The 72089-nt window shown below is 42.8% G+C and overlaps 2 protein-coding genes and 2 long non-coding RNA genes across 5 annotated transcripts in view; 1 reads left to right on the top strand and 3 right to left on the bottom strand.

Moving 5' to 3' along the window:
- Nucleotides 1-295, bottom strand: part of LOC106597917 (CD209 antigen-like protein E) — a 6053-nt gene extending 5758 nt beyond the window's left edge. Inside the window, exon 1 of the mRNA XM_045722911.1 lies at nt 92-295. Within this exon, the coding sequence (XP_045578867.1) occupies nt 92-233 (142 nt within the window). The 5' untranslated portion in view covers nt 234-295. The remainder of the gene's footprint in view (nt 1-91) is intronic.
- Nucleotides 296-24446: 24151 nt separating this feature from the next.
- On the bottom strand, nt 24447-26302 carry LOC106598676 (uncharacterized). The gene is made up of 3 exons (XR_001327260.2): nt 25659-26302; nt 25332-25433; nt 24447-25227 (listed from the first exon to the last, which is right to left on the bottom strand). It is a non-coding gene; the product is annotated as an uncharacterized lncRNA (long non-coding RNA).
- Nucleotides 26303-29193: 2891 nt separating this feature from the next.
- On the top strand, nt 29194-35116 carry LOC106602209 (ubiquitin carboxyl-terminal hydrolase 37). Of its 2 annotated transcripts, XM_045722901.1 has the most exons (13): nt 29194-29333; nt 29659-30006; nt 30460-30621; nt 30922-31053; nt 31673-31805; nt 31914-32050; nt 32203-32302; nt 32433-32512; nt 32725-32930; nt 33140-33186; nt 33374-33455; nt 34287-34422; nt 34492-35115. In XM_045722901.1, the coding sequence occupies exons 1-13, from the start codon at nt 29272-29274 to the stop codon at nt 34526-34528; spliced, it is 1662 nt and encodes a 553-aa protein (XP_045578857.1). In that variant the 5' UTR covers nt 29194-29271; the 3' UTR covers nt 34529-35115. The 2 variants fall into 2 exon arrangements, with proteins under 2 accessions (XP_045578857.1, XP_045578856.1); XM_045722900.1 differs by having other exon boundaries at nt 34287-35116.
- A 30646-nt stretch (nt 35117-65762) lies between these two features.
- Nucleotides 65763-66382, bottom strand: LOC123744204 (uncharacterized). The gene is made up of 3 exons (XR_006770800.1): nt 66296-66382; nt 66028-66198; nt 65763-65904 (listed from the first exon to the last, which is right to left on the bottom strand). It is a non-coding gene; the product is annotated as an uncharacterized lncRNA (long non-coding RNA).
- Between the last annotated feature and the right edge of the window lie 5707 nt (nt 66383-72089).

The raw sequence follows: 72089 nt of genomic DNA, 5'->3' as shown, positions 1-72089 counted from the left end.
TACAGTATTATCCAGGATTGGGACAAATAAAGGTTTAGTAATACAGTGTAATCTCACCTGTTTAATATATTGTGTGTTCATGCAATCTTACCTGAAGCAATACCTCCATCTCTTGAACTGGGATTGAAGTTTCCTACGTTGTCATATATTTGGCAATCAATGCCTGTGTTCTTGATTGCATTAGGTTTGTTGTCTTCAAATCCATCTGAGTTTTCATAGACTCCCTCTGACATCTTAACACACTTCAACTCTAATATACGCCTGTAGCTGTATCGTCTCCCTGCACTGTCCTGCGTTTGTGTGACTTCAGGTAGTGAAACTCTTTATCAGTCAACCACAGTGTGAAATCAACACAGCACTGGCCACCACGTGACGCCCACCAGCCTTAGTTTATAATATAATACATGATATGACTCCCACCAGTCTTAGTTTGATAATATTATACATGATATGACTCCCACCAGCCTTAGTTTGATAATATAATACATTATATGACTCCCACCAGCCTTAGTTTGATAATATAATACATGATATGACTCCCACCAGTCTTAGCTTGATAATATAATACATGATATGACTCCCACCAGTCTTAGTTTGATAATATAATACATGATATGACTCCCACAAGCCTTAGTTTGATAATATAATACATGATATGACTCCCACCAGTCTTAGCTTGATAATATAATACATGATATGACTCCCACCAGTCTTAGTTTGATAATATAATACATGATATGACTCCCACCAGCCTTGGTTTGATAATATAATACATGGTATGACTCCCACCAGTCTTAGCTTGATAATATAATACATGATATGACTCCCACCAGTCTTAGTTTGATAATATAATATAAGATATGACTCCCAAAAGCCTTAGTTAGATAATATAATACATGATATGACTCCCACCAGACTTAGCTTGATAATATACTACATGATATGACTCCCACCAGTCTTAGTTTGATAATATAATACATGATATGAATCCCACAAGTCTTAGTTTGATAATATAATATATGATATGACTCCCAGCAGCCTTGGTTTGATAATATAACACATGATATGACTCCCACCAGTCTTAGTTTGGTAATATACTACATGATATGACTCCCACCAGCCTTAGTTTGATAATATTATACATGACATGACTCCCACAAGTCTTAGATTGATCATATAATACATGATATGACTCCCACCAGTCATAGTGTGATAATATAATACATTATATGACTCCCACCAGCCTTAGTTTGATAATATAATACATGATATGACTCCCACCAGTCTTAGCTTGATAATATAATACATGATATGACTCCCACCAGTCTTAGCTTGATAATATAATACATGACATGACTCCCACAAGCCTTGGATTGATAATATAATACATGATATGACTCCCACCAGTCATAGCGTGATAATATAATACATGATATGACTCCCACCAGTCTTAGTTTGATAATATAATACATGATATGACTCCCACCAGCCTTGGTCTGATAATATAATACATGATATGACTCCCACCAGTCTTAGCTTGATAATATAATACATGATATGACTCCCACCAGTCTTAGCTTGATAATATTATACATGACATGACTCCCACAAGTCTTAGATTGATCATATAATACATGATATGACTCCCACAAGTCATAGAGTGATAATATAATACATGATATGACTCCCACCAGTCTTAGTTTGATAATATAATACATGATATGACTCCCACCAGTCTTAGCTTGATAATATAATACATGATATGACTCCCACCAGTCTTAGCTTGATAATATAATACATGATATGACTCCCACCAGTCTTAGTTTGATAATATAATACATGATATGACTCCCACCAGCCTTGGTTTGATAATATAATACATGGTATGACTCCCACCAGTCTTAGCTTGATAATATAATACATGATATGACTCCCACCAGTCTTAGCTTGATAATATAATACATGATATGACTCCCACCAGCCTTAGTTTGATAATATAATACATGATACGACTCCCACCAGTCTTAGTTTGATAATATAATACATGATATGACTCCCACCAGCCTTAGTATGATAATATAATACATGATATGACTCCCACCAGTCTTAGTGTGATAATATAATACATGATATGACTCCCACCAGTCTTATTGTGATAATATAATACATGATATGACTCCCACCAGTCTTAGTTTGATCATATAAAGATGATATGAGTCCAACCAGTCTTAGTGTGATAATATAATACATGATATGACTCCCACCAGCCTTAGTTTATAATATACTTCATTATATGACTCTATATCATGCTAATTGTCATAACATCTACTGTCTATCCACAGGTTAGCTGTCCTAACATCTACTGTCTATCCACAGATTAAATGCCATAACATCTACTGTCTATCCACACGTTAACTGTCATAACATCTACTGTCTATCCACAGGTTAACTGTCATAACATCTACTGTCCATCCACAGATGAACTGTCATATCATCTACTGTCTATCCACAGGTTAGCTGTCATAACATCTACTGTCTATCCACAGGTTAGCTGTCATAACATCTACTGTCTATCCACAGGTTAACTGTCATAACATCTACTGTCTATCCACAGGTTAACTGTCATAACATCTACTGTCTATCCACAGGTTAACTGTCATAACATCTACTGTCCATCCACAGGTTAACTGTCATAACATCTACTGTCTATCCACAGGTTAACTGTCATACATCTACTGTCTATCCACAGGTTAACTGTCATAACATATACTGTCCATTTACATATACTGTCCATTTATGTTATTTATGTCTGTAATAAAACCCTTTTGTGTCCGGGCCTGGCTTGACAGACAGACGTATGATCCCAGCCAGTAGTTAAACACACAGCTGCCCCAGACATACTGCAGCAACTAGGAAAGGTCTCTTCTCTCAGCACGTATGAGACGTGTGTGTGTGTGTGTGTGTGTGTGTGTGTGTGTGTGTGTGAGTCTGTGTCTGTGTCTGTCTCTGCTCTGAGTCTGAGTCTGTGTCTGTATCCATCTCTGCTCTGAGTCTATGTCTGTGTCTGTCTCTATTCTTAGTCTGTGTCTGTATCCGTCTCTACTCTGAGTCTGTGTCTGTTTCTGTCTCTGCTCTGAGTCTGTGCCTGTGTCTGATTCTGTCTCTGTCTCTACTCTGATTCTGTGTCTGTATCCGTCTCTACTCTGTGTCTGTGTCTGTCTCTACTCTGAGTCTGTGTCTGTCTCTACTCTGAGTCTGTGTCTGTTTCCGTCTCTGCTCTGAGTCTGTGTCTGTCTCTATTCTTAGTCTGTCTGTATCCGTCTCTACTCTGAGTCTGTGTCTATTTCTGTCTCTGCTCTGAGTCTGTGTCTGTGTCTGTGTCTGTTTCTGTCTCTGCTCTTAGTCTGTCTGTTTCTGTGGTTTACCACTACACCCTGCCCGTGCAGGTCCCGGAAAATCTCGTCTACAAAGGCCTGGAAGACTGATGGAGCATTCATCAACCCGTATGACATGACCAGGTACTCATAGTGAGGTGGTACAAAAATGTCTTCCACTCGTCCCACTCCCGTATACGCACCAGGTTGTAAGCGCTCCTGAGATACAATTTTGTGAAGAAGCACGCGCCGTGCATTGACTCGATCGCACTGGCTATGTGAGGTAGTGGTTAACTGTACTTCACAGTGATTTGGTTAATGTCTCGATAGTCAATACACGGGCGCAGACCTCCATCCTTCTTCTTCACAAAAAAGAAACTTGAGGAGGCAGGTGAAGTGGAGGGCCGAATGTACCCCTGCCCCAGAGATTCGGAGACATATGTTTCCGTAGCCGCCATCTCCTCTTGCGACAAGGGATACACGTGACTCCTGGGAAGTGCTGCATCTGCCAGGAGATTTATTGCACAATCCCCCTGTCGATGGCGTGGTAATTGAGCCACCTTCTTTTTACAGAAGGTGAGAGCCAAATCATCATATTCACAGAGGTAGAGCTCCAGCTGGAGTAGGAAGCCCTGACATCCCGCAGCCGTCCCATTATACTCCCTCGGAAGAGCGAGCCGAATCCCACTGGGACGGGGTGAAGGAGGGGTGAGTAGTGGTGCCCTTGGTGGTGCTGGTGGAGGCGCTGGAGGAACTGCTCTTCACTCCCAACGATCCAGATTCTGCAGGACGCGATCCATGGCGGTGCCGAGATGTTGTAGTATGGCTGCATCCTGCTGGACCCGCTCCTCGACCCCTAATAGGGGGGTGTCTGCTCCTGCCGACTCCATATGGTTTGGTGTGTGATTCTGTCAGGATGGTGGGTGTAGCTGGTGTATAAAGTCAGCCGCAGGAGAGCAGAGATGAGTGAAACAACGCACTTTACTCAACAGCACAAAGTAAACAATTTACAAAGTGCAAAAAGAACAGTTGCCACAAAGCATGGATGATAAACAGCACCCGGTACAAACCAGCCGGAACATACTGACCTGAACAACTAACAATCACACACAAAGACATGGAGGAAACAAAGGGTTAAATACATGACCAGTAATTGGGAAATGAAAACCAGGTGTGTGGGAAAACGAGACAAAACAAATGTAAAATGACATCTCAGGAAGATGTTGAGAGAGACTTGTAGAACACACAGCACTCCTAAACACACAGCAGCCAGCCTGTAGAGTCTTGTTCTCCCATCTGCAGAGGAACAACACAGTGTTGGGGAAGATACTTTGATTATATGGTATACACCAAGCTACCAAATACTTCACACTGGAAGAAGTTAAGATATACTAAAGCTACCCTCAAGAAAAATATAGTTTTTACTTAACAGGAGTTACTTTGAAAAAGTAGTTCACTATAGTACATCAAAACTATCAGATCACTCTCCAGTCAGATGTTGACAGAATGAGTAATTTACAGTGCCTTTAGAGAGTATTCACAAACATTAACTTTTTCCAGATGTTGTTGTTTTACAGCCTGAATTAAAACATTATTAAATTGAGATTGTTTTGTTAAAGGCCTACATACAATACCCCTTTATGTCAAAGTGGAATTATGTTTTCAGAAATGTCTGGAGTCAATAGTTATTCAACCCGTTTGTTTTGGCAAGCCAAAATAAGTTCAGGAGTAAATATTTGCTTAACAGGTCACATAATAAGTTACATGTACTGACTCTGTGTGCAGTAGTAGGATCTCTAGTGGCACAGCTAGAACTGCGATGCAGTGCCTTAGACCACTGAGCCACTCGGGACACCCTTGCAATAATAGTTTTCAACAGGATTTTTTAATGACGCCCTCATCTCTGTACCCCACACATCTGTAAGGTCCCTCAGTCGAGCAGTGAATTTCAAACACAGGTTCAACCACAAAGACCAGGGAGGTTTTCCCAATGCCTCACAATGAAGCGCACCTATTGGTAGATGGGTAAAAAAAGCAGACATTAAAAAATCAGTTTGGGCATGGTGAAGTTATTCATTAGAATATGGATGGCGTATAAATACACCCAGTCACTACAAATATACAGGCATCCTTCCTAATTCAGTTGCCGGAGTGGAAGGCAACCGCTCAGGGATTTCATCATGAGGCCATTGGTGATTTTAAAATGGTTACAGAGTTTAATAGATGTGATAGGAGAAAACTGAGGAGGGATCAACAACTTTGTAGTTACTCCACAATTCTAACCAAAATGACAGAGTGAAAAGAAGGAAGCCTGTACAGAATAAAAATATTCCCAAAACATGCATCCTGTTTGCAACAAGGCACTAAAGTAATACTGCAAAAGAAATTGGCAAAGCAATTCACTTTTTGTCCTGAATACAAAATGTAATGTTTGGGGAAATCTAATAAAACACATTACTGAATACTATTCTATATTTTCAAGCATAGAGGTGGCTGCATCATGCTACGGGTATGCTTGAAATTGTTAAGGACTGGGGAGTTTTTCAGGATAAAAAATAAACTGAATGGAGATAAGCACAGGCAAAATTCTAGACGAAAACCATGGTTTATTCTGATTTCCATCAGACACTGGGAGATGAATTTACCTTTCAGCAGGACAAGAACCTAAAACACAAGGCCAAATCAACACTGTTTTTGCTTATGTAACCGATGTGAAATGGCTAGCTAGTTAGCGGTGGTGCGCGCTAATAGCGTTTAGCTAATAGCGTTGGTGACGTCACTCGCTCTGAGACCTGAAGTAGTTGTTCCTCTTGCTCTGCAAGGGCCGCAGCTTTTGTTGCGCGATGGGTAACAGTGCTTCGTGGGTGTCAGTTGTTGATGTGTGCAGAGAGTCCCTGGTTTAAGCCCAGGTTGGGGTGAGGAGAGGGACGGAAGCTAAACTGTTACACTTACAGTGGGGGAAAAAAGTATTTGATCCCCTGCTGATTTTGTATGTTTGCCCACTTTCAATAAAATTATCAGGCTATCATTTTAATGCTAGGTTTATTTGAACAGTGAGAGACAGAATAATAACAAAAACATCCAGAAAAACGCATGTCAAAAATGTTATAAAATTATTTGCATTTTAATGAGAGAAATAAGTATTTGACCCCTCTGCAAACATGACTTCGTACTTGGTGGCAAAACCCTTGTTGGCAATCACAGAGGTCAGATGTTTCTTGTAGTTGGCCACCAGGTTTGCACACATCTCAGGAGGGATTTTATCCCACTCCTCTTTGCAGATCTTCTCCAAGTCATTAAGGTTTCGAGGCTGACGTTCGGCAACTCGAACCTTCAGCTCACTCCACAGATTTTCTATGGGATTAAGGTCTGGAGACTGGCTAGGCCACTCCAGGACCTTAATGTGCTTCTTCTTGAGCCACTCCTTTGTTGCCTTGGCCATGATTTTTGGGTCATTGTCATGCTGGAATACCCATCCACGACCCATTTTCAATGCCCTGGCTGAGGGAAGGATGGTCTCACCCAAGATTTGATGGTACATGTCCCCGTCCCTCGTCCCTTTGATGCGGTGAAGTTGTCCTGTCCCCTTAGCAGAAAAACACCCCCAAAGCATGTTTCCACCTCCATGTTTGACGGTGGAGATGGTGTTCTTGGGGTCATAGAGAGTATTCCTCCTCCTCCAAACACTGCGAGTTGAGTTGATGCCAAAGAGCTCAATTTTGGTCTCATCTGACCACAACACTTTCATCAGTTGTCCTCTGAATCATTCAGATGTTCACTGGCAAACTTCAGACGGGCATGTATATGTATTCTTGAGAACGGGGACCTTGCGGGCGCTGCAGGATTTCAGTCCTTCACGGCGTAGTGTGTTACCAATTGTTTTCTTGGTGACTATGGTCCCAGTTGCATTGAGATCATTGACAAGTTCCTCCCGTGTAGTTCTGGGCTGATTCCTCACCGTTCTCATGATCATTGCAACCCCACAAAGTGAGAGCTTGCATGGAGCCCCAGGCCGAGGTATATTGACAGTTATTTTGTGTTTCTTCCATTTGCGAATAATCGCACCAAATGTTGTCACCTTCTCACCAAGCTGCTTGGCGATGGTCTTGTAGCCTATTCCAGCCTTGTGTAGGTCTACAATCTTGTCCCTGACATCCTTGGAGAGCTCTTTGGTCTTGGCCATGGTGGAGAGTTTGGAATCTGATTGATTGATTGCTTCTGTGGACAGGTGTCTTTTTTACATGTAACAAGCTGCAGTTAGGAGCACTCCCTTTAAGAGTGTGCTCCTAATCTCAGCTCATTACCTGTATAAAAGACACCTGGGAGCCAGAAATCTTTCTGATTGAGAGGGGGTCAAATACTTATTTCCCTAATTAAAATGCAAATCAATTTATAACATTTTTCACATGCGTTTTTCTGGATATTTTTGTTGTTATTCTGTCTCCCACTGTTCAAATAAACCTACCATTAAAATTATAGACTGATCCTTTCTTTATCAGTGGGCAAACGTACAAAATCAGCAGGGGATCAAATACTTTCCCCCCCCCACTGTACCAAGAAGACAGTGAGTGCTCCTGAGAGGCCGAGTTCCAGTTGGGACTTGAAAATCTATGGCAAGACCCTAAAATAGTTTTCTAGCAATGATCAACAACCAGTTTTTTAGAATTTTCTAAAGAAAATTGAACCAATGTTGCTCAATCCAGGTGTGTAAAGCTCTTAGAGACTTACCCAGAAATACTCAAAGCTGTAATCGCTGCCAAAGGTGCTTCTACAAATTATTGACTCAGGGGTGTGAATACTTACGTGAAATAGAATACTTTCTGAAGGCTCTGTAGCCTATTAAACACAAAAACTGTTTCAAGTGAGAATAAGGCAGGTCTGATCCTGCAAAATGAATTACATTTTTTCCTACTTCACCCATATTTTATTTTAGCAAAAAATGTTGTGTATTTCCAGTAGTTGGCTTCATCGCTGCATGACAAACAATTCATTAACTACTGAAAACACTACCAAGATTTTAACTTAGTTTAACTACCACCAACCCACAGGCCACAGACATCAGTTTTGATTTACATTTGGTTATGTTGTCTATCTCTGAATTCAATGTGAAATCAACAACAAATGTCACCATGTATTTGGATTTAAGTTAAAAGGTGGGTGATTTTTTTTATGCCCTTACGTTGATGACTTTTTGCAAATCCAACCAGTTTTCCAAATTGATTCAACGTCTGTCACGCCCTGACCAGGTGAACTCGGGTATTTTGGGTCAGGGTGTGTCATGTTGGGTAATTTTCCTTGGTTTGTTTTCTATGTTTGGGTTATGGCCTGGTGTTAGCTCTATGTGGGTTATTTCTATGTTGGGTTCTGTCGATTCCCAATCAGAGACAGCTGTCGCTAGTTGTCTCTGATTGGGATCACATTTAAGTTCCTTTTTCCCCACGCTGTTTGTGGGGTGTTGTCTCTTTGTTTTTGAGCAGTTAACGTATCGGCATTTTCTTGATTTTGTGTACGTGTTTAATTCAGTGTAAAGAATAAACATGTGTTCGCTCCCAGCTGCGTTTTGGTCCGCTTCCTCGTCACCCGACGTCGATCGTTACAGAACACCCCACCTAACCAGGACCAAGCAGCGGGAGGAAAAGGAGCGCGAGAGATGGGCTCGCGAGGGGAAGGAGTTCTGGACCTGGGAGGAGATCATGTCGGGGAAAGGACCCTGGCGGAAGGATTGGTCTCTCTCTCTTCCTAACCCGGAAGACACCCCCAAGAAAAACATTTTGGGGGGCTAATGGGGCAGTCCGGAAGGGCAGAGGAAGAGCCCAGACCACTGCTCTCGTGGGGGATGACGGCGGAGGAGGAGACGGAGATGAGGCGGTTGATTGAGGACCTGCTGAGGGAAGATCTGGAGGAGGAGCCATGGGATGCGGAGTTGCGCGCTGTGTCGCCAGTGCGCCCGCACAGCCCGGTGCGTCCGGTGGACATGCCCAGCACATGCCGTGCTAGGATGGGCATCCAGCCAGGACGAGTGGCTAAACCGGCTCCACGCTTCAGTTCACCAGTGCGGGTTCACAGTCCTGTCTGGCCCGTTCCTGTTCCCCGCACCAAGGCCACGGTGCGTGTCCACAGTCCTGTCCGGCACGTCCCTGCTCCCCGCACCAAGCCAGTGGTGCGTGTTCCCAGTCCGGCCCGGCCCGTCCCTGCTCCCCGCACCAAGTCAGTGGTGCGTGTCCCCAGTCCGGGCCGGCCCGTTCCTGCTCCCCACACCAAGCCAGTGGTGCGTGTTCCCAGTCCGGCCCGGCCCGTCCCTGCTCCCCGCACCAAGTCAGTGGTGCGTGTCCCCAGTCCAGCCCGGCCCGTTCCTGCTCCCCGCACCAAGCCAGTGGTGCGTGTTCCCAGTCCGGCCCGGCCCGTCCCTGCTCCCCGCACCAAGCCAGTGGTGCGTGTCCCCAGTCCGGGCCGGCCCGTTCCTGCTCCCCGCACCAAGCCAGTGGTGCGTGTTCCCAGTCCGGCCCAACCCGTTCCTGCTCCCCGCACCAAGCCAGTGGTGCGTGTTCCCAGTCCGGCCCGGCCCGTCCCCGCTCCCCGCACCAGGTCAGTGGTGCGTGTCCCCAGTCCTTTCCGGCCCGTCCTTGTTCCCCGCACCAAGCCCACGGTTCGTGTCCATAGTCCTTTCCGGCCCGTTCCTGTTCCCCGCACCAAGCCCACGGTGCATGTCCATAGTCCGGCCCGGCCCGTTCCTGTTCCCCGCACCAAGCCCACGGTGCGTGTCCACAGTCCTGTCCGGCCCATCCCTGCTCCCGGCACCAAGCCCACGGTGCGTGTCCACAGTCCTGTCCGGCTCGTCCCTGCTCCCCGCACCAAGTCAGTGGTGCGTGTCCCCAGTCCGGCCCGGCCCATTCCTGCTCCCCGCACCAAGCCAGTGGTGCGTGTTCCCAGTCCGGCACGGCCCGTGTCCGGTCCACCGGTGCCCAATCCTGTTCCGGTCGACGGCTCCGCTCCGGAGCCTGAGCATGCCGCTCCACAGTGGTCCAGTCCGGGCCAGAGGGGTAGGGCTAAGGTGGAGGCGGGGGAGAGAACACACCCGGGGCCAGAGCCTCCACCGAGGGTGAGGCGCCCACCCGGGTCCCCTCCCCTAATAGACTTAAGTTCGGTGCGCCGGAAGTACGCACCGTTGGGGGGGGGGGTACTGTCACACCCTGACCAGGTGAACTCGGGTATTTTGGGTCAGGGTGTGTCATGTTGGGTAATTTTCCTTGGTTTGTTTTCTATGTTTGGGTTATAGCCTGGTATTAGTTCTATGTGGGTTATTTCTATGTTGGGTTCTGTCGATTCCCAATCAAAGACAGCTGTCGCTAGTTGTCTCTGATTGGGATCACATTTAAGTTCCTTTTTCCCCACGCTGTTTGTGGGGTGTTGTCTCTTTGTTTTTGAGCAGTTAACGTATCGGCATTTTCTTGATTTTGTGTACGTGTTTAATTCAGTGTAAAGAATAAACATGTGTTCGCTCCCAGCTGCGTTTTGGTCCGCTTCCTCGTCACCCGACGTCGATCGTTACAACGTCATCGCGTAGATTTTTTTGGTTTGAACTCACGTGGAAACAACATTGATTCAACCAGTTTTTCGCCCAGTTGGAAGCTATGTAGTTCCGAAAGGAAACACCATGTAGAAATATGTTTAACCATTTGTTAAAGAATGAATAACGCAAGTCTGTCACGATTGTCATCGTAGAGAGATAGGGACCAATGCGCAGCGGGTTGCGTGTTCATCATGATCATTTATTCAATACACGTGAACACGAAAAAACAATAAACAAAAGAGAATGACAGACCGACAGTTTTACAGGCTAGGTACTCACATATAGCAGTGCAAAATCAACTACCCACAAGTGAACAAACAAAACACACACCTACTTATAGGACTCCCAATCAGAGGCAACTGGAAACACCTGCCTCCAATTGAGAGTCCAGCACCCAACCTACACATAGAAAACTAACCTAGAACCTACCCATAGAAATACAAACATAAACCAGTGACCAAAAAACCCCGTAATACATAAATAAACTACCCTCTGGCACGTCCTGACCAAACTAAAATAACCAAATATACTCTATACTGGTCAGGACGTGACAAAGTCTTGGCGATATGAATGAATAGTTGATCTGATGTGTCTCCATCCGGTCCCTCTCTGTATGTGGCCCACAGATGGTGGCAGGATGCTTCAAGGCCCCATCCACCACTAAGAAGGTGACTTGGGTTGCATCCAAATGGCATCCTATTCTCTATATAGTGCACTACCAAGGGAAATAGGATGCAATTTGTGATGAAGGCTTGTAGTTCTTATTATTATTATTATGCTGATTTATGCTAATAATTGATCATGAAATAAACAAATCATAAGACTACATGCCAAATGACATGTCATGTTGCTAAAAAACAATGAACACTAGCATTTTACAGAGGACAATATGTTTACATACATACTGTCCTCTGAATCTTAACAGAACTACCATTTTGTTCTCTTTATGTTCTCTCTCTCTCCGTCACTACCTTAATTGTCTTCTTCCTCTGCTATGGCTCACTGACTCTGACTCCTAGATTCAATCTGTAGAGCTGAAGATCTGCGTTATAGCGCTGTTGAAATGTAAGTTCATTTTCAATTAAGCTGACATACGCAGATTTTACCGGGAATGCAGTCTCCACAAAGGCGGGAACATAGTCTTTCGATTGCGCTATAGCGTGGATCTTCTGCGCTATGGACTATATCTAGTACCTACAGCGTGTACGTGTGTGAGAGAGAATGAAGGAGGAAGTTGTGTGCACTGTAGGCTACTGTATGTGTTACAGTATGTTGTCATTGCCTTTGAAGGCTATTTCATGGTATGGCCTGGTATATTCCCACAGGCTTTAAAGGGATGATTTTGACCGTGTATAGTTAATTATGGGCATTTTGTAATCCAAATAGTCAAGTTCCTGCACAAACAATTGTTATTCATCAAAGGTTATCTCCTCCTGGTGTGCATATGAAGCTGGTTGGATTGTTTGATAAATCACTTTTCTATGCATACCAACTTTCTAAATTCCGTTCTTAATGCCAAAAATATGGGATTAAATGCATGTAAAAATATATATATATTTCCTGATCTTTCTTATATCTCTCAGATAGGAGAAACATTTCAGAACACACTTCCTTCTGCTATTTTTTTGGACTACCTGTTGTTCCATGAAGTGAATCTGTTATTCATTGTGTTTGTATGGGCTAATGGAAGTTAGCCTCCCCCTGGAATAAACAGGGCTTAGACTCTGATGGGTTAAGTAGTATTGATAAATGAGGCCTCAAGGCCCTTCCTCTGATACAGTCCTATCTGCTGTCTGTCCAGTTTTTAGTATTGGTCGAGATATAATACCAGCCTTCAAAATCATCTCTCTCCCTCTGTAGCTCTTTCTGTAGTCCGGTTGTTGTAACTGGTCTATAGCTGGTCTCTCTCTCTTTAGTCAGTTTGTAGTAACTGGTCTCTCTCTTTAGCCAGTTTTTTGTAACTGGTCTCTAGCTGGTCTCTTTCTTTAGTTAGGTTGTTGTAACTTGCCTGTAGCTGGTCTCTCTTTTTAGTCAGGGTTTTGTAACTGGTCAGTAGCTGGTCTCGCGCTTCAGTCAGATTGTTGTAACTGGTCTGTAGCCTCTCTCTTCAGTTAGGTTGTTGTAACTGGTCTGTAGCTGGCCTCTCTCTTCAGTCATGTTGTTGTAACTGGTCTGTAACTGGCCTCTTTCTTCAGTCAGGTTGTTGTAACTGGTCTGTAGCCTCTCACTTCAGTCATGTTGTTGTAACTGGTCTGTAACAGAGGAGGAACTTAGCTATTGTACACAGATAACATCTGAATTTGGAGCTTGTTGTGAAAGTCTGATGTAGTGTAATGACTAGATAACAATAGACTCACAGACTAGTCTCAGGGAGATGTTGAGAGTGATTTGTAGAACACACAGTATCCCAAAGCTCACAGCAGCCATCCTGTAGAGTCTTCTACCTGAATCCTCAGGTCTGAGGAGATACACACTGATGTGAGAACACACACACACACACATGCGCATGCACACACACATATAAGAAGGTGAGAACACATACCCACACGCACAAACACACACACACACAATAGCACAAACACACTCAAACACTCGCACAATCACACGCACGTGCACACACACACGGAAGTAAAAAAGGGTGTTACAAAATCAGCCACAATAGGACAATAGTTTCTCACAGCTGTTTTATCAATCCATTCTTAAAGATGATAACTTATAAATGCCTCATCAGCTTAGTTCAACAGTTCTACCCTATCAGAACCCAAAATATAAGATTTTGTTTTTAATTGTTTATAAACAATGTTATTGTAAATAAATTGTACGAAAAGCCTCAAAACACAGTTAAAACTATAATGTTGATGGATGATCAGTTGTTGCATCCATTGCTCTGTCTATGAATTTAACACTGGTTACATTTCTCCAGCCCTATTCCTCAGCCTTTTACCAAATCAGTGGTGGGGTGACCACTTTGTTTAGGTTGAACAGCAGATTTCCTCTATAATATCTCTGAATACACTTAAAACATACATCTATTTGCATAATTGACAGTAATAATAAAAAAATGCATCCACTGGGACTTGCTATCAGTTAGCATTTTTCTGTGTTTTAAGTCATTTGTTTTTGTAAATCTGTGTGTGTATGTGTGTTCGTGTGTGTGTGTGTAATCTGCTTGAGGTGCAGTGATTGCGTTTTATCACTGAGGTGCTTCAGTCTCTGTGATAGAGAGTTTTCTTAGTTCTTACCTGAGTGATGAGTCTCAGTCTTCACTCTCCTCGTTGTTCTGTTCTAATTCTCTTTAATAACCTGGTCGTTGATGTAGTCATCCATCTTAACTAACTGTATGATTACCTTTCTAACTGACTCCTAATGGTAAGCAGGAGCGGTAGAGATACTCTCAATGATCGGCTATGAAAAGCCAACTGACATTTACTCTTGAGGTGCTGACTTGTTGCACCCTCGACAACTACTGTGATTATTATTTGACCATGCTGGTCATTTATGAACATCTTGGCCATGTTCTGTTATAATCTCCACCCGGCACAGCCAGAAGAGGACTGGCCACCCCTCATAGCCTGGTTCCTCTCTAGGTTTTGGCCTTTCTAGGGAGTTTTTCCTAGCCACCGTGCTTCTACACCTGCATTGCTTGCTGTTTGGGGTTTTAGGCTGGGTTTCTGTACAGCACTTTGAGATATCAGCTGATGTAAGAAGGGCTATATAAATACATTTGATTTGATTATCTACTGTATGATTACCTTTCTGACTCCTAATGGTAATATCTACTGTATGATTACCTTTCTAACTGACCCGTAATGGTAATATTGTCACGGCGGTTGGAAGGAGCGGACAAAAATGCAGCGTGTTCATAGTTCCACATATTTATTTGACGTGAAATTGAATGCAATACATAAATAACTTGAAAACACAAAAACAACAAACCGTGACGCAGAGGAAAACACACTACTCAAAAGATAATAACCCACAAACAAGAAGAGAAAAACCCCTACTTAAATATGAACTCTAATCAGAGGCAATGAGGATCAGCTGCCTCCAATTAGAGATCAACCCCAAACAATCCCAACATAGAAATAGAAAAACTAGAACCCAAAACACCCCCGTCACACCCTACTCTACTATAGAAAATGACATCTTACTAGGGTCAGGACGTGACAGGGGTGCGAAATACAAATACCTAAAAAATGCTATAACTTCAATTTCTCTAACATATGACTATTTTACACCATTTTAAAGACAAGACTCTCGTTAATCTAACCACATTGTCCGATTTCAAAAAGGCTTTACAGCGACAGCACAACATTAGATTATGTCAGGAGAGTACCCTGCCAAAAATAATCACACAGCCATTTTCAAAGCAAGCATATATGTCACAAAAACCAAAACCACAGCTAAATGCAGCACTAACCTTTGATGATCTTCATCAGATGACACTCCTAGGACATTATGTTATACAATACACGCATGTTTTTGTTCAATCAAGTTCATATTTATATCAAAAACCAGCTTTTTGCATTAGCATGTGATGTTCAGAACTAGCATACCCATCGAAAACTTCCGGTGAATTTACTAAATTACTCATGATAAACGTTCACAAAATACATAACAATTATTTTAAGAATTATAGATACAGAACTCCTTTATGCAATCGCGGTGTCAGATTTTAAAATAGCTTTTCGGCGAAAGCACATTTTGCAATATTCTGAGTACATAGCTCGGCCAACACGGCTGGCTATTTTGACCCCCACCATCTTTGGGGCTCACTAAAATCAGAATTACTATTAGAAAAATTGGATTACCTTTGCTGTTCTTCGTCAGAATGCACTCCCAGGTCTTCTACTTCAACAACAAATGTTGTTTTGGTTCCAAATAATCCATAGTTATATTCAAATAGCTCCATTTTGTTCGTGCGTTCAGGTCACGAAATGCGAGCGCATTTCGTGTCCAAAAAATTCTAAATATTCCATTACCGTACTTAGAAGCATGTCAAACGCTGTTTAAAATCAATTTGTATGCTATTTTTCTCATAAAATAGCGATAATATTCCAACCGGGCAACGTTGTATTCATTCAAAGGCTGAAAGAAAAAAATTGAGAAGTCTCGTGAATGCACATCTCAGTCTCACTGTCCCCAGGCTGACCACTCACAAACTCTCCTGCTGTTCTTCGCCCAGAGAGAGCAGACACCCCATTCCACTTTCTGGCACCTTCTGAGAGCCAATGGAAGCCTTAGAAAATGTCACGTTACAGCACAGATGCTGTATTTTCAATAGAGATGCAACAGAAGGACAACAAATTGTCAGACAGGGCACTTCCTGTATGGAATCTTCTCAGGTTTTGGCCTGCCATATGAGTTCTGTTATACTCACAGACACCATTCAAACAGTTTTAGAAACTTTAGAGTGTTTTCTATCCAAATCTACTAATTATATGCATATTCTTGTTTCCGGGCAAGAGTAGTAACCAGTTTAAATCGGATACGTTTTTTATCACCCCAGGTGAGTTGGCACCATTCTCATCCAGAGCCCTCTGTTGCACTTATGTTTGTGTCTGTTACTTTTATTGATTTTTCCCCGCGTTCCCAGCATAAGGCGCTAGTAGATTCAGGCGCGGCTGGGCATTTTATTGATCAAGCTTTTGCTCATAGTTTAGGGATCCCCATTGTACCAGTGGATGTGCCTTTCCCCGTTCCCATCTTAGATAGTTGACCATTAGGGTCAGGATTAATCAGGGAAGCCACAGCTCCTTTGAGTATGGTGGGATCACAATGAAGGGGGGGTCACAACGAAAAAATGAATTACTCTTTTCCTTATGGACACTCCTGCATGTCCCGTGGTGCTGGGTCTGCCCTAGTTAATGTGTCATAACCCCACTTTTTCATGGCCACAGAGGGCTCTTACGGGGTGGTCGCGAGAGTGCTCAGGTAGGTGTGTAGGGGTTTCCGTTGGTGCTACTACGGTGGAAAGTCCAGACCAGGTCTCTACCGTGCGCATTCCCCCCGAATATGCCGATTTGGCTCTCGCCTTCTGTAAAAAGGTGACTCAATTACCACCCCATCGACAGGTGGATTGTGCGATAAATCTCATGGTAGACGCTACACTTCCCAGGAATCACGTGTATCCCCTGTCGCAAGCGGAGACGGTGGCTATGGAGACGTATGTCTCCGAATCCCTGCGTCAGGGGTACATTCGGCCCTCCATCTCACTCGTCTCCTCGAGTTTCTTTTTTGTGAAGAAGAAGGATGGGGGTCTGTGACCGTGCATTGATTATCGAGGTCTAAATAAAATCACAGTGGGGTACAGTTACCCGATACCTCTGATCGCCCCGGTGATTGAATTAATGCACGGCACGCGCTTCTTCACTAAAAAGGATCTCAGGAGTGCATACAACCTGGTGCGTATCTGAGATGGAGACGAGTGGAAGACAGCATTTAGTACCACCTCAGGGCATTATGAGTTCCTTGTCATGCCGTACGGGTTAAAGAATGCTCCATCAGTCTTCCAATCTTTTGTAGACAAGATTTTCAGGGACCTGCACGGGCAGGGTGTAGTGGTGTATATCGATGACATTCTGATTTACTCCGCTACACGCGCAGAGCATGTGTCCTTGGTGCGCAAAGTGCTTGGTCGCCTGTTGGAGCATGACCTGTATGTCAAGGCTGAGAAATGCCTGTTCTTTCAACAGTCCGTCTCCTTCTTAGGATATCGCCTATCTACGTCAGGAGTGGAGATGGAGAATGACCGCATTGCAGCCGTGCGTAATTGGCCGACTCCCACCACGGTGAAGGAGGTCCAGCGATTTTTAGGGTTTGCCAATTACTACCGGAGGTTTATCCGGGGTTTTGGTCAGGTAGCTACTCCCATTACCTCACTGCTGAAGGGGGTCCGGTGTGCTTACAGTGGTCGGCTGGGGCGGACAGGGCTTTTAGGAAACTGAAGGCTCTGTTTACCTCGGTTCCTGTGTTGGCTCATCCGGATCCGTCTTTGCAATTCATAGTGGAGGTGGAAGCATCTGAGGCTGGGATAGGAGCTGTGCTCTCTCAGCATTCGAGTACGCCACCTAAGCTCCGCCCCTGTGCCTTCTTCTCTAAGAAGCTCAGCCCGGCGGAGCGAAACTATGATGTGGGGGACCGGGAGCTGTTGGCTATCGTCAAAGCTTTGAAGGCGTGGAGACACTGGCTTGAGGGGGCTAAACACCCTTTTCTCATCTGGACTGACCACCGCAATCTGGAGTACATCAGGGAGGCGAGGAGACTGAATCCTCGCCAGGCAAGGTGGGCCATGTTTTTCACCCGTTTTGTGTTTACCCTCTCTTACAGTCCAGGTTCCCAGAACGTTAACCTCTATGGGCTAGGTGGGACGCAAGCGTCCAACCCGTGGTGCACTCCATCAACAGCAGGTGCATTTCAAGAGCGGCAAATTTGAATCCAAATAAATGTCAAAATTCAAATTTTTCAAACATACAACTATTTTACACCCTTTGAAAGATAAACATCTCCTTAATCTAACCACGTTTTACGATTTCAAAAAGGTTTTACGGCGAAAGCATAAATTTAGAGTATGTTAGGACAGTACATTTACAAGAGTTGTGTGTAATGTTTTGTCAATTCAAAGACAGGGTCACCAAAACCATAAAACCAGCTAAAATGATGCACTAACCTTTTACAATCTCCATCAGATGACACTCCTAGGACATTATGTTAGACAATGCATGCATTTTTAGTTCTATCAAGTTCATATTTATATCCAAAAACAGCGTTTTACTATGGCATTGATGTTGAGGAAATCGTTTCCCTCCAATAACCGGCAGTCAAGTCAGCACCACAAATTAAATAATTAAAATTAGAAAACATTGGTAAAATATTATATTGTCATTTAAAGAATTATAGATTTACATCTCTTGAACGCAATCAACTTGCCAGATTTAAAAATAACCTTACTGGGAAATCACACTTTGCAATAATCTGAGCACTGCGCCCAGAAAAATACGCGTTGCGATACAGACTAGCCGTCATGTTGGGGAGATCTAAAATCGAAAATACTATGTAAATAATCCATTACCTTTGATTCTCTTCATCAGATGTCACTTCCAGGTATCACAGGTCCATAACGAATGTAGTTTTGTTCAAAAAAGCTCATCATTTATGTCCAAAAATCTCCGTCTTGTTAGCACATGATCTAAGCCCGCCGGACTTCACTTCATGAACGAGGGGAAAAAATATATTTACGTTCGTTCAAACATGTCAAACGTTGTATAGCATAAATCATTAGGGCCTTTTTAACCAGAACATGAATAATATTCAAGGTGGACGAATGCATTCTCTTTTATAACGTATTGGAACGAGGGTACCCAACATGAACTCGCGCGCCAGGTGTCTAATGGGCCATCATCGTTACATGGCTCTTGTTCGGTCAGATCTCCCTCCAGAAGACTCAAAACACTTTGTAAAGGCTGGTGACATCTAGTGGAAGCAATAGGAAGTGCCAAAATATTCCTCAGCCCCTGTGTTTTTCAATGGCATAGGTTTAAAGGTAATACAACACATCAGGTATCCACTTCCTGTCAGAAAATGTCTCAGGGTTTTGCCTGCCAAATGAGTTCTGTTATACTCACAGACACCATTCAAACAGTTTTAGAAACTTTAGAGTGTTTTCTATCCATATATAATAAGTATATGCATATTCTAGTTACTGGGTAGGATTAGTAACCAGATTAAATCGGGTACATTTTTTTATCCAGCCGTGCAAATACTGCCCCCTAGCCCTAACAGGTTAAGGCAGACGCATTGTCCCGGCTGTATGACACAGAGAAGCGGTCCATGGATCCCACTCCCGTCATCCCAGCCTCTTGTTTGGTGGCACCGGTAGTATGGGAGCTGGATGCCGACATTGAGCGGGCGTCACGTTACCCTCCTCTGGTCATCCTGGGATTGGTCGTATGATGCGCTGTCTTAGTGGGAGGTACTGGTGGCCCACCTCAGCTAAGGACGTGAGGGTTTATGTTTCCTCCTGCTCAGGGTGCGCCCAGTGCAAGGCTCCTAGACACCTACCCAGAGGTAAGTTACAACCCTTACCCGTTCCACAACGGACGTGGTCGCACTTGTCGGTGGATTTTATAACCGATCTTCCACCTTCACAAGGTAACACCACAATCCTGGTCGTTGTGGACCGCTTTTCTAAGTCCTGTCATCTCCTCCCTTTGCCCGGTCTCCCTACGGCCCTACAAACTGCAGAGGCGCTGTTTACCCACGTCTTTCGGCACTACGGGTTGCCTGAGGATATATTGTCTGATCGGGGGCCCCCAGTTCACGTGAAGGGTCTGGAAGACGTTCATGGAACGTCTGGGGGTCTCGGTCAGCCTTACCTCAGGTTTTCACCCCGAAAGTAACGGGCAGGTGGAGAGAGTGAACCAGGATGTGGCTAGGTTTCTGAGGTCTTATTGCCAGGACCGGCCAGGGGAGTGGGCGGAGTTTGTGCCCTGGGCAGAAATGGCTCAGAACTCGCTCCGCCACTCCTCCACTAACCTCTCTCCCTTTCAGTGCGTGTTGGGGTATCAGCCGGTTCTGGCCCCTTGGCATCAGAGTCAGACCGAGGCTCCTGCGGTCGACCACTGGTTCCGGCGTGCGGAGGAGACCTGGGATGCCGCTCACGTCCACCTTCAGCGCGCCGTACGACGTCAGAAAGTTGGCGCAGACCGTCACCACAGTGAGGCCCCGGTGTTCGGACCGGGGGACAGGGTCTGGATCTCGAATTGAAACCTGCCCCTCCGCCTGCCCTGCCGGAAGCTGAGTTCGCGGTTTGTGGGGCCGTTTAAAGTCCTGAGGAGATTGAACGAGGTATGTTGTAAACCTGTAGCGCTAGCAGAACGCCTTGCCAATATCCAATGGAAGAACGTGGCGTGAAATACAAAAACCTCAAATGCAATAATTTCAATTTTTCAAACATAGGACTATTTTACACCATTTTAAAGACAAGACTCTCGTTAATCTAACCACATTGTCCGATTTCAAAAAGGCTTTACAGCGAAAGCAAAACATTAGATTATGTTAGGAGAGTACATAGCCAAAAATAATCACACAGCCATTTTCCAAGCAAGCATATATGTCACAAAAACCCAAAACACAGTTAAATGAAGCACTAACCTTTGATGATCCTCATCAGATGACACTCCTAGGACATTATGTTATACAATACACGCATGTTTTTGTTCAATCAAGTTCATATTTATATCAAGCAACAGCTTTTTACATTGGCGTGTTGTCACGCCCTGACCTGAGAGAGCCTTTTTATGTCTCTATTTAGGTTTGGTCAGAGTGTGATTTGGGTGGGCATTCTATGTCCATGTTTCTATGTTTGGGATTTCTTTGTTTCGGCCGGGTATGGCTCTCAATCAGGAACAGCTGTATATCGTTGTTGCTGATTGGGAGTCATACTTAGGCAGCCTGTTTTTCCTTTGGGTTTTGTGGGTAGATGTTTTCTGTATAGCTACTTTGCCTTATGGAACTGTGTAGTCGTTGTTTTGTTTATTTTGTAAGTGTTCACTTTTCTCAATATTAAAAAGATGAGCATTCATATTCCCGCTGCGTTTTGGTCCTGTGTTCACGACGACCGTTACACGTGTGATGTTCAGAAAATGTATTCCCACCGAAAACTTCAGTGAATTTACTAAATTACTCATCATAAACGTTGACAAAATACATAACAATTACTTTAAGAATTATAGATACAGAACTCCTTTATGTAACAGCTATGTCAGATTTTAAAATAGCTTTTCGGCGAAAGCACATTTTGCAATATTCTGAGTACATAGCTCGGCCATCATGGCTAGCTATTTTGACACCCGCCAAGTTCGGGGCACACTAAACTCAGAATTAGTATTAGAAAAATTGGATTACCTTTGCTGATCTTCGTCAGAATGCACTTCCAGGACTGCTACTTCCACAAGAAATGTTGTTTTGTTCCAAATAATCCATAGTTATGTCCAAATACCTCCGTTTTGTTTGTGCGTTCAGGTCACTATCCAAAGCGTAACACGTGAGTGCATTTCGAGACAAAAAAATTCAAAATGTTCCATTACCGTACTTAGAAGCATTTCAAACGCTGTTTAAAATCAATTTGTATGGTATTTTTCTCGTAAAATAGCGATAATATTCCAACCGGACAATTGTGTATTCATTCAAAGAGGAAAATAAAAAAACAGCGTGGTCGCGTGAACGCGCCTATCCAATCTCTTTGTCACCAGGCAGACCACTGAGAAACTGAGCTTCTTTACTCTGCCCAGAGACAGGAGATGCCTCAATTGGCTTTAGAGAGCCAATGGAAGCCTTAGAAAGTGCTACGTAACCCCACAGATACTGTAGTTTCGATAGAGAATCAAAAGAAGAACTACAAATTCTCAGACAGGCCACTTCCTGCTTAGATTTATCTCAGGTTTTTGCCTGCCATATGAGTTATTTTATACTCATATACACCATTCAAACAGTTTTAGAAACTTCAGAGTGTTTTCTATCCAAATCTACTAATAATATGCATATTCTCATTTCTGGTTAAGAGTAGTAACCAGTTTAAATCGGGTACGTTTTTTTTCATCCGGCCGTGTAAATACTGCCCCCTATTTAAAGCTTCCCACAAATTACGGCATTAACCCCTCATTCCATGTGTCTCTCCTCAGGCCGGTGGTGGCTGGCCCGCTCCAGGAGGCCGAGGTGCGGGAGGTTCCTCCGCCCCCTCTGGACATTGAGGGGTGCCCGGCGTATTCCGTTAGATCCATCCTGGATTCGAGACGTCGGGCGAGGGGCCTTCAGTACCTCATGGACTGGGAGGGGTATGGTCCGGAGGAGAGATATTGGGTTCTGGTGGAGGATGTTTTAGATCCTTCTCTGCTACGAGAGTTCCATCGTCTCCGTACGGATCACCCTGCACCTCATCCTCCGGGGCGTCCCCGAGGCCGGTGTCGACACACTGCTGGAGCCGCATGTCGGGGGGGGTTAAAGTTGATTTTGGGGGTTGTCTAAAGACCCCCACCATTGATTATGTTGTTATTAATTTGCTTACGTGCCATTGTACTTATGCTCACTGTATAGCCGAATATTGAGGCCTCTGTGTCTAGCTGTCTGCCAAAACCAGCAGCCCGGCGTATGTGAGAAAAGGTGTGAAAAGGGACTGAGGGTGATAGCGAGACAGCGTCTGTTTTTCTCTGAAACAAGGGCAGATTTGCATACTGCTGAGACAGGTTCTCAGAAACCTTGTGTTAAGAATAACTTGTTCTTTTAGCTGCACATGCAGGGTTTGACATGAGATCATATGAGGTGTGATCTCAGGTATAAGACTCTGTCTTTCTTTTGTTTGGGGCAGAACTCAGGAGAGACATCAGTTGTATGTTTGACTTCTAATTATCTCAATTTTCTATATGCACATTATGAGTATTCCTTATTTGTTAAGTAAATAACGGAGCCCAGAAAAGTGGAACCAACACAACCATTAACATGACTACGGGAAAGAAGAGAGAGAAAGAAAGAGAGAGAGAGAGAAAGAGAGAAAGAGAGAGAGACAGCTATTGTTACACCGCTTTCTCATAGATCCAGTTATGATTTGTGCCACATTTGTCGTCATTCCATGTCTGTACATGGTCAGCTTGTCTATAGTATATCTCAACACAGTCCTCCTGCCCTCTATCATCAGGCTGTCCTGCTCCCCAGTACCTAAACAACACAGAGAACCAGACAGTCAGACACTGTGGTAAAAACATCCTCCTCAATTATACACAGAGTCCTATGTTCTCAGGTTTAAAGACACACTCTGTAAGATGATCATACATTATCAAGAATTGGCCATCAACACATTTATTTCACTCTTTCAGTTACATTTTCATATGTAATTATTAAAAAATTCAAGGCACTCGCACATCTGAGCAATCTTATTTGCAGGTGCATGGCAACAATTGAACAAGATGAAGGAAAAAGGAAACCGCACACTGCTCTTGATAGTATCACTGATATTTAATAAGCTTTACGTTTCGGCCTCACGGCCTTCGTCAGAGCTTTGTAATATGTAATTATTACCTGGTTTCTATAATACATCTATAGTTCTCATTGAATGACATTCATGAGTAGGAACATACATTTTGATGAACATGATTGGAAGCAATTTATCATTGTTTTGTATCTCCATATCACAAGGTAAAATGGTCAAATATCTCCCCCTGTGGTCAGTGGGGTGCCGTCCACTCACTTCCAGGTCCCCTCAGTAACTGAGTCAGTCAGACCAATCCAGGTTCTCATGTGGAGGTTGAAGATAAATGGTCGGTTGTTGAGAAAGATAAAAAAACGGTCACTTAATATATTTTTAAAAACTGCCCACATATTAGTGTACTGATGAAAATACTCAACCTCTCTCACACACCTGTTCCTCTATGCTGTTTATGATCACCAGTTCTGCTCCTCTCTTCCCCCCCCCCCTCTCTCTCTCTCTCCTCACACCTTCCTCTCCTCTCTCACCCCTCCCGCTTTCTCTCCCCCCCTCTCTCTCGCTCCTGTTCCTCTCTGTGGTTTATGATCACCAGCACTGCTTCTCTCGCCTCCCAGGTTCTCTTCTCAGTAGAGAGGAAGTACAAACTGTAGTCAAAGTTTCTCCATCCCTTTTGAAAATGCTGCTCTGTTGTAGAGCAAAGGTGTACACATTGAGAAACATAGTGTAACGGCCATCGTAGTGATTGGACCAAAATGCAGCGGGTTGACTGCTCATCTTAACTTTTATTGAAAAAAAACCGCACGACAGTCTTGCAGGCTACACACAGCAGTGCAAAAACAACTTCCCACAAAGACAGGTGGAAAAAGGGCTACCTAAGTATGACTCCCAATCAGTGACAACGATGTACAGCTGTCCCTGATTGAGAGCCATACCAGGCCAAAACAAAGAAATACAACTCCTAGAAGGGAACGTAAAAATATAAAGACCATACAACTAACCCCAAAATCCCAACAACACAAACCAAACACACCCTGCCACGCCCTGACCAAACTACAATAACAAATAACCCCTTAAACTGGTCAGGACGTGACACATAGCCAGTATCTTCATAAACCCATTGATATATAATTACTGTTGATTTTACTTCTAACAGTTTATATCTCACCTATCACAAAAAGCTTTGCCTCTCTCTTTAGTCAGGTTGTTGTAACTGGTCTGTAGCTGGTCTCTCTCCTTAGTCAGAAGGCTGTTGCTGTCCTGTTGCTGGTCTCTCTCTGTTGAGTCGTGATGATCAATGACTCCATCTGTAAAAGGGAAAAGTTAATCAAACATGTAACTACCATACCATTGATAATTAAGTATGATTAAATAGGCTACATAAGTCTCAGTGACAACATACTAAACTTACAGTAGACAGACAGGCCTATGATCCCAGCCAGTAGGAGAACACACAGCAGCCCCAGACACACTGCAGCAACTCCAGAGGGTCTCTTCCACCACTGAACATGTACTGAATAACACATTAAAGTAAGATCTTTAGTAATGCGTTTTCCTTTATCATCCAGGATTGGGACAAATAAAGCTATAGTTCTATAGGGTAATCTCACTTGTTTAATGTGTGTTTTTTGTGGGGGGTTTTTCCCGCGTTATTTGTAACTTATTTTGTACATAATGTTGCTGCAACCATATCTTACGGCAAAAAGAGCTTCTCAATATCAGGACAGCGATCACTCACCTCGGATTAGACGATGATTTTTTCTATAACAAAGACGACGCACAAGACATTCTCCAAACACCCCACAGGACCGGCATCCCCATTATTTGCATGAGGAAGCGACACAGGTACAGAGGACAAAGAGCCGGATGCCTAGTCAGGACCTGGCGAAGGCGACTGGGAAAGCTGCCTTTACCGTCAATACTACACGCCAACGCGCAATCATTGGACAATAAATTAGACGAGGTACGATCACGAATATCCTACTAACGGGACATCAAAAACGGTAATATCCTATGTTTCACGTAATCGTGGCTGAATGACGACATGGATATTCAGCTAGCGGGATACACGCTGGACTGGCAAGATCGAACAGCACACTCCGATAAGACAAGTGGGGGCGGTCTGTGCATATTTGTAAACAGCTGGTGCACGAAATCTAAGGAAGTCTCTCGCCTGAAGCGGATTATATTGTGATAAATTGCAGGCCAAACTACTTGCCTAGAGAATTCTCAGCTATACTTTTCGTGGCTGTTTATTTACCACCACAGACAGATGCTGGCAATAAGACCACACTCAGTGAGCTGTATTAAGGAAATAAGCAAACAGGAAACCACTCACCCAGAGGCGGCGCTCCTAGTGGCCTGAGACTTTAATGCAGGGAAACTTAAATCAGTTCTTCCAACTTTCTATCAACATGTTAAATGTGCAACCAGACGGAAAACAATTCTAGATCACCTGTACTCCACACACAGAGACGCATATAAAGCTCTCCCTCGCCCTCCATTTGTGTCACGATCGTCTGAAGGAGTAGACCAAGGCGCAGCGTACTTAGAGTTCCACATGTTTAACTTCTCTAGGGTAGGGTGCAGTATTTTGACATCCGGATGAAAGGCGTGCCCAAATTAAACTGCCTGCTACTCAGACTGGGGGTGTTCTTTTCGATTTATTTCTATGTTTGGGATTAAGTATGGTTCCCAATTAGAGGCAGCTGATTATCGTTGTCTCTAATTGGGGATTATACTTAAGGTGTCCCTGTTCCCACCTGCTTTTGTGGGATATTGTTTGTGCTTGTGCTTGTGCTTGTTGCACCACGTAAGTCACATTTCGTTGCTTGTTTATTGTTTTGTTAAGAAGTTTTCACTTAATAAAAGGATGTGGAACTCAAATCACGCTGCGCCTTGGTCCATCCATTATCACGAGCGTGACAATAATATACTTCTTGATATGACTCCCACCAGCCTTAGTTTGATAATATACCACATGATATGACTCCCACCACCCAAATTCTTATTTACAATGACAGCTTAGGAACATTGGGTTAACTGTGGCAAAACCACAGATTTTTACCTTGTCAGCTCAGGCATTCGATCTAGCAACCTTCCGCTTACTGGCCCAACGCTCTAACCATCATGCTACCTGCCGCCCCAACTGGGATGGATCCAGAGGCAAATGTGGCTTACCAGTGAACCTCCAGGTGTTCACCATTAATACTGTGTCCATGACTGATGCAACCTGAAAAAGCATTAAAGACAGAGTTAATGAGTACTTGAGGTCACTGAGAAAGTCTTGACATGGCCTGCTCTCCCTTATGTAAGGAATTAAGCATCTTTGCCATGTTTACCTTGTACTGTAGGCTATGTTTACTTGTTAGACTGCACAGTAGCTTATTAAACATATGCATTTTGAAATAGTAAAAAAGATTATAATAATCAATAACATGTTTCTACCAGAGTGTGTTTTTGGTTGATGGCCAATATTAAATACAGTTAAATGCATGTGTGAATTAAATTGCTTTATTGTTTCATTATTTAAGGCTCCTTTCTCTTCTATGTGCTGGAGTTATTTTAAGAATAAAGTAGGCTAATGAAGGCAACAAATTGTTGCTTTCTGAAACTCCCAAAGTCATCCAATTGTTACAATAGGATTTCAAGCAAAAGCCTACCCGCGTATGGTCAACTATTTCAGCACCGTTTTGTGCTGCTCTGAGACAAGCAAGACTACTTAATAAACATATACATTTAAAAAAAGTAATTCAATAATATATTTATTTTTGTACCACTGTAGATGTTGCAGTCAGTCAGAGATGAGTCCTATTGTAAAGTGTAGCCTAAAGAAAAAAATAGGCAAACTTGCAATGTATTCAAAGCTTAAGTACTCTAAAACCAGATTTGCCCAACCCCTACAAATATATTCATTTATTATTATTATTTTTATTATTATTATAATTGTATAAAAGCCCATTAGATAATAATTTAGAATCCTCTAAATGCAATTAGATCTACTACTGGAATTTGTGGATCTGTATTGATCTGCAAGTATTTTCATTTAGAGATTCCGGTAAACTCTTTGTTTCCTTTCATGTGTCCAACCAATTATTATTGGATTATTCACCATGGCAACCAATGAAATGTTTCTTAGTTAGGTTGGCTTGTTTTCAGAATTCACAGCCTGCTAGCTTGTGAAAAACAAAATGCCTCCAGCTGTCCATCACTACTGTAAATATAAAGAGTGGTTATAGAGGGTGCAACCGGTAAGAGAGAGAGAGGTCGAGAGAGAAAGAGATCGAGAGAGAGGTCGAGAGAGAGAGGTCGAGAGAGAGAGAGAGAGACAGGTCGAAAGAGAGAGAGGTCGAGAGAGAGAGGTCGAGGAAGAGAGAGAGGATTGAAACACACACAGTAAAACGTGTAAATGAGTTCTGAGAGCCGATCTTTTATCGAACGATTAGTTTAATATTAAAAACTGTCAAATGCTTCTCAAAGATGCCCTGTGGTGGTCAAACTAGCACTAACTAGCATTAATGCAACAATGGTTGACACTTAAATAACGTGCCATAGAATTCTGTGGCAGCCCGCAAGTTGTGCTGCAGTATGATGCAACTTTTTAAGGAAGAACCACTGTAGGAGTTGGCAAGACATCATTAAACAGATCTGGGACTCTAGCTAGGGTTGGGTTAAGTTTAGGTAAGAAGAATTGTTTAGGGGTTGGAGTGAGGTTAGAAAACAAAATTCACTCCAGCAACCTTGTGTTATGCCTTCCATTCAACCCCAACTTATCACCTAGCAAGTGTATTTAACTCGCACTGGGCACTGTAAGCTCTGTCCACTGACCATTGAGCTTTATTTGAACCAATCACATTCATTATGTCCTTGAGGCAGAGCTGCCTTTAGGGCAAGATTTGAATATGGAATACTGTCCCTAACCAATCTGGATTGTTGTTTGAGGTTCAGGCTAAATCTCTATCACCTGTTCACATTCTTTTGACCAACCCTTTGTTCATCTGCTGGTGAATAAGAGAAAAAGCATTTAGCATTTCAATATACCAATGACCAATCCACAAACAACATGGAAGCTATCAAAAAACAAGGAAGATGAAGATGAAGGCACTTAAAATGCCTTTATTGTGGTCGTACGTACAATGAAACAACATACAAAAAAATGAATGTAAAAGAAGAAACAGAAAAACAATGGAACATATTATCTCCAATATTGTATGTATACTGCATAACTTTGCTCTTCAATAAAACATATTTGTTCATTGAACAATATATTATAGAATGGGTTGCCAGATGGTGGTGTCATACATGACCGATGACATCACAATGGTCTTTAAGCCAATTTGAACAATGGGTTAATGTGGATATGTATCAGTCTTCATTGGTTATTGACATGGCTTGTTTCTGCTGGTGCAAAAAGGTATGTGTTCAGGTCATTTAATCGATTAACAACTATTTAAATTCTGGAGTAGTATTTTTGTCATAGACCTAATGGGAAGAATAAAAGTAAAAGTACATTCTGATTGACAAATGCATACAAAGTGGACATGAAATGTACATGAAGTTCGGCTTTTGCAAATGTCACTCAATGTAACCTGTCTATACTGTGTTATTTGAGGTTTAGGATAGATAGCTAAGATCCTCCATTTAGGCCTACCTTTTCCTATTCTGATGACCCCCCTCTTCCATTCGCTGGGGATCTGGGAAAAAAAGTATTCAGCACTATCACATTTTCTTGTCAACAGAAAAAACGTCAGAAAGCAAATTCAGTTGATGTGGAGCAGAAGACAAGAAAGAAGGAGTGGCACTTCATCCCCCTCTCCAATTCCATCTGACCGTTCTGAACGGAATGCCTCCGTCACCTCTGACCCTTCACCCTCTGACCAACTCTCCTCCCTCCATCCACCTTCCTCTCCTGTTAAATGTTCCTCTCAGCCTTGCTCTCCTGCTAAACAGCCCTCTGTACCCCGGTCACCTGCCAAACACCCTTCCCCAGTGAAATCCTCTCCAGTGGTGTCCCTCCCTAGTTCTCCCTCTCCTACCAACCCTCTGGACTGTCATGGAGACACCAGCCATGAGGGCACAACAGTCAGGTAATTCAAACAAAAAGTACAGTGCCATCCTAGAGTCTCTTTAGAGAGTTGGGTTTAGAGCTACAAGACCAGGGCCAGTGTTTATCAAGAGAATGAGTGCTAATCTAGGATCAGGTCCTCTCTGTCCATTGTAGTCTGATTTATTATGATCTAAAAGTCAAATATGATCCTAGACCAGACTCCTACTCAGAGACACTTGAAAAACACAGTCCCAGAAAGTTATTTTCCTCAAACTGTAGTTTTAGGCTCTTCTGACCACATCTAGTGGATAAAGAGAGTACTAACCTATTGCCCTGGTCTACTTGGTACACTGCATTTATATGGACAGCAATACATGCGTAACTACTCACTCAGACTGTGTTTATTTACAGTATAGTATTTAATAGAGAGACTGCGTAGAGTGATACGATCTCTGTTTTGGAGGCTTTAGACCTGTTTCACTCCTTCCTCCAGACCTCTGTCTCTTCTGGACCACTCTAGCCCAAGGCCCCAGAGGCCAGTCTCAGCCACCAGAAGCATGAGTCTTCCCAGGGCCAGCTCAGCCACCAGAGGGTCAGAAGAGACCCAGGGGGCCAGAGGAGAACGGGGGGCACTGGTCAACATGGAACTTCTTGGGTAAACCACAACACACCACAAATGCATTGAATATAAGTTCTTTATTGTTTAGAGATCAATGTCTGATGTACTATGGGGATAGGGCTTACTATCAAGCATGTCAGTTTTATTAGATATTTATAAACCCATGAATTATGGCAATCTTGGTCTAAAGGACATCCACTTATCATTTATCCACGACCAAGATGGCTGCCATTATGATCACTTTATAGAGTTATGAAGGTTTATGACATAGGCCACTCTATGTGTCTAGGATATTGTATCTCTATGTGTGTACTGATGGCTGCTTCTTCTTCACAGGTTGCCTAACATTGGCAACACTTGCTTGCTTAATGCCACCCTGCAGTGCCTCCTGGTCCTGCCTTCCTTCTCAAAGGAAATCCTGCACCAGGAACAACTCTGGAGCTCCTCCCCCTTCTCCAACCTGCTCAGGTAAGGGAAGGATCAAAAGCAGACACTCCCCCACACAACCATTATTTGTGGTCTTAAAGTAAAGAAGGGACACACTCTTTTCACGCCACTTCTATAGAAAGTGATTGTCGTAGCAGGTTAGGAAAGCATTTTCACTAATCCTAACCCTTTTCCTAACCTTAACCACTTCATATTCTGCTGTGTATTGTATTTTGGGTTTGTTTGCCAGTTTCTTTTTGATCAAATCTTCATAACCAAGAGGAACAACAATGACACAATGATTATGATGTAGGCATTTGTAAGCCTATTTGGAAAGTGTAGAATGACAACATTGCCCATAATGCTCATTGACTGAACATTCCACACTACCGTGGGAAATTTGGTAGCTTTTTAAAATGCTCTGGAATTGAGAGTAGTATCCAAACCAAATATCTTAGGAGAATAATCAACACATTTTTGTTGTTTTGCTTCATTATCCGTCCTCAAAGGTGAAATTGCATTGAATTGAATGAATAATTTCTAATGATGAGGTGCCGTTAGATAAAACATATTTGGATATACTCATCTGCCTCTTCAGGCATAAGGCAGTAGGTTGACACCATCCAGTCAGCTGCTAATTTACTCTCTGTCTCCCCTACAGGTGTCTGTCTGATGTGTACCGTTCGAGTCTACCTGACAGTGGGGCAAACCAGACCTCAAAAGCAGACCTCATGTGGAAGGTCAAGTACTCCTTGTCAGGATATGATTTTAAATATCTGGGGGACACGCAACAGGTAACTGAGGCACTACTCTCTTGTGTACGTGCGCTTCTTTTGCAAGGGTTGATTTTATCTTCATCATTTGCTTTTATCTTGGTATGTTTCTTTCTCTCCTCATCATAGGACGCACACGAGTTACTTGTGAACATGCTGTGTCAGCTGAAGGAGGAGGGCATGATATTGAAGACACTCGGGGTGAGCTATACCTGCCCTGTTTCCCAGCTGGAGTTCCAGCTTGTGTCGGTGCGAACATGTACCAGGTAAGAGCTCCCATTGGTTGTAATGTATCTACTGAGAACATGATCTTTCTACAAATAATATTGCAAAACACATGGCATAAAATAAACATTGTAGACACCTGAAACAGAAACAGACTTGATGCATTTTACTTCTCTTTGTCCTGCTTCTGAAGGTGTGGGCGCGAGTCTTCCACCAGAGAGGACTACAACCACTTCTCATTGGACTTAAGCCCTGAGCGCACCTTGCTGAGTAGCCTAGCACTCACTTTCAAAGTCAGCACTTAGGGCTCAGACCTGCATGTAGAGACTAACACCCAGGGCAAGCTGCCCACTGCCTCAGAATACGCTATCTTATTATTGTAGTGGTATCATTCATTTTGTAATGCTTTTGTTTCTAACCCAGGGTGAAAAGGTTGAATTCAAATGTGAGGGCTGTAAAGGACTCCACGCCACAAAGTTGGAGCTTTTCCACACACTGCCTCTGTGAGTTTTCCCTTTATAACCTCTCATAGGACTAGCAGTGTGTAATGAAATGAGTGGTCATTGTGTTCTGAGCCTGTAGGAGTGGTTACCTTCCTGAGCAGGTTTTAGGACTTAGGGATGAGCACCACCGAACACATTTCACTCATCTGTTATTTTGTTGACTGGTTTCATCATCTATCTGTTCATCTCTCTTCCTCTCTGTCTCTGGGCAGTGTGCTGGTTCTGCATCTGAAGAGGTTTGGAGGACCTGAGGGGTTCGAGAAGCTGGAGGCTCCTCTTTTGTTTCCTTCGGAGCTGAGTCTCTCCACCCTCTGTGGGGACATGGTGCCACACCTGCACAGTGCCAGCCCACAGGACCTCACCAACCAAGTCTCCAGCCCACCTGGAGAGGCCAAAGACAGCGCCCTCTACTGTTCAGGTAGGTCATGGCACCATAACGCTATTCTTGCTCCAACACAACACAAACCACCCACTCCCAAAATGGTCCTGCTGACGAGAAGCTGGAAGCTGCAATTAAAATATTTTCTCAGACATCTTTAGTGATGTATTGGAGCCGTTTCAGTCCAGAGCATTTCAGACAAGTGACCACGTTCTCACAGCTCTTCATATGTATATTTGACCCCTCAGATTCAAATGACCAGGAACCAGGGAAAGTGCTACTGACAGCCTCAGTGGTGAGAAGAGAGAGAGAGATAGAGTGAAACCAGTGAAAAATAAGTTATGACAGAACACTGAGATAGTTATGAGGAGAACACAATGTAGTAGACCTCCTGTAGTAGACTAGTACTGTAGTAGACTGTAGACAGTGTGGTGGACTGTAGAGGAAATGACAGTCCCATGATCACATGTGTTTTCTTACAGAAGCAGCAGCCAGTGAAGTCAGTGAATGGTTACTACCAGCTGACTGGTGTAGTCTCTCATTTGGGAGGCTCCGCAAACTCCGGTAAGTAAATACCTTAAAACACACACATGCAGATGCACAATACATATGACATCAGCTGAATTCCAAATCACTCCCTTCTCCTCAGCTCTTAATTTGCATGTTCACGTGTGCCTCTGCCGTATACACAAGCATCCCAAAGCTGAGGGAGTGAATATTATCAAGGGTGAAGGCCAGGGATCATCAACTAGATTCAGCCTCGAGTCCATTTTATTTCTTAGCCAGATGGGCCGGGGTATGGAACAAAATTACAAATTATTTGTAGACCGCAAATTGACCATAAGAAGGGCAAACAGATATTATATTTGACTCATTTCAAACCTTGCTTACATTTGTTTACAGTCACATATATCTATTGTGCGTGGGAATACTTTGAAACAGATTTCCAAAATGATAATCACTTGGAGCTGATTTGCTGCTTTTTTTTTGTCTTTTAACAATTACATTTTATTTGTTCAGAAAACATGGGGGGCCAAATAAAATCACCCTTGGGCCAGATTTGTCCCATGGGCCACCATTTGGGGAACCCTGGTGTAGGGAATAATTAGACCCTCCAATAGCCACTTCGGCCAAGCGTGCAAGACTGCAGGCTTCAGAGTGAAGTGTCAACCCGACAAGCACTGCAATATGTTTAGAGTTTGCGCAGTTAAATTCAAAAGAATGTAGAGGCATGCCTAATTATATGCTACGTGTATTTGTTTATCTCTGATTTCAAAACTTGACACATGTAACAGATAAAATATCTCCCAAATTAACTGTTTAACTGTTACAACACACTCTATTACCCACAAAAGCCTGACCTTTGACCTCTAGTCTGTCTTCCTTGTTCCACAGGACACTACATTAGTGACATCTTGAATGCCAGTGGAAACTGGTTCTGCTGTAACGACAGCCAGGTGTCAATGTCCAATGAAGCCACTGTGCTGAGGACCAGAGCCCGGAGTGCCTACATGCTCTTCTATATGTTCAGGTACTGCTTTCTCTCACCATCTATATTCTTGTGTTGCTATATATGTGTACGGTTCCTTTCACCCTACAGGGCAAGAGAGCGGGAGGCCCCAGCACACAGGGCCTAACTGGGCCACCTGCACCAGCCCCAGCCTAAACAGGGGCAGCACCTGGACCGGCCTCCAAACACTCAGACATGCCTCAACAGGGGTAGTACCAGGCCCAGCCTCAAAAACCCCAGCCCAGCCTCAACATGTGAAGAACCAGGCCCAGTCTCAACATGGACAGAACAAGACCCAGCCCCAACACCCTCAGACCTGCCTCAACAGGTGCAGCACTCGGCTCAACTTCAATCATGCGGCTCAAGGGAGACTTGCTCTTCATCAGTAGCATGAACATTCTTTCAGTAGCTCATGTCATAAATGCCTGCCCTTGATTTGACTACTTCACCTAATGTATAAAGCTCATGTAAAAAAACATAAAGTATACACACTAAATGTAGTACACATGTAAATGTGGTGGATAGAGTGTGTGATTATTTAGAGGGTATAACATCCCTTCTATTTGGTTTGGTTTGAAATCCTCCTGTTGTGAAATACACTGTGGTGTATAACTTCTTATTCAGCATGGTCAGACTGGATGACCTGCAATATTCAACATTGATCCAGGTCCCCAGCATGTCAGGAGATGACTTGTGTATGCCATGCAATCTTAATAAAGATAAACACATTTAAGATGACTCCCACCAGTCTTAGTGTGATAATATACTACATGATATGACTCCCACCAGTCTTCGTTTATAATATAATACATGATATGACTCCCACCAGCCTTAGTTTGATAATATAATACATGATAAGACACACCAGCCTTAGTTTGATAATATACTAAATTATATGACTCTCACCAGTCTTAGTTTGATAATATAATACATGTTATGACTCCCACCAGTCTTTGTTTGGTAATATAATACATGATATGACTCCCATCAGTCTAAGTTTGATAATATAATACATTATATGACTCCCACCAGCCTTAGTTTGATACTATACTACATGATATGACTCCCACCAGTCTTAGTTTGATAATATAATACAGGATATGACTCCCACCAGTCTTAGTTTGATAATATAATACATGATATGACTATATATCATGCTATATGATGTACGTGTGAATTTACAGGGTCACAATTTTGGATCTGCTAAAATAAATTTGGATCCTGTTAATTGACATATACACTACATATATCCTGACCGAGTTTACAGCACCACCAGCCTTCAAATGGAGAACACATTATGGATCTCACTCTATGACTGGTGGTGGAGGGGGAAGTTGTCCCTAAACACTGATCTTGGGTCAGTTTTGTATTTCCACCACAAATGGTTCAGGTTAGGATTGGGGGAGAGAAACCTGATCCTAGATCTGTGGCTAGGGGAAACTTCCCCCCAGAGTGTGACCGGCCACCAACGGCCATATAGGGATCTTTCTATCTGTGCTGTCTGTGAAGAGTTACTCAGAATGAAAATGCAGAAGTTCTGAAAATATCTCCATAGTTTCAGTTTGACAGATTTAAGAGAATAGAAAGAAGAATTTAAAAAACTTCACCTGTTTAATGACAAGAAGTTCATATTTCCACCCTGTCTTTTAGTACAGCATAACATATACATACTGGTTACATCTAATGACACAACTCTCTCTGCACTGATTCCACTGTTCCACATGACATCTACCTACATGAACTATTATACAACTCTATAGCTCTACTCTATTGCACAGGAGGAGAGAAAGCATCACACAGATCCTTAGATACAGGGACAGAGTCAAAGGTGGCCCTCTGGTTGATGTAGTACTAACTACAGGTACATCTGTAGTGTTAGTGACAGAGACCTGGGTGGATGTAGAACTAACTACAGGTACAGCTGTAGTGTTGGTGACAGAGACCTGGGTGGATGTAGTACTAACTACAGGTACAGCTGTAGTGTTGGTGACAGAGACCTGGGTGGATGTAGTACTAACTACAGGTACAGCTGTAGTGTTGGTGACAGAGACCTGGGTGGATGTAGTACTAACTACAGGTACATCTGTAGTGTTGGTGACAGGTAGTACTAACTACAGGTACAGCTGTAGTGTTGGTGACAGAGACCTGGGTGGATGTAGTACTAACTACAGGTACAGCTGTGATGTTGGTGACAGATACCTGGGTGGATGTAGTACTAACTACAGGTACAGCTGTAGTGTTGGTGACAGAGACCTGGGTGGATGTAGTACTAACTACAGGTACAGCTGTAGTGTTGGTGACAGAGACCTGGGTGGATGTAGTACTAACTACAGGTACAGCTGTAGTGTTGGTGACAGAGACCTGGGTGGATGTAGTACTAACTACAGGTACAGCTGTAGTGTTGGTGACAGAGACCTGGGTGGATGTAGTACTAACTACAGGTACAGCTGTAGTGTTGGTGACAGAGACCTGGGTGGATGTAGTACTAACTACAGGTACAGCTGTGATGTTGGTGACAGATACCTGGGTGGATGTAGTTTTAACTACAGGTACAGCTGTAGTGTTTGTGACAGAGACCTAGGTGGATGTAGTACTAACTACAGGTACAGCTGTAGAGTTGGTGACAGAGACCTAGGTGGACGTAGTACTAACTACAGGTACAGCTGTAGTGTTGGTGACAGAGACCTGGGTGGACGTAGTACTAACTACAGGTACAGCTGTAGTGTTGGTGACAGAGACCTGGGTGGATGTAGTACTAACTACAGGTACAGCTGTAGTGTTGGTGACAGAGACCTGGGTGGACGTAGTACTAACTACAGGTACAGTTGTAGTGTTGGTGACAGAGACCTGGGTGGATGTAGTACTAACTACAGGTACAGCTGTAGTGTTGGTGACAGAGACCTGGGTGGACGTAGTACTAACTACAGGTACAGCTGTAGAGTTGGTGACAGAGACCTGGGCTCAGTTTCCCAAAAGCATATTAAGACTAAGTTCATCTTAGAACAATAGGATCCTATGGTATTAATGATAGACTTAGACTTAAGATGCTCTTGGGAAACCGGCCCTGGGATGTAGAGCTCACAACCACTCCCACAGAGTCCCACTGAGCACATTGACACACCCACGTTGCCTGCCCTGTCCACTACCACCGTCTCTACCTTCTTTGAACAGCAGGTAGCTTTGTAGGCCACCCGGGTCACATTCTTGGCCCTGGGGCCCACCTCTGTAGAAGTGTTGAGGGTCCTGTTACCCTGGCATAGGGTGACTTAGACGATGCCCGTCTCTTTGACATCTTCGGTTAGGTTGGCAGAGAGCTGCCAGTTTGTGGAGCTGCATGCTAATGGTAAGTCAGAGGAGACCACTGAGGTACAATAACAACTGGAGACTGCGTCCAAGATGTCCGCCCGTTGTTATCAAGGTAATCATGTTGGCATAATCAGATCTATGGGCGTCTATATCCCGGGTGCATCTGGTTTACACAGCCCAACATCACATGTTCACTAGCACTCAGGGAAAAGTGTTAGCAGCAACAATGTCATTAAGTCATCCAAAAACATGCCAGACATTGGATGAATATAAAATGTTTTTTTTAAATCGGCCTCAACAACAAATATTTCAATAATTCAATGGCTGTTTTGTGCACAAATGTGATGACTAAAGTGTCTTATTTGGAATTTTCTAATTTCGATTCTCAATGTGGCCGTGTTTGGAAAATTGTCTTTCTGGGCCGAGCCTCCGTTAAACTGCAGTACCTAAACAAAACTATTGGAGTAATCGAAACGTTGGAGGAGAAGCCTGGTAGTCCGCACTGGGAGAAGAAAAATCTGTCACCTGGAGAGAGGAAGGAAGGGAAGGAGAAGGGAGGGGAGAGAGAGAGCAAGAGCTAATGTAGCTGATAACAACTGGTAGCTTACAGCAACCAATTCCGTTCAAATCAGTGGCTGTGAGGGAGAGAGGATATGAAAAAAGGAGGCCTTTTTAGAGTTTTGAAACAAGACACTTACTTTTCTGACAACAGACAGGGTTACATCCGTCCTGACGGGATGCTGACGGGCGCCATGAGGCTCACCGTACCGTTGGCTGCACCGCCCCTAGTCACTATGGAGATGCTGGCAGGGAAGGAAGAAGTGAATCTGCGATCGTTGGTGGCTCGGACAGTAAAGGTTCCTCAGGTTCAGTTGGCCGTGTCTACGGTGAAGGGGACTGAAATGGTGGAAAACTATGGACAAATCACAGCTTAGACTCTGATGGGTTAAGTACTAGTAGTATTGATAAATGAGGCCTCAAGGCTCTGTTGGTACAGTCCTGTCTACTGTCTGTCCAGTTTTTAGTCTTGGTCGAGATGTAGTATCAACCTTCAAAATCATCTCTCTCCCTCTGTAGCTGGTCTCTCTCTTCAGTTAGGGTGTTGTAACTGATCTGTAGCTGGTTTCTCTTCAGTTAAGTTGTTGTAACTGGTCTCTCTCCTCAGGCAGGTTGTTGTAACTGGTCTGTGGCTGGCCTTTCTGCAGATGTGTCGTGGTGCTGATCTCACTGTTCCCCCAGTGTGTCTGCACTGATGTAGCTATCCACTATCCTCTCCTCCATTTCACCTCTGTCAAACCTTATTGGTCATATCTGGCTTGGTATAGATGGACTCAGACATTTTCGACAATGTTTTCTGACTACAGCTACAGTGTCTTAAAGCAGAGTTTCTCAAACTCAGTCCTGGGGCCCCCCTTAGTGAACATTTTGGTTGTTGCCGTAACACTACACAGCTTATTCAAATAACCAACTCATCATCAAGCTTTGATGATTCAAATCAGCTGTGTAGTGCTAGGGTAAAAAACTAAACGTTCCCCCAGAGGAGGCCACCAGTACCGAGTGTCTGAGTCCAAAGCTGGTTATAGTTGGGGACAGTTTCTTCTTCTATTCACTTTTTTATCTGATTCCTGAGTAACTTCCTGGTCTACTGGGGGAAGTTCCACCCACATACTGGGAAGCACCACAAACATAGGCACAGACACATGCATACACACTGTGGCACACCTCTTCAAAGTTAGGAGCGTTTGTCACAAATTAAGTGGGAAACTGTCACCAAAGTCAGCCCAGAATGAAAGTTCTTTCGAACATGACAGTACCTGTGTGTTTGTTTCGCTGTCCTGGTCCACCCAGGCCGCAGGTAAGGTCAAGGATAGCAGGGTTCGGTACACAAATCTGGTTCTCGGTAGGTCCAGGTCTAAACACCAACAGATAAGTCCAAAACAGTCCAGCTCGTACACGGTAAATCCAGCCAATGTAGATTGTCTCTTTCTCTATGGTTCATAGATCCTTCCCGCCCTCTCTCTCTCTCTTCCTGGTTTTTCTTGACCTTTTATCTGTGGGTCGGCTCCACCTTCTGAGGGTTCCCCTTGCTTCTGGGAATTGTAGTTTTGGCAGTCGGCCATTTTGTGATCTGTAGTTCTGATCGGGGTGGCCATTTTAGTGATCGGGCAGAGCCCGTTTATTAGTTCTGCCCTCACATATCTGCCATTTATCACTCGACCCCCTTCTTTGCCACAACATCCACACCTTAACATACACACTATACACACACGTACACATGGAATTTGTGTTGTAGATATGTGGTAGTAGAGTAGGGACCTGAGGGCACACACTTCATGTGTTGGGAAATCTGTTGTGAATGTTTTGTAATGTTTTTAAAATTGTATAACTGCCTTAATTTTGCTGGACCCCAGGAGGAGTAGCTGATGCCTTGGCAGGAACTAATGGGGATCCTTAATAAACCCCAGGAAGAGTAGCTGCTGCCTTGCCAGGAACTAATGGGGATCCATAATGAACCCCAGGAGGAGTAGCTGCTGCCTTGGCAGGAACTAATAGGGATCCATAATAAATACAAAAACATAGACCAGACACACACACCCTCTAATATGGTCTCTTAATACTCTATATCACTGATTAACATATTGGATGTATACATCTTGTTGGGGCTAGGGGGCAGTATTTTCATGGCCGTATAAAAAACATACCCGATTTAAACTGGTTACTACTCTTGCCCAGAAACGAGAATATGCATATTATTAGTAGATTTGGATAGAAAACACACTGAAGTTTCTAAAACTGTTTGAATGGTGTCTGTGAGTATAACAGAACTCATATGGCAGGCAAAAACCTGAGAAGATTCCAAGCAGGAAGTGGCCTGACTGCGAATTTGTAGTTCTTCTTTCTAGTCCCTTTCGAAACTACAGTATCTGTAGGGTTACGCGGCACTTTCTAAGGCTTCCATTGGCTCTCTAAAGCCTACAGAAAGTGGATTGAGGCGTCTCCTGTCTCTGGGCAGATAATAGTAGCACAGTTTGTCAGTGGTCTGTTGTCAGTGGTCTGCCTGGTGACAAAGAGATTGGAGATGCGTGGTTCCGCGACCATGCTGATTTTTCTTTTCCTCTTTGAATGAATACACTATTGTCCGGTTGGAATATTATCGCTATTTTACGAGAAAAATACCATAAAAATTGATTTTAAACAGCGTTTGACATGCTTCTAAGTACGGTAAAGGAACATTTTGAATTTTTTTGGCTCGGTATGCGCTCGCCCATTACCTTTTGGATAGTCACCTGAACGCACGAACAAAACGGAGGTATTTGGACATAACTATGGATTATTTTGAACAAAAACAACATTTCTTGTGGAAGTAGCAGTCCTGGGAGTGCATTCTGATGAAGAACAGCAAAGGTAATCAAATTTCTCTTATAGTAATTCTGAGTATAGTGAGCACCAAACTTGGTGGGTGTCAAATTAGCTAGCCTGTGATGGCCGAGCTGTCTACTCAGAATATTGCAAAATGTGCTTTCGCCTAAAAGCTATTTTAAAATCGGACACCACGATTGCATAAAGGAGTTCTGTATCTATAATTCTTAAAATAATTGTTATGTATTTTGTGAACGTTTATCGTGAGTAATTTAGTAAATTCACTGGAAATTTGCGGTGGGTATGCTAGTTCTGAACATCACATGCTAACGTAAAAAGCTGTTTTTTTATATAAATATGAACTTGATTGAACAAAACATGCATGTATTGTATAACATAATGTCCTAGGAGTGTCATCTGATGAAGATCATCAAAGGTTAGTGCTGCATTTAGCTGTGGTTTTGGTTTTTATGACATATATGCTTGCTTTGAAAATGGCTGTGTGATTATTTTTGGCAAGCTACTCTCCTGACATAATCTAATGTTTTGCTTTCGCTGTAAAGTCTTTTTGAAATCGGACAATGTGGTTAGATTAACGAGAGTCTTGTCTTTAAAATGGTGTAAAATAGTCATATGTTTGAGAAATTGAAGTTATAGCATTTTTTAGGTATTTGTATTTCGCGCCACGCTCTACCATTGGATATTGGTGAGGCGTTGGGCTAGCGGAACGTCTGTCCCTAGCTAGTCTTTGTTCTCCACTTCCCCTCTATGATCTATAATGTCCTGGTATGAGAGTGTCCTGTCCATCATCACAAATAGCAAGTCCCATTCCCTGGACAGGAGGACTGTGTTGAGATATACTCTGGACAAGATGACCATGTAGAGACATGGAATGATTTATATTGTGCTGCAGAAAATGGTTTAACAATAATCACTGTAACAATCTCTCACATACACACAAGTATACACACAAGTACGCACACTAGTATGCCAACTTGTTCTATTTTTTTAATTAGTATAGCCACAACTACCCATGTCATTTTGTTGATACTTCCCTAGAGTTAACACCTACAGTACAGCAGTCACACAGACAGAGACACACAGATGACTCAGAGACAAAGACATCACTAGAAGCAGAGACTTAACGTATAGAGGGCTTGCAGTTGATGTACGACACCTCCTGACGGCCATTTTGGAAGACCACCACATTAATTCTAGAAGCAGAGACTTAATGTATAGTAGACCTACATAGAAAGAAAGACCCAGGTATTGTTAAAGATGTCAAAGGTCATCTATGCTGAGCCAGATATGAACAAGAAGGTCAAGTTTGGCAGAGGTGAGATGGAGGAGAGGATTGTGGATATTTACAGTGGGGGAAAAAAGTATTTGAGCCCCTGCTGATTTTGTACGTTTTCCCACTTACAAAGAAATGATCAGTCTATAATTTTAATGGTAGGTTTATATGAACAGCGAGAGACAGAATAACAACAAAAAATCCAGAAAAACGCATGTCAAAAATGTTATGAAATGATTTCCATTTTAATGAGGGAAATAAGTATTTGACCCCTCTGCAAAACATGACTTAGTACTTGGTGGCAAAACCCTTGTTGGCAATCACAGAGGTCAGACGTTTCTTGTAGTTGGCCACCAGGTTTGCACACATCTCAGGAGGGATTTTGTCCAGCTCCTCTTTGCAGATCTTCTGACGTTTGGCAACTCGAACCTTCAGCTCCCTCCACAGATGTTCTATGGGATTAAGGTCTGGAGACTGGCTAGGCCACTCCAGGACCTTAACTTGTTAAGGCCAGATAAAAAACGTACCCGATTTAATCTGATTATTACTCCTGCCCAGAAACTAGAATATGCATATAATTATTAGCTTTGGATAGAAAACACTCCAAAGTTTCTAAAACTGTTTGAATGGTGTCTGTGAGTATAACAGAACTCATTTGGCAGGCCAAAACCTGAGAAGATTCCAAACAGGAAGCACGCTCTCTGACTATTTCTTGGCCTTCTTGATCATCTGTATCCAAAACAGGGGATCTCTGCTGTAACGTGACATTTTCTAATGCTCCCATAGGCTCTCAGAAGGCACCAGGACGTTGAATGATGACTTTGCAGGCCATGGCTGAAAAACAGTAGCGCATTTGGATAGTGGTCGATCTGAGAACAATGAGACTGGGGGCGCGTGCACGAGCCGACTCCATGTTTACATTTTTTCGTCTTTGAACGAAAACAGGGTTTCCCGGTCGGAATATTATTGCTTTTTTAAGAGAAAAATCGCATAAAAATAGATTTTAACCTGTTGGGGCTAGGGGGCAGTATTTGCACGGCCGGATAAAAAACGTACCCGATTTAATCTGGTTACTACTACTGCCCAGTAACTATAATATGCATATAATTATTGGCTTTGGATATAAAACACCCTAAAGTTTCTAAAACTGTTTGAATGGTGTCTGTGAGTATAACAGAACTAATTTGGCAGGCCAAAACCTGAGAAGACTCCTTACAGGAAGTGGCCTGTCTGACCATTTCTTGCCCTCCTTGATCATCTCTAACAAATACAGGGGATCTCTGGCATGACGTGACACTTCCTACGGCTCCCATGGGCTCTCAGAAGGCGGGAAAAAGCTGAACGATGTAATTCCATCCCCAGGCTGAAACACATTAGCGCGTTTGGCAAGTGCTCTATCAGAGGGCCATTAGACTGAGGCTCGTGCATGAGGGGATAGCATGCTTTTACTTTCACTCTCTTTGTAATAAAAAACGATTTTAATTGACCCCCTCTAAAAAACATGACTTAGTACTTGTTGGCAAAAGCCTTGTTGGCAATCACAGAGGTCAGACGTTTCTTGTAGTTGGCCACCAGGTTTGCACACATCTCAGGAGGGATTTTGTCCCACTCCTCTTTGCAGATCTTCTCCAAGTCATTAAGGTTTTGAGGCTGACGTTTGGCAACTCGAACATTCAGCTCCCTCCACAGATTTTCTATGGGATTAAGGTCTGGAGACTGGCTAGGCCACTCCAGGACCTTAATGTGCTTCTTCTTGAGCTACTCCTTTGTTGCCTTGGCCGTGTGTTTTGGGTCATTGTCATGCTAGAATACCCATCCACGACCCATGTTTAATGCCCTGGCTGAGGGAAGGAGGTTCTCAACCAAGATTTGACAGTACATGGGGACAGTTGTCCTGTCCCCTTAGCAGAAAAACACCCCCAAAGCATAATGTTTCCACCTCCATGTTTGACGGTGGAGATGGTGTTCTTGGGGTCATAGGCAGCATTCCTGCTCCTCCAATCACGGCGAGTTGAGTTGATGCCAAAGAGCTCCAATTTGGTCTCATCTAACCACAACACTTTCACCAGTTGTCCAGTTGTCCAGATGTTCATTGGCAAACTTCAGACGGGCATGTATATGTATTCTTGAGCAGGGGGACCTTGCGGGCGCTGCAGGATTTCAGTCCTTCACGGCATAGTGTGTTACCAATTGTTTTCTTGGTGACAATGGTCCCAGCTGCCTTGAGATCAATGACAAGATCCTCCCGTATAGTTCTGGGCTGATTCCTCACCGTTCTCATGATCATTGCAACCCCACGAGGGGAGATCTTTCATGGAGACCCAGGCCGAGGGATATTGACAGTTCTTTTGTGTTAATTCCATTTGAGAATAATCGCACCAAATGTTGTCACCTTCTCACCAAGCTGCTTGGCGATGGTCTTGTAGCCCATTCCAGCCTTGTGTAGGTCTACAATCTTGTCCCTGACATCCTTGGAGAGCTCTTTGGTCTTGGCCATGGTGGAGAGTTTGGAATCTGATTGATTGCTTCTGTGGACATGTGTCTTTTTTACAGGCAACAAGCTGCAGTTAGAAGCACTCCTTTTAAGATTGTGCTCCTAAACTCAGCTCGTTACCTGTATAAAAGACACCTGGGAGCCAGAAATCTTTCTGATTGAGAGGGGGACAAGTACTTATTTCCCTCATTAAAATGCAAATAAATGTATAACATTTTTGACATGCGTTTTTCTGGATATTTTTGTTGTTATTCTGTCACTCACTGTTCAAATAAACCTACCATAAAAATTATAGACTGATCCTTTCTTTGTCAGTGGGCAAACGTACAAAATCAGCAGAGGAACAAATACTTTTTTCCCCCACTGTACGTCAGTGCAGACACCCTGAGAGACAGTCAGACCAGCACCAAGAGAGAAGAGAGAGCAGACACTGCTCCTAATAATGGACCAGGAGACCAGCAATCAGGTAACACACACACACACACACAAACACACAAAAAAAACATAAAAGTCTCTTGTATGTGTCCACAGAGCCTGATAGCTCAGGGAAGAGACCCTTCCTAGTTGCTGCTGTGTTTCTGGGGCTGCTGTGTTTTCTACTGGCTGGGATCATAGGCCTGTCTGTCTACTGTGAGTTTGTGTCCAAGTTCATTGCTTTTCACCTAGATGTAAGAAGTGCAGGTTATTAGGCCTATTTATCGGGGGTTTTAGCTAGTAACTATGTATTTATACTTTGTAGATAACAGAGCCATTAAAGATTCTGAGGATAAAAGGAACACCTTGTTCCAGAGTTTCTCCCTTTATAAAATCAACGCAACTGAAGAGAGAGACCAGCTACAGACCAGATACAACAACCTGACTAAAGAGAGAGACCAGTTACAGACCAGATACAATATCCTGACCAAAGAGAGAGACCAGCTACAGACCAGATACAACAACCTGTCTAGAGAGAGAGACCAGTTACAGACCAGATACAATACCCTGACTACAGAGAAAGACCAGCTACAGGCCAGATACAATACCCTGACTACAGAGAAAGGCCATATTCAGGCAAAGCTTTTTGTGATAGGTGAGATATAAACTGTGATGAATTAGAATAATTATATATCAATGGGTTTATGAGTATAAAGATACTGGCTAAGTTTCTCAATGTGTTCAACTTTGCTCCTCAACAGAGCAGCATTGTCAGGAGGGATGGAGATACTTGACTCCAGGTACTACTTCCTCTCTACTGAGAAGAAAACCTGGGAGAAGAGCAGACAGGACTGTCTGGAGAGAGGAGCAGACCTGGTGATCATAAACAGCAGAGATGAACAGGTGAGAGAGAGAGAGAGAGAGAGAGAGAGAGAGAGAGAGAGAGAGAGAGAGAGATTTTATAAATATATTAAGAGTGACATAATCTTTATCTTTCTCAACCATAGACATTTCTCTTCAACCTCCACATGAGAGCCTGGATTGGTCTGACTGACTCTGTTACTGAGGGGACCTGGAAGTGGTTGGACAGCACAACACTGACCACAGGGTGAGATATTTGACCCTTTTAACTTGTGACATGGAGATACAAAACAACAGTGATATATTGCTTCCAATCATGTTCGTCAAAATGTATGTTTCTACTTATGAATGTCATTCAATGAGAACTAGAGATGTATCATAGAAATCAAGTCATATTTTTTTATTAAAATGTCATTATATAAAAAAATACATATCACTGTTAATGGTCCATTCTTGATAACATCTTACAGATTGTGTCTTTAAAGCTGAGAAAACATAGGACTATGTCTATAATTCAGGAGGATGTTTTTACCAGTGTCTGACTGTCTGGTTCTCTGTGTTGTTTAGGTACTGGAGGACAGGACAGCCTGATGATAGTGGGCAGGAGGACTGTGTTGAGATATACTATAGACAAGCTGACCATGTACAGACATGGAATGATGACAAATGTGGCACAAATCATAACTGGATCTGTGAGAAAGCGGTGTGACAATAACCTACTGTAACAATCTCTCTCTTTGCCTCTCTCTTTCTCTGGAAGTTTTTTGTTGATGTTTGGATATAGTGCTGAATGGTTAAGTGATGTTTCCACCTAGTGGTTAAAGTGAGAGATGAACTCACCATCGAAGTGAAATAGTGGCATTACAGACTTGTCTATAAGCTCTCTTTCAATTTGGCTTTATTCGATTCCTCCTCACATCCTCTCTCCTCCCCCTCCTTCTCAAAACACATTGGAGAATACAATCCTAGGGGAGGGGCCTTGGACCTTCTCCTCTAATAGGGTTGAAAGGAGGAGAGGAATCTAGGAAAGACTAATTGAGATAGAGCCTTATTGTCAGAGAGAGACATAGAGGAGGAAGAAGAAAATTAAGAGAATGAGGAAGAGAGAAAAAAATAAGACAAATCATTGTTCTGTTTAGATTTAGAGGAGAGGATGTAGACATACTGTACTCTGTAAAATGATTCTTCATTATTTTTATTAGAAACATGTCTTGTGATTTGCCATAGGCTTATGTGTAACGATTGTCGTCGAGAATAGAGGACCAAAACGCAGCAGGAATGTGGATGATCATCTTGTTATTTATTTTTAAATAAAGAGAACACCAAAATAACAAACCGAAAAACGCACGAACAAACCAGTCTTGTCAGGCTCACACAGGCAAAACCAGAAACACTCTCCCACAACACCAAACAAAACCAAACAATTACCCATATATAGGACTCTCAATCAGAGGCAACGAGAAAGCACCTGCCTCCAATTGAGAGTCCAACCCCCATCAACCTAAACATAGAAATACAACAAACCAGAAAGAACATAGAAATACAAAACATAGACCAAAACCCGGAAATAATGAATCAAACACCCTACTACATAAATCACCACCCCGAACCACATAAACAAAATACCCTCTGCCACATCCTGACCAAAGTACAATAACAAATAACCCTTATACTGGTCAGGACGTGACAGTACCCCACCCCCCCTAAAGGTGCAGACCCCGGATGCACCTCATAAATAATTAATAAATAAAAAAACAACAACAAAAAAATCCCCCTAAACTAAAGGGAGGGAAGGGAGGGTGGCTGCCGTCACCGACGGCACTTGTGCTACACCCCCCCTCCCCAACCCACCTACACAGGAGGTGGTTCTGGCTCCGGCCTACTGTCCTCCAGAATGCAGACAGACTTGCTCAGTTTCAGGCCGTAGGCAGACTCCCATCATTCCGGATCGTAGGCAGACCTCTTCCGTTCCACACTGTAGGCAGACTCATTCGATACACAGTTAATCATCTTTAGCTCCGGATTGTCAACAGACTTACTCGGTTCCGGGTTGCTGATCGACTCCCTTGGTTCCGGGTTGCTGATCGACTCCCTTGGTTCCGGGTTGCTGATCGACTCCCTTGGTTCCGGGTTGCTGTAACGTCCTCTCCATCCCTTGTTCATTCTGTTCCCTGCCGTCTTTCTTCCTCTTTTTAATGTTTTTGGAAGGTTATTTATTATCCAACCCTTCTGGTGTTGTCACCACAAAGAGGATGTTAACAAGATATGAGTTAAAATGTACACTGAGTGTTCAAAGAATTATGAACACCTGCTCTTTCTATGACATAGATTGACCAGGTGAATCCAGGTGAAACTATGATCTCTTATAGAAGTCGCTTGTTAAATCTACTTCAATCAGTGTAGATGAAGGGGAGGAGACGGCTTAAAGAAGGATGTTGAACGCTTGAGACAATTGATTCTGTATGTGTGCCATTGAGAGGGTGAATGGGCAAGACAAAAGATTTAAGTACCTTTGAGTGGTGTCATGACGTTGGCCTCTTTGAGTACAGGGAGGACAGTTGACCCCCTCCCCCCTTTGCACCATCCCCCAACCTACCTCCCCCCACCCAGGCCCTGTGTGAAAGGGTTGTAAAATCTCTTGCCACATGGCCCATAGAGAGACACAGGAAATTCTTCCAACTCACAGAATTGGGGAGCCAAGCAACCTTTGTGTTCTGGAGAAGGTATGGATGATTGGTGAAGAATCCAGCTACGAACTGGTCCGCTTGGTACAATTTTGTGATACTCAGAAGAGACAATATAGCCATATTACCATAAAACGGTTTATATAATAGCCTCAGCCTTGAGACTTGCACCCACATGGTTGTATAGAATGTATTAATAAGGATAAAGCTTTTGTTATACATTGAGATGCTATGTACTGATGTTAATGTGATAGAATTGTATTTCTGTACCAAGTCTAACTCAGTCATCGGCACGCCCCCAGGGACACAGACAGGACCAGGCGTCATTTGACAAGCCTGTTCTATGTTCACTATAAAACCCCCCCTGACTTACTAGTCCAACAGACCCGGCCTCCACTCCATTGCGAGTTGGCCAATAGGTTTGACCATCCAAGTACTCTACTGAAAGTGAACTATACCACGTGGTTCACTTTTAGACTATTGATACTGACAGAATAAGAACAAGTCTTTGATATTAATTATTAGTCTGCAGCTAAGTAAATTATATCATTGAACGCGAAGACCAACGGAATATGCATTCTATGACGACATTAATGAATGTCACTTTGAAAGATCCATTCTAACCGAGAGAGAGAGAGAGAGAGAGAGAGAGAGAGAGAGAGACAAAACTCTCCACAGAACGATGCTCCAACAAGGATCCCGACGACACACTGAGCGTAAATATATATTGATTGCAATTGTTCCCGAATGAGTGAGCGTTCAATTGTCAATTGTTCATATTAATGAACTCTGTAGGGTCTTCTCAGCTGCCCTTTATGACCCATTGTCTAACAGACCAGCCATGCCTGTTTTACCCCACTAGGGCACATTACTCTACCAATTCTTTGTGATGATACTGTTTGTATACTTTCTGTGAATTAATTAGTTTAGTAAATTAATGATTTTAAGACAATTGATGTATGGATGACTCTTAGTAAAGACTGGGTTCGTGCAGATACAACAATTTACGACGTTTGGAATGAGACTGGACGCGAGGTAAAATACACCATTTAAACCAGAAGATAATCGGCCTATACTATAATATAATATAATATATAATGTTATAATATAGGAAAGTTATATTAGGAAAATTATAACTTTGTAATCTGAATATATTCCTTGGTGCCCCGATCTCCTAGTTAATTACAATTAAATGATGAATCAGTTTGATCGCGTGATAATAATTACAGGGAGTTAATTGATAAACATGTCTTCAGTTTAATGGTACCCCAAAGACACGACAGTGGGGTATGGTAGTAGGTGCCAGGCTCACCGGTTTGTGCAAATAACTGCAACGCTTATTGGTTTTTCACACTCAACAGTGTGTATCAAGAATGGTCCACCACCTAAAGGACATCCAGCCAACTTGACACAACTGTGGGAAGCATTGGAGTCAACATGGGCCAGCATCCCTGTGGAACGCTTTCGACACCTCGTATAGTCCATGCCCCGACGGATTGAGTCTGTTCTGAGAGATGAACACATCTTTGGTGTGTTCATCTCTCACTACGTGGTAACATAACCTAATCGTTCCGGAAGTTTCCAGAACTCCCTCTTCCTTTCACCTTTCTACTGATTTGGACCCTCTGTTTAGTCCCAAATATACATCAACATGTTCAGGAGGTCCAGGACTACAAACATGGGTCATTATAATGTCCATACAATATATTTGACACTACAGACTGCTCCAAGTGGATATTGAGGGTGGGTAGTCTTAACCAATGAGGATGAGATGAACACAGTAACCACCTGGGCTCTCCTCTCTCTTAACGAACCTGATTGGTTGAGGAGTTTTTGAGTGACATCTTCTTGACCCACTGAAAAGATCCACTTCACTTCTCTTTTTTGGGACCCATATAGGGGAACAACAATCAAATATGAGCATTTGATATTGTGCTTATATGTAACGTGACAACAAAGACTGACTGTCAAAGATTATTAAGTAACATGCTTTGATATCTCTACTACACTCATTGATTGGTGATACAGTCAACTCCTGTACAATGTATGTAATGGTGGGTTGGTACTGTTGAGAATGTTATCGCCAGGCCTAAATTGGAGCATGTAAATATCTGTAGTAAGTAAGAAGAATGTATTTGAATTGGAATTAATGAAATGAAATGCATGCAGAGTGTGCACAAAGTCAAATGTAACCGACCAGCTCAAATCAAGCTAACTTGCTAGCTACTTCCAGACACAAATGACAGAACAGCTCACTGAACATTACTCGCCCTAGCAGAGCTGGTTTGGCTGCTGTGTTATCCAGAGCATGTAACTATGCTGCTGGCAACAATTTAATTACGCTTATTTGCAGACGTTTACTGACACCGGCCACATTTAATGGGTGTTGAGCACTCGTAAATTCATCAGTTATTCTGCGTTCTGGCACACAGACGAGAGTGCTCTGAAATCGGAGTAGATGGCCAGAATGAATTTACGAACGCACCCGAAATGGTTACTTGCATAGTGAAGTCTTTTGTTAAGACATGTAGCTAGCTAGCTAGCTAGGTAAACAATTAACCATAATCCCAACTCATGACGTTACTACCCTGCATGGATCTACAGGTAGCTAACCAACCAGGTTCAATGTTAGCTAGCTAAAATGAGGCTATAGCTAGCCAAGCAAATGGCTCTGAGATACGAATAATAAGATCATACACATAACGTTAGGTAGTGAGCCAGCCAGCTAACATTAGCTAGCTAGCTATCAGTACACATTAACTTGAAATGAAACCACTTTTTGTCAAAATGAGTTACGTGTAATAGCTAAAAATGTAGCTAGCTATAAGATCTTACCAGTATACATCATTCATGGATGTACACTTCTCCTGTCGGATGCCATGGTTGCCCTTAGTTTGAAGATATAATCCCGGAGACAGGTGTTTTCTCCATCTACTAAGCTATTGTCATGACGTTGGCCTGTGGGTAAGGTTTATGACCCCCCCCCATAAATACCTTTCTCTCTTCCTCTCTTACTGACCCTACTGAAGGACTGCTGTCCTGTTAAATATAGAGAGTCTGGGAACATCAAACAAATGTGGAAAGGTACCACATATTTGGTTAATAAAACCAGTTGGAAATATGCTTGGGAACGTAATGAGTATGTATGTCAGTTCGGTTGTCATCTGAGACATTATGACTGATGACAGGACGACATAAATTGTATCTGAGAAAGTATACACCCTCTAGTTATCAGAGTCACATGGAATTGTTATGCAATTGAAATGTTTGATATTGAAAATGTTTGTTAGGAGATGAAATGTAATTTTAGCTTCCGAATGAGAGATTTGGGTTTTCATAAGGAAAGTGCCCTGCTCGATCAGTGGCCAACCCTGTGAAGAGACAGGGGTTATAAACGATGAAACACCTCCCTCCCCCTCTCCACTATATAATCCTTTGACGAAAAGATAACCAGGTTGTTCCAGTACGGGAGGCCTGCAGCCTCCACGTTAGAAGGAGACACACATATCAAGGACAGAACTATGCCAACCTCGGCGTGAGCTTTGATGGCGAATGGTATGAACTTTGAGCTTATTCACTACAGAAGTGATACTTCCTAGCCATTGAGTTAGCAGCTGCCGCTGTCGACGTGGGCTAGGAAAGGACGGACGACGGATCCAGTCTAACAGCGGACGAAGATACCACCACGTATCCAATTTACCACCAGAGACATTGTTCCGAGTACAGGAAGATCTGTTGGCCAACCCGGCCAGCATCTACGACCAATCTACCGAAGCGCAGCTCAGAGTAAATATTTATTGCATTTTCCTTTTCCAAATGGGCGGTAATTTAAAATGCATAGGATAATGTATTTACGATAGCATAGCTGCTGTTTCTTTGTTCCTAAATCTTCCCGCTCTTTCATTCAAGCCCAACCCCCTTTCCTTTGTGTAACCAGCCATGATACAGGTTCCGTCCACCAGGACGTTTTCTGTATGACGTCATTGTATTCTGTGTATTTGTAATTCTGTGTGATTAGTTAGGTATTTAGTAAATAAATAATTAAACCCAATTTTGTATTGCTGATTCAACTTGTTAGCCAGGGTTCGTGAAGATAGCCAAGAATTTACAACTTTCATTATGAGACTGAAAATAAGGTGAGGATTGAGATGACGGCTATCGATGTAAAATATTACTAAGTATTTTAAGAGTTTATTCGGAAGATAACAGCTCTATAAACGTTCTTCCGTGGTGCCCCGACTTTCTAGTTAATTACATTTACATGATTAGCTTAATCAGGTAATATTAATTACAGAGAAATAATTTTATAAATTAGCCTGTCATATCACTTAATCCGGCATAGCCAAAGACACGACATATTGGAGCCCCCGTGCGAGGAATCTAAAATAGGATGAAGCTTTCATTTTGATTCAGCATATATAAAATTGAAAAGCAGATTACATAATATACCAAGTTGATTATATACATTATGGGAATTGTAGACTGAAATTATTGGTGCGTGTGTGTTCCGGAGAATAGCCTCCGTATTGTGCTCTGACGTAGTCAGTGGGGAGCATAAACTATACATGTATGTATGATGGCTGATAAAGCTATCTGAGAAATAGCGCGTTTGGCCAAACGCTAAGTATTTCTGCCTCTCGCGTTTCAGACGCGTGTTGGCTAGGTCATTATTAATTTCTCGAGCGAGGACAAAGTGCCAGCCGATTGAAATTTAGGAGAGATTAGCTTGACCAGCGATAAGTATCTCTCTGTCTCTCGCGTTTCGAGGCGAGTAGACCACGGTGCAGTTCGTTGTTTCCCGCGAGTTCCGGTTAAAACATCGTCAAATATCGCCGAAAAGGGTTTGAACATAATACGTTATAAGTAAAACCTTTCCCTTGCCAAGGGAATCCTATGTTGAGCATTGTTCAGGCATCAAGTAGCATTAGCTTGCTCGAGATGCTAAGCTAACAAAATGGAAAACAGCCATTTTGTTTGTGCCACATTGTAATTCATCCGACTTGAGTTGGATTTCAGCGTGTGCCAGCAGGGACCTTCCTTCAAATAATTAGTCAGGTGACACTCAAGTCGTTACTCGTGATATCCAGACGGATATCGATGTCTTATTCAATTGAACTAATAAGTGAAATTGCCAGATTTAAATTCTCAAGTTTAAATAATATCCAAATTGATGAGTTTTCTAAATGAGACATTGTAATCTTTTTTCCACATTAACCTAGATGATAAACCTCTCAGGTTAATTAAAGTTTAAATCCCATATAGCCTATACAGGTTTGATTTATCATTAAAATTGATCAATCAGTAAAATTAGTTTTTGCAAAACCCATTCAGTAATCCAGTACTGACAGAAGTCCCGCCCCAGCGGGAATCCCATGTGGCTTCGGCCCAAGGAAGAAGTGTACCATAGTGGGGAGTGTTCCCAACATTTGATCTACTGTTTACACTTATGATATCCAATCAATGGAGATTGTATGGATTATCATCTCATTCAATTTAATAAGTTAAATTGTTGAACATACCTTAATGTTCTTGCAATCAAATGAGACACTTTTAAACTTCCCATATTAACCAACACCTCAGGTTAATTCAAGTTTAATACCCAGATAGCCTACCCAGGTAGGATTAATCATTGGCATTGATTAATTAATTCAATTTGCTTTTGCAAATTCATTCACGTCCAACTTCCACATTACTGGTACAGTACTGATGGTTCGTCAACATCTATAAATAGATTAAACTTGTCTTTGCAGCTTCCAATGAATTCCAAACCCAAACATTGAAAAAAAAATAGGAACATTTTTCCTCTACATTTTTCTAATAATGTGCAAGCTACCAAAGGAGGTGGTCACCACTCCTCCGCTAATTAGTGAACCTCCACCCATAAAAGGATTGATCTCTGACCTCAGCAGTGATACCAACCCTAATTATGCCATTAGAAAAACAACAGCCGAAATTGCGAACGCTCTCCAAAATCAACCATCAAATACAGGCTTTGTGACTGTTCTCTCCACTTTAGCACTTATGTATCGCCATCAAAGGTTGGCATCGGTCCAATACCACAGTGCACAGCTGAAGCACGTGCAAGACATGGCTAACATGAGGGCACAGGTGGAGAGAACTGAGCAACTATTGACAAAAGCAGGAAATGAAAACATTCTGCTAGTCGAGGAACTGCGTTTGAAATCGGAACAATTAAAAGTAATTGCAAATACTTATGACGAGGAACGAGCACAAACTCTCCAACAAAATCGTCATCTGCAGGAACAACTCGATTTAGCCAAAACTAAATACGAGGTAGTCCACGCCAAACTAGATAAATCTGTTGAGTTATTTATGAACAGGAGCGCACAATTTGATAACATGCAGGCAGTTTTGTTGAACGTTACTCAAGGTAACAATGTTCTACTCCAAATTCTGCAGACCAAAGACGATCAGTTGATGAACACAATGACTAAGTTGGATGACAAATCAGCAGAACTTATTGAAGTCGCTGACCAAATGAATGATGAGAGAACTCAGGTGATGAGGATGGAAATATTGATTTCTAAGCAAGCAGAGGAAATCTCATCACTGAATCTCTCGCTCCGTACTCGAGACCTCTATCTGCAAACCATGACAGATAAGTTTGAGACCGAAAGGAGCAGGTGTGACACCCACGTGTCCAAAATTGGTACTCTAAGCGCTCAAGTGGACTCTGCAATGCAGCAGAAGACCACCCTTAGGTACCATCTGGAGGAAGTCCAGAATGGTCACGCTCTACAGCATGACTACCCATCCAAGCAACCGGAGTCCGGTACTCAAAGGAGTGAAGACGATAGGTTTCAGACATTGCCTCCATCATGTGTCCCTCAGTCTTCTCCTCTTGGCCATTCGGCACTGACTAATATGGAGCCTCTTGGCCAACAAAGCCAAAGCTTGGCTTCTACTCTTGGCCTGTCGGCCCCAATTTCTCCACAGGATGAAGCCAACCCTCTCCGCCCGCTTGGCGCGGAATACCTTGACAAACTCGTCAAGAATTTCCCCACCTTTGACCCCGTTCCAGGTCAGCCGAACGATACTGAGACGTTCCTAGCTGACATAGAGGACGCGTTGGGTGGCTACCCGAATGCTACGGGTTCTGACAGGGTTTACCTGTTGAAGCGAACGTCGAATAGACGTGACGAGGTTCATTCGCCTACAACAGCAACACGTGCTAAATGACTACGCTAAACTTGCCACAGCTTTGAAATTAGAATTCAGTGGTTCTGCGACTCGCAAACACGGTAGCTCACGGGCTAACACGGTCAAACAAGCTCGGAACGAACACCCACAAGCTTTCTATCATAGGCTTCGTTCAGCTTACTTTGGCCTACTCACGGAAACAGGAATGGAAGAGCTGTTACCATTCAAACAAATGTTTCTGTCGAACATGTATCCCACCTTCATTACCTACTTGGGCCCTGCAGCCCACGTTGGCTTGCCTATCTTACAACTCAGAGAGCTTGCAAGCACAGCTTTTGAGGCATCAAAAGCTCGCAACTCTAAGAGCCCTGACCACTCGGTTTTGAAGTTTGACCAGGAGCACTCACTCCAGTTAGAGGGTGCATTGTCAGGTATTGGAGCGTCGAGAGATGACGCACCACAACAGTTTCTACCACGAAACCATGATTCCAATAACCGCCGCGGTCGAAATAACTGTAAAGTACGTCGCCTTCAAAACGACTACCGCTACAATCGACCTGTTCGCTACGTTCCTGCACCCAACCCACACAAAATGTCAGAGCACAAGGGTAACAAAGGGTTGAAGGACGATCAAAACGTAGACCAATGTTCTCCAGAAGTCCCACTACGGGAAGAACTAAAGCGAGAACAATTTGACAAAAGGGTAAAAGATAAGTCACAAGGACTAGACGGGGAATTACCGGACACCAGGTCCGCAGGAATTAACACCCATAGCAAGGACGTTAAAGTTCAAATTTCTCCCGCTCTCATTCAAGATCCTATCCAGGGCCCGCTTGATCAAGAAACAAGCCCCCGGGCTCTGTCTATAGACTCTGATACAAAAGTTGCGAAGAAAAAGGTTAAACGCTTCGTTAAAGCCAAGCTCACTCAAAATTGGAAAAGTCAATCTGCTTCCATCTTGAACAGACATGGCACATCACGTCGTTGCGAACGACCACTCCACTTTGTGGGGAATATGTCCACTAACCACGAATCTAAACGGCCATACCTGGAAACAGTCCTGGAGGACTGCTTAGCTTGTCATGCGCTAATTGATTCGGGTGCGACAATATCACTCATCTCTCAAACATTGTTTGATGATCTAAAAAGGGCTTTGAAGCTAACTAAACGTTGGTTAAAAGTGGAACGATGCGACACTACACTTCGAGGGGTCACTCAGACTACCTCGCCTCTCACATTGAGAGTCATGCTGAAACTACACTTCCAGGACGTATCGCTCGTTCACCCTGTGTATGTTACCAGCCTCGAAACTGTAACCCTGCTACTTGGAGCAGACTTGATGGATCGGTTACTCCCATTGATGGATTGGAAAACCAACCAGGTATGGTCACAGGCCACAGTGCCTTCTCCACTGACCACACTGTCTTCCCCTAACGCTAGCTGCAATGCAGTCATTCACGAGGGGTATCTGTCGAAAGCACCCCTTTGGGAAAAGACGTTTAGAAACCTCTTGGTACAAAATCCGATCCACGGAGATAGTACGATATCTCGACACATTCCATCAGCCAACCTGATTGACCATTCTTTTCATGATTTCGAGCCAGCTGTCTCTGTGAATAAGCAACTTCCCTCCTCCTTGCAGTCGTGCAATACGATAGTTGAGATGAACTTCCCTTGCCCTTCGGACACTTCCGCAAGCACTGCGGCCGTCTCAGCAAGAAAAACATTGATGTGCAGAGTACACTCTGCTTCCGATGATACACCTTCCGCTTTGTTGGGGACTGTCACCCCTTACAATGACACTAATGGCATCAGTCCAGCAACTGACCCGATGACTCCCACTGGTGAAACACTTTGCGATATCACAGACCGATATCCTCGTCTCAGTTTGCAGGTACTGAAGGGGTTGCCACACGCGGACGCGGTGGTGACTGACAGACCTCGACAGTCACTGAGGGTGTTGAAGCACAAACACTAGGAGATTTGGTTGAAAGGTTACAGCCATTCTCATAATAACGCGGCCACGGACAACTCGTACATAGGGTCCGACCTTTTCGTTTGCGCCTCGGACACCAACACCACCCGCTGGTGGGGGGGTCCCGAGACACAAAGGGGGGGAATAGTAGCCCAGACCCATGATGAGCCTCATCGAGGCCGGTGGGGGGGTCGAGACTACGGACAACACCGTACGAGGCCGCCAGAGCATAAATCAAATCTAGTTGTAAACTCCCCTATGAGAACAGTGAGGAGCAGACAGGCCCCTAGATTGGGATTATCTTAGAAGACATCTAAGATAGTACTGAGGTGTACCACACTGGTCGTAAAGGAAGTCCAATGGACTTGTCCACCTCCAAAACAAATGGCAACAATAATCATTCCTTGCCATGTGTAAGTTCAACTACAATACAACTAGTAATATGCTCCAATCATGTGTTCCGGTAGATAATATTTCAGAATAAATCGGTAGGACAACTGGACCCCTTGAATACCAGTACCAATACCACAGTCAGTCCAGCAACACTCAGTAAGAGGATTAGTAACCTCACAAGTTAAATTGCTATTGATAATAGCGACATTGGAGTCACTCAGAGTGCAACACGGGGAAGGGAATCTCCATTGCACTCTTCCAATGGTTAACACATGCCACTAATAAATAGAACCCTCCGTTCAGGAGAAAAGTTATTAGAAGTCATGAACCATGATCACACCACGTACGACTGGTCTAATACTTAGAGTACTTCCGTCGTGAGGTTAGCTCCTCCGTGGATAACATAGCTATGAAATAGACTTCATACATACCGCCACTACAATAGTGGAAGACACCGTGACTTGTAGAAAACTACTACAGACTCCCTTGACACCAATTCTGACTGACCTCCAGGCATTGACCTGAAAATTACCTGACTACGTCAGACTCATTCTGAACAAGTTGTAATCTGCCAGGATACTTGGTTTTCTTCCCTTGACATGCGCGATTGTGTAAGCATAAACGCACATGCACAACGGAACATCCAATTAGGATTTATGCTAGGATCACTTAAGGGTCCAAGCAAAATACCAGCCTTAGTAAAGTTGAACGTTTACTTCTAGGCCTGTGACTCTACAGCACTCACCAGTTTTCTAACCAGAAGTCCATAGGTCATCCTTTAGACTGCCCAAAACTAGTGCCTTACAACTGTAGACTTATCATATAGTTGTCAACTTAGGATAGTACCCTAAGCGCCACCCCGCAAATTAGGAAAGCCCGAGATATGACATTAGACAATGCCATGATAGGGTCATTTTGCCAAGACCATGGACGTAGATAGAATACAGTCCAATTAGATGATTAAGGTGGCATAACTATATTTTGTTTTGTTTATGCTTTCATTCATTTTGTTTCATTTTCTTCGGCACATAGAAAGTGATAGAGCCATAAACAACTCCCCCATACAACCATCAGTTATTGCCACAACGCCGCTCATTTGGGGGGAAATGTAATGATATATTTCATGAGTGTGTGTGTGCGTTGTTAACATCTGCCTAAGTTACTGCCCAGATATTCCAGTCTGGACGACCAGACGACGGGTCCGGAACGGCGATCCCAATCCGGACATCCGCTGCCGAGCCATGGAACGGACTTCTTCATTTGTAGAGACCCTACCCGGGTCGACCACCAGAGGGGGGACTGCAATAGCAACCACCAACTGGACATCTACTGCCCAGCCTTGGAGCGGACTTCTTCATTTGCAGACACCCTACCCGGGTCGACCGCCAGATGGGGACCACAACGATGATCCACAACTAGGACAACCCACGTTCATTTTTATGTTGTGTTATAACATGCAGGTTAATCGCAAGATTGAACCCAACATGGGGGGACTGTCATGACGTTGGCCTGTGGGTAAGGTTTATGACCCCCCCCCCATAAATACCTTTCTCTCTTCCTCTCTTACTGACCCTACTGAAGGACTACTGTCCTGTTAAATATAGAGAGTCTGGGAACATCAAACAAATGTGGAAAGGTACCATATATTTGGTTAATAAAACCAGTTGGAAATATGCTTGGGAACGTAATGAGTATGTATGTCAGTTCGGTTGTCATCTGAGACATTATGACTGATGACAGGACGACATAAATTGTATCTGAGAAAGTATACACCCTCTAGTTATCAGAGTCACATGGAATTGTTATGCAATTGAAATGTTTGATATTGAAAATGTTTGTTAGGAGATGAAATGTAATTTTAGCTTCCGAATGAGAGATTTGGGTTTTCATAAGGAAAGTGCCCTGCTCGATCAGTGGCCAACCCTGTGAAGAGACGGGTTATAAACGATGAAACACCTCCCTCCCCCTCTCCACTATATAATCCTTTGACGAAAAGATAACCAGGTTGTTCCAGTACGGGAGGCCTGCAGCCTCCACGTTAGAAGGAGACACACATATCAAGGACAGAACTATGCCAACCTTGGCGTGAGCTTTGATGGCGAATGGTATGAACTTTGAGCTTATTCACTACAGAAGTGATACTTCCTAGCCGTTGAGTTAGCAGCTGCCGCTGTCGACGTGGGCTAGGAAAGGACGGACGACGGATCCAGTCTAACAGACGGACGAAGATACCACCACGTATCCAATTTACCACAAGAGACATTGTTCCGAGTACAGGAAGATCTGTTGGCCAACCCGGCCAGCATCTACGACCAATCTACCGAAGCGCAGCTCAGAGTAAATATTTATTGCATTTTCCTTTTCCAAATGGGTGGTAATTTAGAATGCATAGGATAATGTATTTACAATAGCATAGCTGCTGTTTCTTTGTTCCTAAATCTTCCCGCTCTTTCATTCTAGCCCAACCCCCTTTCCTTTGTGTAACCAGCCATGATACAGGTTCCGTCCACCAGGACGTTTTCTGTATGACGTCATTGTATTCTGTGTATTTGTAATTCTGTGTGATTAGTTAGGTATTTAGTAAATAAATAATTAAACCCAATTTTGTATTGCTGATTCAACTTGTTAGCCAGGGTTCGTGAAGATAGCCAAGAATTTACAACTTTCATTATGAGACTGAAAATAAGGTGAGGATTGAGATGACGGCTATCGATGTAAAATATTACTAAGTATTTTAAGAGTTTATTCGGAAGATAACAGCTCTATAAACGTTCTTCCGTGGTGCCCCGACTTTCTAGTTAATTACATTTACATGATTAGCTTAATCAGGTAATATTAATTACAGAGAAATAATTTTATAAATTAGCCTGTCATATCACTTAATCCGGCATAGCCAAAGACACGACACTATCATACTCGAATTCCACTGATTTCAAAACTCGGTCCTCCAGAAAGCAATACTTATGCAGTTTCACTACACGATACATGTTTTAAAAATTGCGTTAGACAGGATTACCTAGACATACTGACCAGCTCGAATCGTGCTATATGGCAGACCAATCCAAACTCTTCTCTCGGCATGTCCAGCCCATACATTATCTTCGCCAATCATGGCTAGCGGGAAGTTTGCTAGCTTTTTCAGTGGCTAAACCAACAAGGCTCGTAATTTAACAATTTTATTCGTATTTACAGTTGGCATACAAGTTTGTTATTAAGGCACATGAAAGGTCACATGTTTGAAAAGGCATTTCTGCCCCAAAAAACTCATTAAGATGTTGTTTTTAAGTTTACGTTGAAACAGCTCTCCTGTGAAGTAGTGACCTGTGACATATGCCTAGTTTCCTGAAACGGTCACAAATGTACTGACTTCATGTTGAACCTGATGACGTGTGAAACATAACTACTGGTACACAGGAAGCTACAAACAGTAAATAAGTAGAACTTTTATTAATATGATACTACAAACAAATACAACAATAGGTGAACATGTTCTCAATTACAGCAATGACCTGGGGAAAAGTTACAGGGGAGAGGAGGGGGATGAATGAGCCAATTGTAAACTGGTGATGATTAGGTGAGATGCTGTGTGTGTGTGTAAGTGTGTGTGTGTGTGGTGGGGGGAGTTGAGACGGAGAGAGAGTGTGAAAGAGAGAGAGAGAGAGATAATGAAATAATAAGTTGTGTGTACTGTTGCCTGCTGTATGTGTTACAGGGTGTTGTCATGGTGATGCTACAGGTTAGCAATGAACCCCGAGTCGGGATTGCTAACAAGGCTGGAAATTCAAAACATCAAAAATCTAATAATTTCAATTTCTCAAACAATCAACTATTTTACCCAATTTAAATGATAAACATCTCCTTAATCTAACCACATTGTTCGATTTTCAAAGAGGCTTTACGGCAAAAGCATAAAGTTAGATTATGTTAGGACAGTACATAGCCACAAAAGTACAAACATCCATTTTCAATTCAAGGTCAGGCGTCACCAAAAGCAGAAACCAGCTAGAATTATGCACTAACTTTTGTCAATCTCCATCAGATGACACTCCTAGGACATTATGTTATACAATAGATGCATTTTTTGTTCCATCAAGTTCATATTTATATCCAAAAACAGCATTTTACAGTAGCGTGAAATTCAGATTTTTTTCTTCTCTGAAATGCTTCCGGTGAACATAACAAAATTACTATTCGAAAACATTGGTAAATTATAATATTGTCATTCAAAGAATAATATATTATCATCTCGTAATTGCTACCGAATGGCCAGATCTCAAAATAACTTTACTGGGAAATCACATTTTGCAATAAACGGGGTGCTATGCTAAGAACAACAGGCTATGCTATACAGTTAGCATCATCTAAAATCGATAATAACATTGTAAATATCCCCTTACCTTTGATTATCTCCATCAGAAGGCAGGCATCCCAGGTCCGGAAGGCATCCCAGGTCCGGAACAAATGTGGTTTCTTTTGAAAAAGTTCATAATTTATGTCCAAATAACACCAAGTACTTAGCGTTCATTATGCTCCCACAAAACGTGGTGGGGGGAGTGTAAAATCACGCCGAAAAGCAAAAAAAACCTAGTAAATAATCTATTTATGTTCGTTCAAACATGTCAAATGTTGTTTAGCATTAATCTTTTGGTCCATTTTTAACGTTAAACATCAGTAATATTTTCACACAACCTATCCTATGTCTAGATAAAAAATGATGACAAACTCACGTTTCTCAGATTTATGCGCAGGCGCAAAAAAAGGAAGTGATGACATGTCAACTTCCTTGGATTCTAATTTGCTCTCTGTTTATCATAGACGCTTCAAACAACTTTATAAAGATCGTTGACATCTAGTGGAAGCTGTAGGTGTTGCGAAATGAATCCTTTCTCACTATGGTATCTATAAAACAATGACACTAAATAGTACAGTCACAAAATTCACATTTTTTTGGGGATCTATTTTTCACAGGTTTTTGCCTGCAATATGAGTTTTGTTATACTTACAGACACCATTCAAACTGTTTTAGAAAATTCAGAGTGTTTTCTATCCGAATGTGTTAATAATATGCATATCCTAGCTTCTGAGTTGGTGTAGGAGGCAGTTAAAAATGGGCACATATTTTTTTCAAAATGTCTCAATACTGCCCCCGAGCCCCAACAGGTTAAAGCACTTTCTCACATATCCATTTGAGTTTGCTGTCACATGACAAGTCATTCCATGGCTCAAGAGGACTCCGATGTTGTTGTATGTGAACACAGTCCTCCTCACCATATATGGCTAGGCCACCACCATTATCAGGCTGTGGTTGATACCAGTACCTACAGGGTTAACAACAGTCAGATATCATGGTTAATACCAGTACCTACAGGGTTAACAACAATCAGATATCATGGTTCATACCAGTACCTACAGGGTTAAAAACAGTCAGATATCATGGTTAATACCAGTACCTACAGGGTTAACAACAATCAGATATCATGGTTCATACCAGTACCTACAGGGTTAAAAACAGTCAGATATCATGGTTAATACCAGTACCTACAGGGTTAAAAACAGTCAGATATCATGGTTAATACCAGTACCTACAGGGTTAAAAAAAAGTCAGATATCATGGTTAATACCAGTACCTACAGGGTTAAAAACAGTCAGATATCATGGTTAATACCAGTACCTACAGGGTTAAAAACAGTCAGATATCATGGTTAATACCAGTACCTACAGGGTTAAAAACAGTCAGATATCATGGTTAATACCAGTACCTACAGGGTTAAAAACAGTCAGATATCATGGTTAATACCAGTACCTACAGGGTTAAAAACAGTCAGATATCATGGTTAATACCAGTACCTACAGGGTTAAAAACAGTCAGATATCATGGTTAATACCAGTACCTACAGGGTTAAAAACAGTCAGATATCATGGTTAATACCAGTACCTGCAGGGTTAAAACAGTCAGATATCATGGTTAATACCAGTACCTACAGGGTTAAAAACAGTCAGATATCATGGTTAATACCAGTACCTACAGGGTTAACAAAAGTCAGGTTTCATGGTTAATACCAGTACCTACAGGGTTAAAAACAGTCAGATATCATGGTTAATACCAGTACCTACAGGGTTAAAAACAGTCAGATATCATGGTTAATACCAGTACCTACAGGGTTAAAAACAGTCAGATATCATGGTTAATACCAGTACCTACAGGGTTAAAAACAGTCAGATATCATGGTTAATACCAGTACCTACAGGGTTAAAAACCGTCAGATATCATGGTTAATACCAGTACCTATAGAGTTAAAAACAGTCAGATATCATGGTTAATACCAGTACCTACAGGGTTAACAACAGTCAGATATCATGGTTAATACCAGTACCTACAGGGTTAACAAAAGTCAGGTATCATGGTTAATACCAGTACCTACAGGGTTAAAAACAGTCAGATATCATGGTTAATACCAGTACCTACAGGGTTAAAAACAGTCAGATATCATGGTTAATACCAGTACCTACAGGGTTAAAAACAGTCAGATATCATGGTTAATACCAGTACCTACAGGGTTAAAAACAGTCAGATATCATGGTTAATACCAGTACCTACAGGGTTAAAAACAGTCAGATATCATGGTTAATACCAGTACCTACAGGGTTAAAAACAGTCAGATATCATGGTTAATACCAGTACCTACAGGGTTAAAAAAAGTCAGATATCATGGTTAATACCAGTACCTACAGGCTTAACAACAGTCAGATATCATGGTTAATACCAGTACCTACAGGGTTAACAACAGTCAGATATCATGGTTAATACCAGTACCTACAGGGTTAACAACAGTCAGATATCATGGCTAATACCAGTACTTACAGGGTTAAAAACAGTCAGATATCATGGTTGATACCAGTACCTACAGAGTTAAAAACAGCCAGATATCATGGTTAGAACATCACAATCCTAAATAACATACAGACATTTTTCATCTTAATGTACAGATATGCCACCGTCAATGACAATAACCTGTATAGATAAAGGTTGAATGAACTGATAATTGGAGCCTTATTGTCAGAGTAGTTATCATCTCTTACTCTGTGGTCAGTGTTGGTCCACCAGTTGAGTATGGAGGACCTAGAGTATGAACAACACAGAGAATCAGTCCTACTCCTTACACTGTGGTCAGTGTTATTAGAGCAGTAGTATATTACCTTGGGGTGGTCAGTGGGGTGCCGTCCACCCATCTCCAGGTCCCCTCAGTAACAGAGTCAGTCAGACCAATCCAGGCTCTCATGTGGAGGTTGAAGAGAAACTCCTGTTGTTGAGGAAGATAAATATATATATAATTATATGTTTGATCATAGTTACCCAAAGCAGCCCACATTCTCTCTGTCTCTCTCTCTCTCTCTCTCTCGCTCTCTCTCTCTCTCACCTGTTCCTTATCACTGTTTATGATCACCAGGTCTGCTCCTCTCTTCAGACAGTCCTCTCTGCTCTCCTCCCAGGTTTTAGTCTCAGTAGACAGGAAGTACCAACTGGATTGAAACTTCTGCCAGCCTTCAGAACAGGTTTGTTCTACAAGATGAAAACATGAATATTCTTCAAATTATCAAACTATATACTTAATGTAAGAATACAGACAGACACACGATAAAGTGTGTGGGATTAATTATAATTTATTACTGTAGGTTTACTCACTGCAATTGGAAAACCTCCCGCTAAGAAAATCTCTCTCAGTCTGTAGCTGGTCTCGCTCTTTAGTCAGGTTGTTATAACTGGTCCGTAGCTGGTCTCTCTCTTTAGTCAGATTGCTGTAACTGACCAGTAGCTGGTTTCTCTCTGTTAAGTTGTGATGACCAATGACTCCATCTGTAAAAGGTAATCAAACATGTAACTACCATACCATTGATAATTAAGTATGATTAAGTAGGCTATATAAGTCTCAGTGACAACATACTAAACTTACAGTAGACAGACAGGCCTATGATCCCAGCCAGTAGGAGAACACACAGCAGCCCCAGACACACAGCAGCAACTCCAGAGGGTCTCTTCCACCACTGAACATGTACTGAATCACAAATTATTAAAGTAAGAGAGTGTGTGTGTGTGTGTGTGTGTGTGTGTGTGTGTGTGTGTGTGTGTGTGTGTGTGTGTGTGTGTGTGTGCGTGCGTGCGTGTACGTGCCTGTATGCAATCTTACCAGAAGAAACAACTCCATCTCTTGTACTGGGCTTGAAGGCTCTTACATTGGAATATAATTTGCCATCAATGTCTGTGTTCTTCATTGCATCAGGCTCCTCGTCTTCAAATCCATCTGGGTTTTCATAGTCTCCCTCTGACATCTTAACACACTTGTGATCAAATACAGTAACTTTTAATTCTAACCTTAACTCTAATATACGTCTGTACCTCCCTGCACTGTCCTGTGTCTGTGTTATTTATAGTAGTGTCACAATTTTTTAAACTGTCAACCACAGTGAAGGGGAAACTGTCACATCCACACCACACTGGCCACCATGTGACTTGCTTTAGTTTCTAATCAGTTTGAAACAAAAATGATGTATTTGTGAATTCACAGGGTCATATTTTTGTATCTGCTAAAAGAAATTGGGATCCTGTTATTTGACACTACATATATCCTGACTGAGTTTACAGCACCACCAGCCTTCAAATGGAGAACACATTATGGCTCTCACTCTGTGACTGGTGGTGTGGGGGGATGTTGCCCCAAGATAAATATCTTAGGTCCATTATGCATTTCCACCAGAAATGGTTAGGAAAGCTGATCCTAGATCTGCCAATGAGTGTGAATGGCAACAATGATCATATATGGTTCTATATAAGTCAGTTAAGAACAAATGGGTAAGAACAGTGGGTTAACTGCCTTGTTCAGTGGCAGAACGACAGATTTGTACCTTGTCAGCTCAGGATTTGAACTTGCAACCTTTCAGTTACTAGCCCAACACTCTAACCACTAGGCTACCCTGCCACCCCTATCTATGCTGACTGTGAAGATTTACTCAGAACGAAAAGCAGAAATTCTGACAATATCTCCATAGTTTCAGTTTGACAGATTTAAGAGAATAGAAAGAAGACTTTAAAAAACTTCACGTTTTATGACAAAAAGTTAATATTTCCACCCTGTGTTTTAGCACAACACAACATAACATACTGGTTACATCTAATGACACAACACTCTCTGCACTGATTCCACTGTTCCACATGACATCTACCTACATTAGCTATTATACAACTCTATAGCTTTACTCTATTCCACAGGAGGAGAGAAAGCATCACACAGATCCTTATATACAGAGACAGAGTCAAAGGTGGACCTCTGGTTGACGTAGTACTAACTACAGGTACAGCTGTAGTGTTGGTGACAGAGACCTGGGTGGATGTAGTACTAACTACAGGTACAGCTGTAGTGTTGGTGACAGAGACCTGGGTGGATGTAGTACTAACTACAGGTACAGCTGTAGTGTTGGTTACAGAGACCTGGGTGGATGTAGTACTAACTACAGGTACAGCTGTAGTGTTGCTGACAGAGACCTGGGTGGATGTAGTACTAACTACAGATACAGCTGTAGTGTTGGTGACAGAGACCTGGGTGGATGTAGTACTAACTACAGGTACAGCTGTAGTGTTGGTGACAGAGACCTGGGTGGATGTAGTACTAACTACAGGTACAGCTGTAGTGTTGGTGATAGAGACCTGGGTGGATGTAGTACTAACTACAGGTACAGCTGTAGTGTTGGTGACAGAGACCTGGGTGGATGTAGTACTAACTACAGGTACAGCTGTAGTGTTGGTGACAGAGACCTGGGTGGATGTAGTACTAACTACAGGTACAGCTGTAGTGTTGGTGACAGAGACCTGGGTGGATGTAGTACTAACTACAGGTACAGCTGTAGTGTTGGTGACAGAGACCTGGGTGGATGTAGTACTAACAACAGGTACAGCTGTAGTGTTGGTGACAGAGACCTGGGTGGATGTAGTACTAACTACAGGTACAGCTGTAGTGTTGGTGGCAGAGACCTGGGTGGGTGTAGTACTAACTACAGGTACAGCTGTAGTGTTGGTGACAGAGACCTGGGTGGATGTAGTACTAACTACAGGTACAGCTGTAGTGTTGGTGACAGAGACCTGGGTGGATGTAGTACTAACTACAGGTACAGCTGTAGTGTTGGTGACATAGACCTGGGTGGATCTAGTACTAACTACAGGTACAGCTGTAGAGTTGGTGACAGAGACCTGGGCACAGTTTCCCAAAAGCATATTAAGGCTAAGTTCTTCTTAGAACAATAGGATCCGTGGTAATAATAATGGACTTAGCCTTAAAACTGCATATGGAACAGTGGGACATTAGCGTCCCACCTCGATAACTTCCTGTGAAATTGCAGAGCCCACATCAAATTAAATTCCTATAAATATATAACTTTGATGAAATCACAAGTTTAATACATCAAAATAGAGCTTAACTTGTTGTTAATCCAGCCGCCATATCAGATCTCAAAAAGGCTTTACGGTGAAATCAAACCATGCGATTATCTGAGGACAGCGCTCAGCACACAAAACATTACATACAGTTACCAGCCAAGTAGATTAGTCACGAAAGTCAGAAATAGCAATAAAATGCATCACTTACCTTCGATGATCTTTGTATGGTTGCACTCACAAGACTCCCAGTTACACAATAAATGTTCGTTTTGTTCGATAAAGTCCCTTTTTATATCCAAAAACCTGGAGCGTTTTGTTCAGTAATCCAATGGCTCAATTGCGGTCACAACGGGCAGATGAAAATTCCAAATAGCATCCGTAAAGTTCGTAGAAACATGTCAAACGATGTTTATAATCAATAATATTTCAACCGGACAATAGCGTCGTCAATATAAAAGAAAAACAAGAAAGGTGCGCTCTCGGTCACGCTCAGTAACCAGCTCTGGGGACATCCCAGGGTTCACTCACTCAATGTGGTCATTCTCACTCATTTTTCAGAATAAAAGCCTGAAACAATGTCTAAAGACTGTTCATAACTAGTGGAAGCCAAAGGGAACACAATCTGGGCCATAACCATTTATGTGGTGGATAGGCTTTCAATGGAAAAACACCCATTTCAAAATAATGGCACTTCCTGGATGGATTTTCCTCAGGTTTTTGCCTGCCATATCAGTTCTGTTATACTCACAGACATTATTTTAACAGTTTTGGAAACTTTGAAATGTTTTCTATCCAAATATATATATATATATATATATGCATATCCTAGCTTCTGGGCCTGAGTAGCAGGCAGTTTACTTTGGGCATGCTTTTCATCCGTTGCCCTGGCATAGGGTGACTAACACGATGCCCGTCTCTTTGACATCTTCGGTTAGGTTGGCAGAGAGCTGCCAGTTTGAGGAGCTGCATGCTAATGGTAAGTCGGAGGAGACCACTGAGGTACAATAACAACTGGAGACTGCATCCAAGATGTCCGCCCATTGTTGTCAAGGTATTCATGTTCGCATAATCAGATTCATGGACGTCTATATCCTGGGTGCATCCGGTTTACACAATCCATCACATGCGCAGTAACACTCAGTGCACAGGGAATATTGTTAGCAGCAACAAAGTCATTAAGTTATTCAAAAACATGCCAGACATTGGATGAATATAAATTGTTTTTCAAAAATCGGCCTCAAATGTGCACAAATGTGATGACTCGTGTCTTATGTGGAATTTTCTCATTTGGATTCTCAATGTGGCCGTGTATGGAAAATTGTCTTTCTGGGCCGTGCCTCCGTTAAACTGCAATACCAAACAAAACTGTAGATGCAATCAAAACCTTGGAGGTGACACCTGGTAGTCCACACTGGGAGAGGTAAAATCTGTCACCTGGAGAGAGGAAGGAAGGGAAGGAGAAGGAAGGGGAGAGGGGAGAGAGAGAGCAAGAGCTAATGTAGCTGATAACAACTGGTAGCTTACCGCAACCAATTCCGTTCAAATCAGTGGCTGTGAGGGAGAGAGGATATGAAAAAAGGAGGCCATTTCAGAGTTTTGAAACAAGACCCTTCCTTTGCTGACAACAGACAGGGTAACATCCGTTCCTGACGGGATGCTGACGGGCGCCATGAGGCTCACCATACCGTTGGCCACACCGCCCCCAGTCACCATGGAGATGCTGGCAGGGAAGGAAGAAGTGAATCTGCGATCGTTAGTGGCTCGGACGATAAAGGTTCCTCCGGTTCTGTTGGCCGTTTCTACGGTAAAGGTGACTGAAATGGTGGAAAACGATGCACAAAACAGGGCGTACACTATGATGGGTTAAGTAGTAGTAGTATTGCTAAATGAGGCCTTAAGGCTCTGTTGGTACAGTCCTGTCTGCTGTCTGTCCAGTTTTTAGTCTTGGTCGAGATGTAGTATCAACCTTCAAAATCATCTCTCTCCCTCTGTAACTGGTCTCTCTCTTTAGTCAAGTTTTTGTAGCTTGTCTGTAGGTGGTCTTTCTCTCTTTAGTCAGGGTGTTGTAACTGATCTGTAGCTGGTCTCTCTTCGGTTAAGTTGTTGTAACTGGTCTGTAGCTGGTCTCTCTCCTCAGGCAGGTTGTTATAACTGGTCTGTAGCTGGTCTCTTTCCTCGGTAAGGGTGTTGTAACTGTCATGTAGCTGGTCTTTGTGCAGATGTGTCGTGGTGCTGATCTCACTGTTCCCCCAGTGTGTCTGCACTGATGTAGATATCCACAATCCTTTCCTCCATTTCACCTCTGTCAAACCTTATTGGTCATATCTGGCTTGGTATAGATGGACTCAGACATTTTCAATAATGTTTTCTGACTACAGCTACAGTGTCTTAAAGCAGAGTTTCTCAAACTCAGTCCTGGGGCCCCCCTTAGTGAACATTTTGGTTGTTGCCGTAGCACTACACAGCTGATCAAATAACCAACTCATTATCAAGCTTTGATGATTAGAATCAGCTGTGTAGTGCTAGGGCAAAAAACTAAACATTCACCCAGGGGAGGCCCTCAGTACCGAGTGTCTGAGTCCGAATCTTGTTATAGTTGGGGACACTTTCTTCTTCTATTCATCTTTTTATCTGATTCCTGAGTAACTTCCTGGTCTACAGGGGGAAGTTCCACCCACATACTGTGAAGCAACACAGACATAGACAAAGACACCTGCATACACACACACACTAGTTAACATAGGCACTATATACACACGTACACATGGATTTTGTGTTGTAGATATGTGGTAGTGGAGTAGGGGCCTGAGGGCACACACTTAATATGTTGTGAAATCTGCTGTGAATGTATTGTAATGTTTTTAAAATTGTATAACTGCCTTAATTTTGCTGAACCCAGGGAAGAGTAGCTGCTGCCTTGGCAGGAACAAATTGGGATCCATAATAAACCCCAGAAAGAGTAGCTGCTGCCTTGGCAGGAACAAATTAGGATCCATAATAAACCCCAGGAAGAGTAGCTGCTGCCTTGGCAGGAACAAATGGGGATCCATAATTATTATACCTTTATTTCAACAAGGAACACAGACTGAGACCAAGGTCTCTTTTACAGCTGGGTCCTGCAAATACATGTTTACAGATACAGTTTAGGTACAATGATTAAACAACTTAAAAACTGGCTTACTGTTTTCAACATCAGCTGAAGGCCGAGGGACTGAAACAATAGACCGGTCAGGATCATGTTGGCCATTTTTTCTTTCAAAAAGAAAACCAGCAGAAATAAAATGCTTATTAAAAACATCACAAATTTCAGTTCGGTCACT

The sequence above is a fragment of the Salmo salar genome, chromosome ssa08, assembly GCF_905237065.1.
Source record: "Salmo salar chromosome ssa08, Ssal_v3.1, whole genome shotgun sequence".
In the NCBI taxonomy this organism is placed as follows: Eukaryota; Metazoa; Chordata; class Actinopteri; order Salmoniformes; family Salmonidae; genus Salmo; species Salmo salar.
This window is presented reverse-complemented; position numbering and strand designations above follow the sequence as displayed.

Bases quoted from the DNA above. Each gene is read 5' to 3' on its own strand.
- LOC106602209 (XM_045722900.1), top strand. From the start codon at position 29,272: ATGTGGATATGTATCAGTCTTCATTGGTTATTGACATGGCTTGTTTCT. The intron at 30,007-30,459 runs GTAATTCAAACA...TCCTTCCTCCAG, and splicing joins CATGAGGGCACAACAGTCAG to ACCTCTGTCTCTTCTGGACC. The intron at 33,456-34,286 runs GTAAGTAAATAC...CTTGTTCCACAG, and splicing joins GGGAGGCTCCGCAAACTCCG to GACACTACATTAGTGACATC.